The sequence below is a fragment of the Lynx rufus genome, unplaced genomic scaffold (assembly GCF_022079265.1).
Source record: "Lynx rufus isolate CCGP_SWC_20201006 ecotype Redwood Valley unplaced genomic scaffold, mLynRuf1.p SCAF_10, whole genome shotgun sequence".
Taxonomy (NCBI): Eukaryota; Metazoa; Chordata; class Mammalia; order Carnivora; family Felidae; genus Lynx; species Lynx rufus.
In genome coordinates this window covers 234,702-298,419 of record NW_025814824.1, presented here as the reverse complement: position 1 = coordinate 298,419, position 63,718 = coordinate 234,702, and the positions used below count along the sequence as shown (strand labels likewise).

General features: G+C 39.9%; 1 protein-coding gene across 2 annotated transcripts; it reads left to right on the top strand.

The window, feature by feature from the left end:
* The first annotated feature begins 21,334 nt into the window (after nucleotides 1–21,334).
* On the top strand, nucleotides 21,335–54,129 carry ZNF484 (zinc finger protein 484). Of its 2 annotated transcripts, XM_047100451.1 has the most exons (5): nucleotides 21,335–21,401; nucleotides 26,528–26,572; nucleotides 34,888–35,014; nucleotides 42,058–42,150; nucleotides 49,202–54,129. In XM_047100451.1, the coding sequence occupies exons 2-5, from the start codon at nucleotides 26,558–26,560 to the stop codon at nucleotides 51,514–51,516; spliced, it is 2,550 nt and encodes an 849-aa protein (XP_046956407.1). In that variant the 5' UTR covers nucleotides 21,335–21,401; nucleotides 26,528–26,557; the 3' UTR covers nucleotides 51,517–54,129. The 2 variants fall into 2 exon arrangements, with proteins under 2 accessions (XP_046956407.1, XP_046956403.1); XM_047100447.1 differs by lacking the exon at nucleotides 21,335–21,401 and having other exon boundaries at nucleotides 26,337–26,572.
* Nucleotides 54,130–63,718: the final 9,589 nt, after the last annotated feature.

The window sequence follows — 63,718 nt, the reverse complement described above, 5'->3', positions numbered from 1 at the left end:
GGCTGCAGTCTTGGGGCACTGGCAGCAGCAGGATCCAGCAAGCATTCCTGGGTGCAGCCGACCTTGGGCCATTGCTCATTCGGCCATTGCTTGGTCAGACCCACCCCCACAGAGGGGCGGAACAGGTCAAAGCCGCAGTGCTTCAGGAATAAGGCGCTGGGAAAACAGCTGCATCTGAGACAAAACTCAGGAGAGAGGTACCACCTGGGGTTTGGTCACGGACAGTGAAAAAGTAGGGAGTGGACAAAAGCTGAAGACAGAGGATGGGTGTGGGATTGCTGTTTGGGGAGAGAGTTCCGATACTACAGACTGGGTAGCTGGGTGACGGCCATTTTCACTGCTCCCGCGCATGCGCCTACGCACCTATGAACCCCACAACACTCCACTCCAGTAGGCTAGCAGCGCCATCTAGTGGAGAATGGAGCCATTACACTGAGCTCCACCCAATTGGGCCAACATCCTCTTCAAGAACACAAGTCTTACCGCCTGCTTAGTTTATGGACTATAAACTATAAAGCGCTTCACAGTCTGACTTCTACGGGAAAACGAAGTAATTTCAGTCCTATTTCAATCTATTAGCAGGTCCATCTATTCCATTTTCTTTTTGTTTTTCACTTCTTTTCTTTTTCTTGAATACAGAAAGAAAAAATTAAGTTTTATTTTCAATTTTCATTAAAATTTTTTTCTTTAATTTTTTTACTATATTTTTTACTTTTGTGTAAATTTTCTCAAATTCTGTTTTACTCCCATCATTTTATTCTGGTCTACTTCAGTGTATTCACTTTTTCAAATTTTCAAACGATTTTCTTTTTCTGTTTCTTTTCCTTTTTTATCTTTTTCATTTCTTTTCTTTTTCTTAAATACAGAAAGAGAAAAACTTCATTTTACTTTCAATTTCTATTAAAAATATTTTTCTTTAATTTTTTACTATATTTTTGCTTTTATGTAAATTTTTTCAAATTCTATTTTACTCTCATCATCTCATTTTAGTCTACTTCAGTGTATCCATTTTTTCAAATTCTCCAACTATTTCCTTCCCACCCCTTTTTTCCTCTAATCTGTCAAACCACCTTCAACACCCAGACCAAAACACACCTAGGATCTAGCTTCATTTATTGGATTTTGTGTGTGTGTGTGTGTGTGTGTTTAATTTTTTAATTTTAATATTTTTTAATTTTAATTTTTCTACCTCATTAATTCCTTTTCTCCCTTCAAAATGATAAAATGAGGGAATTCACCACAAAAGAAAGAGCACGAAGAAATGACAGCCAGGGATTTAACCAACACAGATACAAGCAAGATGTCTGAACCATAATTTAGAATCACAATAATAAGAATACTAGCTGGAGTCAAAAATAGACTTCTGCAGAGATAAAAGAAGTAAAAACTAGTCAGAATGAAATTAAAAATGCTATAACTGAGCTGCAATCACAGATGGATGCTGTAGTGGCAAGGATGGATGAGACAGAACAGAGAATCAGCAATATAGAGGAAAAACGTATAGAGAATAACGAAGCAGAAAAAAAGAGGGCAAAAGGGCACGATTTAAAAATTAGAGAAATCAGTGATTCATTAAAAAGAAACAAGATCAGAATCATAGGGGTCCCAGAAGAGGACGAGAGATAAATAGGGGTAGAGGGTTATGTGAGCAAATCATAGCAGAAAACTTCCCTAACCTTGGGAAAGACACAGACATCAAAATCCAGGAAGCACAGAGGACCCCCATTAGATTCAACAAAAACCAACCATCAACGAAGCATATCATAGTCAAATTCACAAAATACTCAGGCAAGGAGAGAATCATGAAAGCAGCAAAGTAAAAAAAAGTCCCTAACCTACAAGGGAAGACAGATCAGGTTTGCAGCAGACCTATCCACAGAAACTTGGCAGGCCAGAAAGGAGTGGCGGGATATATTCAATGTGCTGAATCAGAAAACTATGCAGCCAAGAATTCTTTATCCAGCAAGGCTGTCATTCAAAATAGAAGGAGAAATAAAAAGGTTCCCAGACAAAAAAAAATTAAAGGAGTTTGTGACCACTAAACCAGCCCTGCAAGAAATTTTAAGGGGGACTCTCTGAGGGGAGAAAAGATGAAAATATACATATATATATATTATGTGTATATATATATATGTATATCTTTTATATATGTATATCTTATATATATTATATTTGTGTATTGTATGTATATAAAATATTGTATATTTTATATATACATATATATGTATATATACATGTACATATAATATATATAATTATATATAAATATATGTATATTTGTATATATTTGTGTATATATATGTACATATATATGTATATTTTCATCTTTTCTTGGTGTATATATATATATATATATACCATCTTCATCTTTCTTGGTATATATATATATATATATATATATATATATATACCAAAATCAACAAAGATCAGAAAGGAGCAGAGAACACCACCAGAAACTCCAACTCCACAAGCAGCATAATGGCAATAAATCCGTAACTTTCAGTACTCACTCTAAACATCAATGGGCTTGATACTCCAATCAAAAGACATAGGGTAACAGAATGGATAAGGAAACAAGATCCATCTATACGCTGTTTACAAGAGACCCACTTTAGACCTAAAGACACTTTCAGGTTGAAAATAAGGGGATGGAGAACCATCCATCATGCTAATGGCCAACAAAAGAAAGCTGGAGTAGCCATACTTATATCAGACAATCTAGACTTCAAAGTAAAGACTGTATCAAGAGATGCAAAAGGGCATTATATCATAATCAAGGGGTCTATCCACCAAGAAGACCTAACAATTGTAAACATTTATGCTCCAAATGTGACAGCACCCAAATATATAAATGAATTAATCACAAACATAAAGAAACTCATTGATAGTAATACCATAATAGTAGGAGACTTCAACACCCCACTCACAGCAATGGACAGATCATCTAACCAAAAAATCAACAAAGAAACATTGACTTTGAATGACACACTGGGCCAGATGGACTTAACAGATATATTCAGAACATTTCATCCTAAAGCAGCAGAATATACATTCTTCTCCAGTGCATATGGAACGTTCTCCAGAATAGACCATATACTGGGACACAAATCAGCCCTAAGTAAGTACAAAAAGATCGAGATCATACCATGCATATTTTCAGACCACAACCCTATGAAACTCAAAATCAACCACAAGAAAAAATTTGGAAAGGTAACAAATACTTGGAGCCTGAAGAACATCCTACTAAAGAATGAATGGGCTAACCACGAAGTTAAAGAGGAAATTAAAAGGTGTATGGCGGTCAATGAAAATGATAACACCAGAACCCAAAACCTCTGGGATGCAGCAAGGCTGTCATAAGAGGAAAGTATATAGCAATCCAGCCTTCCTAATGAAGGAAGAAAGATCTAAGATACACAACCTAACCTTACACCTTAAGGTTAAGGAAAAAAAAGCAAATAAAACCCCAAACCAGAATAAAACAGGAAATAATAAAGGTTAGAGCAGAAATTAATGCTATTGAAACCAAAAAAAAAAAAACAAAAACACACACACAAAAAAACAAAAAAAACAGTGGAACAGATCAATGAAACCAGAAGCTGGTTCTTTGAAAGAATTAACAAAATTGATAAACACTAGTCAGCTTGATCAAAAAGAAAAAGGAAAGGACCCAAATAAATAAAATAAAAAATGAAACAAGAGGGATCACAACCAACACAGCAGAAATAAAACCAATAATAAGAGAATATTATGAGCAATTATATGCCAATAAAATGGGCAATCTGGAAGAAATGGACAAATTCCTAGAAACATATACACTACCAAAACTGAAACAGGAAGAAATAGAAAACCTGAACAGACCCATAACCACTCAGACAACACAAAGAAATAACAGGCATCCAAATTGGCCAGGAGGAGGTCGAACTTTCACTCTTCGCAGATGACATGATACTCTATATGGAAGACCCAAAAGATTCCACCAAAAAAACCACTAGAATTGATTCATGAATTCAGCAAAGTGGCAAGATATAAAATCAATGCACAGAAATCGGTTGTGTTCCTATACACCAACAATGAAGCAACAGAAAGAGAAATCAAGGAATTGATCCCATTTACAGTTGCACCAAAACCATAAAATACCTAGGAATAAATCTAACCAAAAAGGTGAAAAATCTATACACTGAAAACTATAGAAAGCTTATGAAAGAAATTGAAGAAGACACAAAAAAATAGAAAAAGATTCCATGCTCCTGGATAGGAACAACAAATATTGTTAAAATGTCGATACTACCCAAAGCAATCTACATATTCAATGCAATCCCTATGAAAATAACACCAGCATTCTTTACAGAGCTAGAACAAATAATCCTAAAATTTGTATGGAACCAGAAAAGACCCCGACTAGCCAAAGCAATCTTGAAAAAGAAAACCAGGGGCGCCTGGGTGGCTCAGTCGGTTAAGCATCCAACTTCGGCTCAGGTCATGATCTCACGGTCCGTGGGTTCGAGCCCCACGTCGGGCTCTGTGCTGACAGCTCAGAGCCTGGAGCCCGTTTCAGATTCTGTGTCTCCCTCTCTCTCTGCCCCTCCCCTGTTCATGCTCTGTCTCTCTCTGTCTCAAAAATAAATAAACGTTAAAAAAAAAAAAAGGAAGAAAGAAAAAGAAAACCAAAGCAAGAGGCATCACAAGCCCAGACTTCAAGCTATACTACAGAGTTGTAATCATCAAGACAGCATGGTACTGGCACAAGAACCGATACTTAGATCAATGGAACAGAATAGAGAACCCAGAAATGGACCCAGAGACGTATGACCAACTAATCTTTGACAAAGCAGGAAAGAATATCCAATGGAATAAAGACAGTCTCTTCAGCAAGTGGTGCTAGGAAAACTGGACAGTGACATGCAGAAGAATGAACCTGGACCACTTTCTTACACCATACACAAAAATAAACTCAAAATGGATGGAAGACCTCAGTGTAAGACAGGAAGCCATCAAAATCCTCGAGGAGAAAGCAGGCAAAAACCTCTTTGATTTTGGCTGCAACAACTTCTTACTCAACACGTCTCCAGAGGCAAGGGATACAAAAGCAAAAATGAACTACTGGGACCTCATCAAAATAAAAAGCTTCTGCACAGTGAAGGAAACAGTCAGCAAAACTAAAAGGCAACCGACAGATTTGGAGAAGATATTTGAAAATGACATATCACATAAAGGGTTAGTGTCCAAAATCTATAAAGAACTTATCAGACTCAACACCTAAAAAACAAGGAATCCAGTGAAGAAATGGGCAAAAGAAGGAATAGACACTTCTCCAAAGAAGACATCCAGATGGCCAACTGACACATGAAAAAATGCTCATCACTCATCATCAGGGAAATACAAATTAAAACCACAATGAGATACCACCTTACACCTGTCAGAATGGCTAACATGAACAACTCAGGCAACAACAGATGTTGGCGAGGATGCAGAGAAAGAGGATCTCTTTTGCATTGTTGGTGGCAATGCAAGCTGGTGCAGCCACTCTGGAAAACAGTATGGAGGTTCCTCAAAAAACTAAAAATAGAACTAGCCTATGACCCAGCAATTGCATTGCTAGGCATTTATCCACGGGATACAAGTGTGCTGTTTCGAAGGGACACATGTACCCCCATGTTTATAGCAGCACTATCAACAACAGCCAAAGTATGGAAAGAGCCCAAATGTCCATTGATGGATGAATGGATTAGGAAGATGTGGTATACACACACACACACACACACACACACACACACACACACACACACAATGGAGTATTACTCAGCAATCAAAAAGAATGAAATCTTGCCATTTGCAAATACGTGGATGGAACTGGAGGGTATTATGCTAAGTGAAATTAGTCAGAGAAAGACAAAAACCATATGACTTCACTCATGAGGATTTTAAGAGAGAAAACAGATGAACATAAGGGAAGGGAAACAAAAGTAATATAAAAACAGGGAGGAGGACAAAACAGAAGAGACTCATAAATATGGAGAACAAACTGAGGGTTACTGGAGGGGTTGTGGGAGGGGGGATGGGCTAAATGGGTAAGGGGCACTAAGGAATCTACTCCTGAAATCATTGTTGCACTATATGCTAACTAATTTGGATGTAATTTAAAAAAAAAATTAAAAGTGAAAAAGAAATATACATTTGGTTTTCATTCTTTTTTCTTTTTTAATTTTGTTTTCAAAATTTTGAATATTTTTTGTTTTTCTTTGAAACACATTATAGAGCAACGTATGTGTGTAATCCATTATCTCTATCTATCAGTTATCTTGATAGTAATTCAACAATCATAACACAATACTGCATTAGCAAGACAAGAGAATCAGTAGTGTATTCACATTAGGTAATCTGATGAGGTAGCCTTTGGCTAAAATATCTAGATAAGACAGAGAAGACCCTAGTTTTAATTTTTTAAATATCTACATAATTGTCTTCTTGTACAGATTCATTTTTACGGGTCTAAAACTATTATAAAAATGAATATTTATATTACTCCCAACTCTATCCATTCTTTGACATTTTCAGAACTATGAAAGATTACCTCTATTTCTGAACTAGACAGTAACACATTTTTTAACATTCTATTGCCAACCATGTGTATTCTTTTTTTTTTCTATCAAAGTATGATAGAAAATTGACCTACAATATCCTATTACTTTCAAGTGTACATTATAGTGCTTCAATATTTTTATCCATTATGAAATGATCCCTATGAGAAGTCCAGTTGCCATATATCACCAAAGTTACAATGCAATTGACTACATTCCCTGTATACATTCCCTCTGCTGTGCTTTCCATGCCCATGACTTGTTTTATAAACTGGAGGCTTGTGCCTCTAGACCCCCTTCACCTATTTCACCCACCCCCTGCTCTCTTCCTGCTCTGTTAACCAAAGTTTGTTTACTGTATCTATGAGTCTGTTTCTGTTTTGTTTTGATTGTTCATTTGTTTTATTTTTTAGATTCCACATATGAGTGAAATCATTTGGTATTTGTCTTTCTCTGTGTGACTTATCCCACTTAGCATCATACCTCGTAGGTCCATCCAGGCTGTTGCAAATGGCAAGATTTCATTCTTGTTATGGCTGCATAATAGTCTGTTATTCATATATGTTGAGTTCTAACCCCAGTACCTCAGATGTGACCTTTTTCGGAAATAGGATTATTGTAGATGTGATTAGTTACAATGCGGTCATGTTGGAGTAGGGTGGGCCCCTGATCCATTAAGACTGGTGTCCTTCTGAAAAGGGGAAATTTGGACACAGAGACATACATAGGGAACATGCTATGTGAAGAGGAAGGCAGAGATTTACAAACAAGGAACGAACCCCGAGGATGGGCAGCAAACCACCAGAAGCCAGGAGGGAAGTGAGGAACAGACCCTGCAGGAGAAACCAACCCCACCAACAGCTTGACGTTGGGCTTCGGGCCTCAGAGACAGTAAGTCTCTGTTGTTTTAGATGCTCAGTTTGTGGTATTTTTTTTTCTTTTGAAAAATTATTAGTTTGTGGTAACATTTAATCGTTTTTTTAAATTAATACTTCCTTACAGCAGTTTTAGGATTATAGAAAAATTGAGGGGAACGTGCAGAGATTTCCCACATCCCCTCATCCCCCCACTCAGAGCTTCTTCCCATTATCATCACTCTCCATGGTGGACATTCTGTGGGTTTGGAGAAATGTACAAGGACATGTATGCATCATTATGGTATCACAGAAGGTATATTCACTCCCTAAAAATCCTCTGTGCTCCTCCCCTTCATTCCTCCCTGTCCCCCATCCCCTGGCAACCACTGACCTTTCCACTGGCTGCGAGGTTCTATCTTTCCCAGAATATCATACAGTTGGAATCATACAGTATTAGCCTTTTCAGACTGGCTTTTTTTTTCACTTAGTGATGTGCTTTTAAGTTTCCTCCATGTCTTTCCATTATTTGATAGCTCGTTCTTGTTATTGATAAATAATATTCCATTGTGTGGATACATAGTTTAATTGTCCATCACCCCATGAAGGGAGTCTTGGTAGCTTCAAAGTTTGGGCAATTATGAATAAAGCTTCTGTAAACGTCCAAGTGCAGGTTTTTGTGTGAGCCTAAGTTTTCAACTTTCCTGGGTAAATGAGAAGCATGATTGCTGGATCACATGGTAACAGGATGTTTAGTTTTGTAAGAAACTAACTGTCAAAGCACTTTCAGAGTGGCTGCACCGGTCTGCATTCCCACCCGCCTTGAATAAGGTTCCCACATCCTCGCCAGCATTGGGTGTTGTCAGTGTTACTGATTCTGGCCATTTAATTTGTGTGTAGTGGAATCTTACTGGTGTTTTAAGTTTGTGTTTATTTTTTATGGTATTTCTAGGCAATGAATAAAATATACGATGTGTATTTTCATTATTGGGCACCATAGGATCTGTTTTTGTTTTTGATTTGGATGCTATTGGCCCTCATATGGGTCTTTTGGTCTGAAGAAAATGGGCGCTTCCTTCCCTATTGAAGTGTTTCTCTGACATCGCCCGAGTCATTTGGGGTATTTCAGACTCCAAAATTATTTTATGTCATTCGGTGTTAGGGGTAGTTTCAATTAGTGCTTGGTGGCAAGCTATTAAGTACTCCAAATGCCTTTTTTGTATCACTGCTTCCGGAGATTTTCTGCTCCCAAATCCCAGCAATCACCACTGGGTGGTGCTCATGGGCTCTCACCCTACACTGTGGTCAGCCTGCTGGCTCCCTGCTTTCCCTGCTTTTCCATGCTTTTCCCGCTTTTCCATGGGTCACACAGCACTATTTGAATTTGTTGGTACCAGCACTCGGGCTTCTCAATTGTCATTAATTAAAGCGGTACATTCTTTTGCCCACCAGGTGTTTTATGTTGTTGAAATTAACAAACTGTGTGGGCATGGAAAATTCTGTCATTACCTATTTTGCATGTCCACTTAATACTGGCCAGAGGGTAAACATACCTGCCTTCTGTTTTACAATTCTAAGTAGGGAAGTGTTCCTTAGTCAGACATAATATCCATCCCAAAATTACACTCAAGCAAATGGGACTCAACCACTTTGCATGACGTCTGTTCAACATTCCAATTCTTATCCCAGCTTTTATCTTAATCCCAGCAAGATACCCCCGTATCCACTCCCAATCACCTGTAGCCCCGTTGGTTATCACACCAGGGTTGGGAATCCCACTGCATTGGAACACCATGCCAAGGAACCCTAGAAAAGTCTCCATACCGCCTGGACAATTTACCCACATGTGTCTATGATCTAGGGTCTCCAGCTGGTGGCTAAGCCAGGGGGCTTTGCCCTTTCATCCTTGTCCTGATTAGTTTGCTGGATCATTGCCCCAGATGACTTGTCATGTTACTCAATGTCATCTTTAATTTCCAGTGTTAAAGGTTTTCCCAAATTTGTACTCAAATTTGAGTAAACAGAGTCAATTGGGGAACCATCAGGGGTCACATTGATCCACCCACCTGTGATCATGCTGCATTAAAACCTCTGTGTTGTCCCTGTCAATACGTTCTTTGCTCATCCCATTTCTTAGTAATTGTCTAAACAATTTCACCTTTTGAGAATGAATCCCTGGACTTTCTCCTTTGTTTTTCCCACCTTCTTTTTTCTTTTTTAATGTTTATTTATTTATTTTGGGAGGGGGGAGGGGCAGAGGAAGAGAGAGAGAATCTCAAGAGGCTGTTAGTGCGAAGCGCGACGTGACACTTAAACTCACAAACCATGAATTCATGACCTGAGCCAAAACCAAGAGTCAGAAACTTAATCGACTGAGCCACCCAGGCACCCCTGTTTTTTCCATTTACTTATGAATAACTCTGATTTTCTGTTGTTCAAGATCATTCTTCCCTTTGGTCATGGCCCTGAGACCGGTGGCTATAGCTCCAAATGGCCAGAGTCCCAGCCCAGCACTGCTTGGTAGTCTGTCCCTGTGCTCACCTTTATTTAATATCAGCTACAATAGACAACAGTGACCATGAGATTGGATATTTAGCTTGCTTGATGTTATTTTATATCTCATTATGTATCTACTGAGTCAACTCTTTGGGAGTTGGGGCTATCATTTCTAAATTCCACTAATAACTTTTACCTCTATCAGCTAATTACAAAATGGCCACTGCTTCACACCATGGATGACCCAGTAGCCACCCCAGAGTCATAAAGATTCATCAACCCCACCCTCTCATCCTTCTTTATTTCAGATTCGGTAATTCACAAGGACTCACAGAACTCAGAAACGCTGTGAGATTCATAGTGACTATTACAGCAAAAGTGTACAGTTTAAAATCAGCAGAGGTAAAAGGTACAAAATGTGGAGCCCAGTTGCCCACTCGCAGTGGAGCTGTATGCACGGCAAGTGTGCAACAACTTGCACACAGCATTGCCAACAGAGAAGCTCACCATGGCTTGTGTCCGGGATTTTTACTAGGGGTCTGTGACCATGCACCTCCCCTTAGTTATTCCATCCTCAGGTCATCCAGAGGTCACGTTGATGCAGTAAATCACAGTAAATCACATTTTATCGTAAACTATCTGATATGGCCCAAGGCCAAAGGTACCCGAAGGCTGTCTCGTCAGGCAGGGTAACCCGAGGGTCTCCAGGTCATGCCTCAGGAGCCAGGTGAAGCCCTGCTGTTTGTTTAGGATGCGCAGAGTCCACACCTCGACTCGTTAAGTGTGTCTCTTACCGCACGGCGCCCAGTTGTCCAGCGCCATTCGACGAGAAGGCTGCTCTTTCTCCCTCGAGCTGCTTTTTTCAAAAATCAGGTTGACATCATTGTGTCAGTCCATTTCTAGATCATCCCTTCTATTTTGTTGGTCTGTGTGTCTATTCGTCTTCCAGAACCACGAAGTTGTGATTCCTGCAACCATACAGTAACCCATAGTGTCAGGTAGAGTGATTCTTCTTTTACTCTTCTTTCCAAAATGTTTTACCTTGACCTTTCCATATAAATTGTAGAAAATCTTGTCTGTATCTTCAAAAATTCTTGCTGAGATTTTGATAGAAAGCACATTAAACCTATGTATCATTTTGTGGAGAATTTACTTCTTTATTGACTCTTCCAGTTTAGGAACACAAGATGTCTGTTTATTTAGATCTTTTTTGAATTGTTTTCACCAGCATTATGTTGTTTTCAGTATACACATCTAGTGCATGTTTATTACATTTACACCTAGATATTTCATTTTCTGAGTAACTGTAAATGGTATTGTACTTAAATTCAGCGTCCACGTGTCCATTGCTAATAGTAGAAATACAATTAATCTTTATGTTGATTTTGCATCCTCCTACCCTATAGGTTCTTTAGAATTTTCTACATAAATCATCTTTTCACCTGTAAATAACAGCAGCTTTATCTCTTCTGTTCTAATATGCATGCCTTTTATTTCCATCTCTTACTCTGCTGCACTGGCCAGAACTTCCAGTACTGTGTTGAACAACAATGTTGACGGTGGACATCCCTGTCTTGTTCCCAGTCTTGGGCAAAACGTCCAGTCCTTCATCATTAACTACAGAGTCAGCTATAGGTTTTTGTAGCTACTCTATCAAGTCGAGGAAGTTCCCCTCTACTCCTATTTTTCTGAGTTTTTTAATCATAAATGAGTGTTGATATTGATGCTTTTTCTGCATCATTTGATATGATTATGTCATTTTTCTTCCTTAGCCTCTTTCCTCTCCCTCCAGGATTCTGGTCACATAATTGTTAGAACCTAGTTATTAGTCCTGTAAATTACTGAGGTTCTGCTTGGTGGTTTTGTTTGTTTGTTTGTTTGCTTGTTTCAGTTTATTTTCTCTCTGTGGTTCAGATTATGTAATTTCTATTGTTTTATCTTTCATTTTATTGACTTTCTTTTGTGTCCTCCATTTTACTCATGATCCCAGCCACTGGACTGTTTATTTCAGTTATTGTATTTTTAAGTTCTAAAAGTTCCATCTGTTTCTTCCTTATTTCTTCTATTTCTTTGCTGAGGCTATTTTTCATTTGTTTTGCTTGTGTTCATAATTGGGCACTGAAACATTTTAATCAAGGCTGCTTTTTTTTAATTATTTTTTTTGTTTCTTTTTTTTAAAGTAATTTCTACCCCCAACATGTGGTTTGAACTCATAACCCCAAGATTAAGAGTCACACACTCTACCGACTGAACCAGCCAGGCACCCCTAATCAAAGCTGCTTTCTATTCTTTGCTAGGTAATGTTAACATCTCTGTGTCATCTTGGAGTTGACATTTATCTGTTGTCTTTTTTTCATTCAGTTTGATATCTTCCTGGCTTTTGGTATGAGTGATTTTTTTTTTTATTGGAACCCAGATATTTTGTATTCTGTTGTAAGACTCTGGATCTTATCTGAAACTGCTGTTTCAGCTGGCTTTATCCGACACTGCTCCAGGATGTGAGGCCACATCGTTACTGCCAGGTCCCCACACGTTTCTCCTGACACCACAGCAAGAGGCTGGTGGGATTAAAGTCTTAGCTTCCTACTTGGCTCTCTCTGCGCCACTCTGGAGGTGGTGGGAGGGGACATCCGGGTGCCGAGGTTAGAAGCTTTGTGTCCCCACTTGGCCTGTCCTTGGGGCAGTTTCTTCTGTCGTGTTTGGCTGGAATAGAGCATGTTGGACAACCAGTACTCTGATTCTGTGGGAAGAGACTGTATTTCTCAGGTACTAGTGAAATAGTGTAAATAACTGGGTCTGTCGGCCTATGGGTGTTACAGATGGGCTTTGAGCACAGAAATAACGTATGCAATCTGAACAGTGTGGCGGCATGATCTAGCAGGGTTATTGGTTGATTTGTCTTGTTTGTTTTAAGCAAATAAAAATAAGATGAGAACATACTAACTTTGTAATAGTCACAGAACATAGAAGTCATTTAATATTAGAATTAAAGAGAAATATGTTTTCAGAGGCAAGACAAGAAGTGTCTTGAGATGAGGACAGTAGGGAAGGAAATAAGAAATAAATAATGGTCAATACAGGTTCAGTGAACAGTAGCCCTACTAGGATAAGATAGTGATTTCTTTCACAATTATTTGTTAAGCACCAACTATGTGCCAAGCACTGAACCAATGATACAAGAGCAGCACCTGTAACTGTGTGCTCCATTGCTTGGTTTCTGATTTTGTACTTCTTGTTGAGCCAATTTTCCCTTTTCCTTTCAGATGAAGAATTTAGACCTGAAGTCACAAAAGTGGGAATTTCTGAAGAGTATTTATTCCCTTTTGAGATTATGGATCAGTTCTCAAGGGATGATTGACATGTTGTGACAAACCACGGAAGCTTTTAAGTCAACTTAGAGGTGGTGGACCAGAACTCGGTATCCATCAGAGAAATCATACCCTCATAAAACCTTATGAATGTTCTAAATATTGGAAGACTTCTCTCAGCACATCTTGCAGGGCACCAGGTTAACTCATACTGATGAGATACCTCATGGTGCGAAATGTGTAAAACACTTTATTTTTTTTTTTAATTTTTTTTTCAACGTTTATTTATTTTTGGGACAGAGAGAGACAGAGCATGAACGGGGGAGGGGCAGAGAGAGAGGGAGACACAGAATCGGAAACAGGCTCCAGGCTCTGAGCCATCAGCCCAGAGCCCGACGCGGGGCTCGAACTCACGGACCGCGAGATCGTGACCTGGCTGAAGTCGGACGCTTAACCGACTGCGCCACCCAGGCGCCCCTAAAACACTTTAAAAGTAAGTCAGACTTGTCAGACTTCGGAGGAGTCATAGTGAGCACAAACCTTGTGAATGTGCAGAATGTAGAAGAAGCTTTTCTTGTAAGGTCATCTCAAGGCACATCAGAAAATTCATACTGGGAAGAAATCCTATAAATGTGCTGAGTGTGGAAAAAACTTCTCATGTAAGTCAGATCTCTGAAAGCATCAGACAGTTCATACTAGAAAGAAACTATATGAATGTAATGTGGTAAAAACCTCCCTGAAAGCACCCCACATTCACCATCAGGTCACTCATACTAGGGAGAAAACCCATGAATGTAATGAGTGTGGGAAATTATGTATGTTTATTGCTTGTTTGTTTTAGAGGGGCTCCTGGGTGGCACAGTCAATTAAGCATCAGACTTTTTATTTTGGCTCAGGTCATTATCTCTGGGTTCATGTCAGGCTCTGTCCTGACAGCATGGAGCCTGCCTGGTATTCTCTCTCCCCTCTCTCTCTGTGCCCCTACCCCGGGCTCTCTTTCTTTCTCAAAATAAATAAATAAACCTTAAAAAATAATTTAGAGCAGGCACATGCATAAGAAGGGCAGAGGGGCAGAGGGAGAGGGAGAGGGAGAGAGAGAGAGAGAGAGAGAGAGAGAGAGAGAGAGAGAGAATCCCAAGCAGTCTCCATGCTCAGTATGGAGACCATCATGGGGCTCCATCTCATGACCCTGGGATCATGACTTGAGCTGAAATCAAAAGTTGGATGCTCAACTGACTGAGACACCGAGGCACCCTGAGTATGGAAAAGCTTTTAGCTTGAAGCCAGAACCATTCAGACAGCAGAGGAACATTCTGGGGAGAAACCATATGAATGTGTAGAATGTGGAAAAGCCTTTTCTCATAAGGCAGGTCTCAAAACACATCGGAAAATTCATACTATGAATTTTCCTATGAGTGTGCTGAATGCTGGAAATCAAAACTCATCAGACATCAGAGGATTCATTCTGGAGAGAAGCCCTATGAACTGGGTATTGTAAAGTCTTCTCCCAGAAATCACACTTCACTGAGCATCAGTTAATACATACTGGTGAAAAACAACACCATGACTATGACTATGGGAGACCCTTCGTCATGAAGCCAGACCCCATTAGACAGCAAAATATTCTCAATGGAGATATTCCCTCTTAACATAGTGGATGCTAGAAAGTTCGTCCTATAATGTCCATTTCATTAAGGTTCATTTAATTCATACCAGCGAAAAACCCCATCAAAACAACAAATATGGAGAAGACTGAGTCCGAAACCAGAACTCACACATAAGAGGATTCAGCGTAAGGGGAGGCCTGTGGATGTGCTTATTCTAGATGGCTTTTATTTGGAAGAACTCTCACCGGTGAGAAAATCTTACAAAGGTACTGAATGTGGAACGGTGAACAATGTAGCTCAAATCTTCTTAAACTAAAAAATTCACGCCATGGAGGAGCTATCATATTGATGTATTTCAAAGAGCATTAAGGAAAATGTTTATTTAAGAGAAACAGCACACGAGTGGATGGAGGAACAGAAAGAGGCAGAGAATCCCAGGCAGTCTCCAGGCTCAGCACGAAACTGACAGGGGGCTCGAAACCACAACTCCGGGTTTTTTGACCTGAGCCAAAATCGGGAGACAGACGCTCAACCGACTGAGCCCCGGCAGGCGCCCCAAGGAAAGTAATTTTTAATTATAATGGTGTTCACTGTGGACTATGGAGCTTGTCAAAGTGAAAACAAATGGAGCCACACAGTGCTCGATTCCATATGCAGACACTTCCCACATAATGTGTCTGCTGTTCAATACATTACATAAAACTGTAACACAGGCCGGAATTTCTTATGTAAGTTTCACGTAACGATGACAATTCACTCCTGTGGCGCACACACAACTGCTTCTATCAACTGCTTATAAACACCACGATTTAAAAGTGTAAATAAAATATGTTTATGTATTGTTAAATATATCACTCGGAGAAAGACAAATACCATAGGAGGTCACTCCAGCGCCCTCAAACACGCCCCGCCAGACCCACAGGCGCCCGCGCCCACCGCCGGAAGTGCAGGGGCCCGAGGCCGGGCATGTGCATCCGGTGCTGGAGCTACGGAGACCGGGAGGTGGGGACTCTGGGCCTACGGGAAGCCACCCGCGCCGGAACTACGGAGGCCGGGAGGCGGGGCGCGCGCTCCCTGAGGGGATAGCGACCGGCGCCCAACGTCCAGGACCTGGGCGCCCGCTGCCGCCCGCCTCGTGGGGACCCGAGATCCTCGCTGGCGGGAGCGGACAGAGCGGCCCCGATGTGGGCTGGAGGGAGTGGGTGGACGTAGGGAAGACCCCCCTCGGAAGAGTCTGGCCGCTGCAGGGTGGGGTGGGGGGGGGGTGCTGGTGGTCAGGCCAGGTGGGAGCCACAGGTGGCGGGGCTCGTGCAGGGCACATTCTGTGCGTGACTCATTTCCCAGAGGAGGAAGGCCGGTTCTCAGAGAGGCTCACGAACCCAGCATTCAATCCAACTGGTAAGGACCCTGTGTTGTATTTATCTCCCTGGATTTCCGGGCCCATCAAGATGGCCACAAAGTCTCCCTGACCGAGCCCGAGTGGGGCTCCTCTGCGCCTTCATCTCCACTGGGCTCCACAATTTTAGGGAGAATCCTACTGAGTCAGTTTAAAGAAAATCGGCCACCCTTGGTGTCTGCTCACCTTTGCTATCCGATCAGTTACTCATCCTCACCCTCCGTGTCTTATCCTGGCATGCTTTCAACAAGAGTCCTGGTGAGTCCGTAGGAAGAATCCCCCTGGCCTTGTTTCCTCAGACCCAGGAAATTTTCATCCACTCGCCCTCACTCTGCTCCTTGGCCATAAACTACCCCCCTCCCCCTTATCCTTGTATTCAGAGCTGACCCGAGTCTCTCCTCCAGCAAAAGCCCTTTGTAGTAGTCCTTCACACCTATCATTATAGTCCGGAATAAACATGCCTTCCTGTTTTAACTAGTGTCAATAACTTATTTAATTTTTTCTTTAACGATAAGGAAACTGAAAACAGTAGCTAAGATATGTTTATGTAGCTTCATGTGAAAAATACAGCTTCCAGGAAGTTGAGGCAAAAAGGGAAACTGGATGAGTAGGTACTAAAGGCAAAGGAGGAGCTTGGCATCTTGTGGGAAGTCAGACTTTGTCTGACCTCAGAACTCCCAAGAGGCAGGCGATGGCTTCTGACCTCCTAGGAGTTCCACTGTTTGACCCCTTTTTTGCCAAGCCCCTCTCTTTGACTCCCCTAAATCTTAAATCAGCCATTCCTTTGGTGGAAACAGCCTTTGCAAATAGCAGGTATGTACTCAGTTTGAGGTTACTAAGTATAAAATTCATAGGTTTTGTTCTCTTGATCATGTTTCTAATCTGTATTTCCTTCCAGGCTCATGCATACAAAGGTATGACCTCCCTATCTTGACCCAGTGCCCAGGGACCTCTTCACCAGGAACCCTTTCAACATTTATTTATTTTTGGGACAGAGAGAGACAGAGCATGAATGGGGGAGGGGGCAGAGAGAGAGGGAGACACAGAATCGGAAACAGGCTCCAGGCTCTGAGCCATCAGCCCAGAGCCTGACGTGGGGCTCGAACTCACGGACCGCGAGATCGTGACCTGGCTGAAGTCGGACGCTTAACCGACTGCGCCACCCAGGCGCCCCCAGGAACCCTTTCAAAACTCTTCAGTTAAAGACCACTAGGATCACACCTGTGGTTAAACAGCATTTATGTTGCAGTAAGGAAGAACATCATGGGGAACCATGAGTTATCTCAGAGGAGTTAGAAAGAGCCTACTTGGCTCTTGGACTTCGAATGATTTGCGGTAGAGTCTCAGGGAGGGGGAGATTTGCTGTAGGTTGGATACTGTCAGAAAGTAAGGCAATGTGATGATTATTTTGTGGATGGCACAGCAATCTTGTTTTTGTCTGTGCTTAGACAACATGAAATGTCCTTTTTGTGTTGCAATTTATCATGGTCTCAGAATAATCTTGTCTGAAGTTAGTATTCTGTAAGATTGTTATGTCCTACGGGACAACAAAATGATGTAGCTGTGTCAGACCAGTTAGTAATAACATTGAGGTCTAGCTATGAAGGAAATATTGACAGAATCGAAGGTAGAAATACAGCCCCACAACAATAGTTGAAGACTTCAACACTCCATTTACTATAACCTTAAGACTGAAAAAAAAGGGGGGGGGCTGACAACTCCAGATTGACCAGAAATGGTATATTAAGGGGGCCGTGGACAAAAGTATCTCTTGGGCAGCTGCAAGATGAATAGATCTTTTACAGTTTCACATATAGATCCACATAAATATAGTCAGCTGCTCTTTTACAAAGAAGCAAATACAATACAATGAGGCAAAGGTAGTCTTTTCAACAAATGGTGCTGGAGCAACTGGACATCTGCATGTGCACACACTCCCAAAGAACGTAAACAAAGACCTTATTCTGTTCACAAGAAGTAACTCAAAATTCATCAAAGAACTATATGTAAAATGCAAAATGATAAAACTCTCAAAAGATAACGTAGAATATGGGGTGCCTGGGTGGCTCAGTCAGTTAGGCATCCTACTCTTGGTTTCAGTTCAGGTCATGATCTGATGGTTTCGATGAGTTTGAGCCCTGCATCAGACTCTGTTCTGACAGCATGGAGTCTGCTCGGGATTCTCTCCCTCTCTCTCTCTGCCCCTCCCCTGCTTACACTGTCTATGTCTTTCCCAAAAATAAATAAACTTAAAAAAAAAATAACATGAGATAAAACCTAGATGATCTTGGGTATGACAGTGACTTCTTACAATGCCAAAGGCCTATCCATTAAAGAAATAATTGGTGAGATGGACTTTATTAAAATTAAAACTTGGGGCACCTGGGTGTCTTGGTTAAGTGTCTGACTTCTACTCAGGTCATGATCTCACAGTTTGTGAGTTCAAGCCCTGTATTGGGCTCTGTGCTGACAGCTCAGAGCCTGGAGCCTGATTTGGATTCTGTGTCTCTCTCTCTCTCTGTCCCTCCCCTGTTGTGGGCTCTCTGTCTCTCTTTCTCATAAACAAACAAACAAACAAACAAACATTAAAATAAATTAAAACTGCTCTGCAAAAGACAATGTTAAGAGAATCAAAGGACCAGTCACCAACTGGAAGAAAATATATGCAGAAGACACATCTGACAAAAAATTGTTATACAAAAGACATAAAGAACTCTTCAAACTCAACAATAAGAAAACAACCTGATTTTTAAAAACGGTCCAAAGACCTTATCAGACACTTCACCAAAGAAGATGTATAGATGGCAAATAAGCAAATGAGAAGATGCTTGACATCATATGTCATCAGGGAAATGCAAATTAAAACCACAATGAGACAATATTACACTATATTAGAATGGCTAAAATCCAGAATACTGACAAAAACCAAATGCTGGCAAGGATGTGGAGCAAAGGGACTCTCATTTATTGCTGATGGGAATGCAAATAGCACAACCACTTTGGAATACAGTTTGACAGTTTCTCATAAAACTAAATATACTCAAAATATGATTCAGCATTTGCACTCTTTAGTATTTGCCCAAAGGAGGTGGAAACTTATGCCCACACAAATATTTATTGCAGCTTTATTCATAATTGCAAAACTTGGAAGCAAACAAGATGTCCTTTGGCAGGTGAATGGATAAATAAACTTTAAGTAATCTTTACATACAACATGGGAGTCGAACTTACAACCCTGAGATCAAGAGTCACCTGCTCTACCACCTGAGCCAGCCAGGCACCCCAGCAATGGAGTATTATTTAGTGCTAAAAAGAAATGAGCTTTCAAGCCACGAAAAATTTACTAAGTGAAAGAAGCCAAAGTTTATGTACTATATACTATAGGATAGTATATGACATTCTGGAAAACTATATGATATTCTGGAAAAGTAAAAACTATGAAGGCAGAAAAAAGGTAAATCGTTTCCAAGGGTTGAGGTAGGGGAAGAGAAGTAAGCAGAGAACAGAGGATATTCACAGAGGGTACCATAATGATGGATACTTGTCATTATATATCTGTCCAAACTCATAGACTATATAACACAAAGAGCGAACTATAATGTAAACTATGGACTTTAGGGGATTATGGTACATCAATGTAGATTTATCAGTTGTAACAAATGTACAAGTCTGGAGGAGGATATTAATAGGAGGAGGCTGTGGATGTATGGGAGTTAGAAGGATTTGGGCAATCTCTGTACCTTCTCAATTTTGCTGTGAAGTTAAAACTTATAAAAAATTAAATTCTTAAAAAATTCCTTTTTTGTCCTTTTAATATTGAGTTCAATATTTAATATTTAATATCCATATCATTTTAATAATAATATTTAATACCTTGCTCTTCTCTAATTTCCTAAGATGGAAGTTTAGATTATTGATTTTAGTTCTTTCTTCCCTTCTAAACTATGCAATCAATTCCATAAATTTCCCTTTAAACACTACTTTTACTGCATCTTACAAGTGTTTATAAGTTATATATTCATCATTTAATTCAAAATATATATTTTAATGTTTACTTATTTTGAGAGAGAACATGCGTGTGAATGCGAGGGTGGGGTGGGGCACGGAGAGAGAGAGAGAGAAAGAGAGAGAGAGAGAGAGAGAGAGAGAATCCCAAGCACGCTCTGCACTGTCAGCGCAGAGCCCAGTGCAGGGCTGGATCCCACAAACCGTGAGGTCATGACCTGAACTGAAATTGAGAGTCAGACGCTTAACCGACTGAGCCACCGAGGTGCCCCTATTTCATTGTATTCTTAAAATTTCCTTAAGACTTATTCTTTGGCCCATGGATTATTTAGAACTGTGTTGCTTAATTTACACGTGTTAGGGGCACCTGAGTGGCCCAGTTGGTTGAGTTCTGGACTTCTGCTCAGGTCATGATCCCATGGTTTGTGAGTTGGAGCCCTGCATGGGGCTTGCTGCTGTCAGCACAGAGCCTGCCTCAGATATTCTATCTCCTTCTCTGCTCCTTCCCAGCTTGCGCTCTTTCTTAAACAAACAAACAACAAAAAACCCCCACTTAATTTACAAGTGTTAATTTCCTGTTGTCTTTCTGATGATTTCTAGTTTGATTCTGTGTCCAGAGAACTAGGCTGTATGATTTAAATTTTACGAAATTTGACTTGTTTTATGACCCAGGTTGTGACCTAGTTTGGCAAATGCTGCGTGGGTGCTTGAATAAAATGTGTACCTTCCTCTTTTGGGGTGAAGCGTTCTATAATTGCTGATTGTCTCAAATGGTGGCATTGAGTACACGGGAGCGAGGGGAACGGTCTCGGTTGTTGTTTCCCGGTTGTCTCGCTCTGGTTGTTTCCTGGTTGAGTCCCAGAGGAGCACCTCCGCCCAACCACGTTTCCCGAGACAACTCTGAGCTCCACGGTCTTTACATCACTTCAACATGGCCGCCTGCACGCCTGGGCGCCTAATGGGCGCCGCCATGTTGGCGCGGGCCAGCCATTTGGAGGGAGCCGCTTTTAGCAGCGAGCCATGTTAAGTACTCGCGAGCTGGGGCCAAGAAACCGCTGCTGAGCATGCGCACACCCGGGCGGCCCCGTGAGGAATCCCGCAGAGAGTCGGGCTGAGCGAGAAGGGAAGTCGGCCAGATTTAGTCACCACCTGAGGTAAACGGCCGCTGTTTTGAGAGGGCGTGGGTGAGGGGTAGGTGAGTGCTGCGATGGGAGCATCGGGAGATGAGTGACGAAGCGTCGCTGAGGTCCGTGGTTAGCAATCCGGCCACTGACGGGGGCGGGCAGTGGATGCAGTCATGGGGTCGATGGGGTCTTGACTGTGGATCCGCGGGGAGCGATGGGGTCAGTGGGGTCTGGACGGTGGATCTGCGTGGGGAGCGATGGGGTCGGTGGGGTCCGGAAGGTGGATCCGTGAAGGAGAGAGAGGGTCGGGGTCGGGGGATCTCTGACGGTGGATCATTGAGGGAGAGATGGGGTCGGGGGGATCTCTGAGGGTGGAACCGGGGAGAGATGGGGACGGCGGGGTCCTGAAGGTGGATCCGTGAGGGAGAGATCGAGATGGTGGGATCTCTAACGGTGGATCTGCGGGAGACATGGGGTCGTGGGGTCAGTAGAGGTGGGTAGCTGTTGAGAATGAGGAATGAGGGATATGAGGGGTGAGAGATTGAGATCTTAACTGATTTTGTCTTTTAAGCTTATCAGTTTGTTACTATTTATTTTTTTAAGTTTATTTAATTTTTTGATACGAGTGTGTGAGTGAGCGAGGGGAAGAGAGAGAGGGAGAGTATCCCACTCAGGCTCTGCACTGTCAGCTTGGAGCCAGAAGCAGACCTTGAGCTCACCCGAAGCGGGGCTGGAACTCAGAACTCAGACCCCAAGTTGGATGCTTGACCAGCCGAACCCCCCAGGCGCCATATTTTTCCCTTCTTTCCTTCCTTCCTTCCTTCCTTCCTTCCTTCCTTCCTTCCTTCCTTCGAGAAAGAGAGAAAGCATGAGCAGGGAAGGAGCAGAGAGAGAGGGAGAGTGAATCCCAAGCAGGCTCCTGTCAGCACAGTACCATACCAGTCTTGATCCCGGGAAGCATGACATCCTGACCTGAGCAGAAGTCAAGAGTCAGCGGGGTCGGGGTTGGGGGGGATGGTCTAAATGGGTAAGGGGCATTAAGGAATCTACTCCTGATATCATTGTTGCATCATATGCTAACTAACTTGGATGTAAATTAAACAATAAATAAATAAATAAATAAATAAATAAATAAATAAGTCAGAAGCTCAACCAACTGAGCCACCCAGGTGCCCCATTTTTTTCTGTTTCATACTTTCTACTTTCATTGTAGTGATTAAGTTTCTGTTCATTGTTTCCATTCTACACCCCATATAACTTACGTTTTTTCTTATGTTTTAATTAGAAATGTTTTATCATAGAATATTATCAATTTTACCTTTAATGGCCTCATCCCATCACCACTCTTGTCCTTTTTTATAATCATATCTCTTGCAAAAATTATTGCTGAACAGTATTTTTCTTTGGGAGATCTCATCTGATTCAATTTACATTATTTGAAATACTTTTTAAAGTATTTTCGCCAGATAAGGTTAGAGATACTCTGCAAGTACTTTTATTTCTGAAAATGTCTTTCTCTAGCCTTCACAGAGAAATGGCCTTTTAAAGATTTTTTTTAAGTTTATTTATTTATTTTGAGAGAGAGAGAGCAGGGGAAGGGCAGAGAGAGAAGGAGAGAGAATTCCAAGCAGGCTCTGCACCATTAGCATGGAGCCCAACATGGAGCTTGAACTCACGAACCATGAGATCATGACCTGAGCCAGAACCAAGAGTTGGGCTCTTAACCGACTGAGCCACCCAAGCGCCCCAGAAAAGGCCTTTTAGATACATTTCTGATATTATTTAATTTATTGCAGATGAGGCATCTTGATTTTCTGAAAATTTTCTCTAAATAATCTGTTATTTCACATGTGCTTTGGATTTATGTGTTTTTGATTATCTTTAAAATTCAAGAATATCCCCAGATTTGATCATTGATTGGGTTCCTTCCTCTGTGTGTGTGTGTGCGTGTGCGTGTGCGTGTGTGTGCGTAAGTTTGTGGGGAAGGCTAATGGTACAGGCCTAGTAGTGGTGTGAGTGGTGGGAAGTGTGCTTGGGTACCTGGTGCCAGTGCAGGTGCATCTGGGATTGGGACTCTTGGGATGATTGATGAAGATGCATGGTGGGTGGTGATGAAAGTGTGGAGGCCAGCAATGGGGGCATGTGATATTGTGATATAATAAGAAATAAGTATTTTAGTCTTAGTCCAGGGTTCCCAGCACATAGCTCCTAAAACCTTTGTCATTTCCTAAATAATAAGAGCCACAGGGCACCTTTTGTTCCTGACTCCAGAAATTGCTCCAGAGAGATGAAGGTGAAATGGATGTTGTCATCATTCCTAATAAATTCTTTTGAACCACACCTGAGTTTACGTTAATGAAGTAATTTTTCGAAAGTCTCTCCATAACCACTCGAGGAGGGCTGGTTGCCAGGGGAGCGAACCATGTGATTAGAGCGTTGGAACTTGAAACCCATGCCCCGAATGGAGGTTGAGTCAGTCACCAATGGCCAGTTATTTAATTAATCATCTGTACATAATGAAGCGTCCATAAAACCCCAAAAGGATGGAGTTTGGAGAGCTTCTGGATTGAACACATAGAGATGCTGGGAGAGTGCGGCACCCCTTCCCATATACCTCGCTCTATGCGTCTCATCCATCTGGTTGTTTCTGAGGTATGTCATTTTATAATCAATCGGTAATCCAATAAATCAAATGTTATCCTGAGTTCTGTGAGCTGCTCTGGCAAATTAATGGAACCCGAGCTGGGGGTCCTGGGAACCTCTGATTTACAGCCAGTTAATAAGCACAAGTAACAGCCTGGGCTTATGATTGGCATTTGAAGTTGGGGCAGGGGGCACTCTCATAAGAGTGAGCCCTCAACCTGTGTGATCTGATGCTAACTCCAAGCAGATGATGCCAGAATTGAGTTAAATTGTAGGACATTCGGCTGGTGTTGCAGAATTGCTTAGTGTAGGGATTCCTTCCCCACCCCCGACCTTTTCCAACACACACACACACACACACACACACACACACACACACACACACATATTTGATGACCAGAAGTATCGAGAATAGAGGAAAGACATATAGGAGGAACTTTTCCTTTGTGGGGCATGGAATTTACTGGTGGCAAGCCAGAACGATCAGGTTAGAGTGTTGGAGGCTCTGTGATCAGGGACTGTGGAATGAATGATTTGGGGTCTTTGAGCAGCAGGGTATGGGAACCAGTGATTCTGAGGTGTGAGTAATGGCTCTCGCAGGAGGTCAGTGTGCAGCAACTGACAGTGGAGCCACTTGTGGAGTGCGAGTGAGGAACTGGGGGTCGGGGTTGGTGATGACTTACTTGAGGGGGCTGTGAAGTCAGATGACATCTGGTACAGTGGTTGCATTCTACGTGGATTACTGATTGTAATAATATCAGTAACTAATTTTAGTGAGTATTTATATGCCACACCTGTCTGAGTGCTTTTCAAGTATTGTAAGTTTGTTTATCTAAAAAGTATGAAGATGGGGAAACAGAGATTGAAGTGACTTCTCTAGGTTGTCACGCTAGAAGATGGAAGAACTGAGATTCAAACATACATTGATTTGGCTCCAAATTCTCGTTGTTCCCCTGTACCACCCGTCCCACACCGTATGAGGCTCTTGGGAGGACAGCTGAGTGGCTGTCACCATGTGGCACTGTCTCTGCAGGATCTCTTTGTGTTGCCACAGATCCCTGGTATCAGAGCACATAGTGAGCCTTCAGAATCTCTTTTTCAGACTCCAGTCCACCTTGGCCCAATATTTGCTGGCAGAGTTTAGACATGAAAAGTATATTTAATAGGAATACTTTTAATATAAAAGTTCAAAGCAAAAATTAATTTTAAAAGTCTATCATGAAAAAATATTGGGGAGGATAGGTCTAGGGTCAAAGGGACACAATGACCAAGGTGTGTGTCTTGATTAGAACCTGCTTCCATGGGCGCCTGGGTGGCTCAGTTGACTGTCTGCCTCTTGATTTCAGCTTAGGTCACGATCTCAGAGTTCGTGGGAGCGAGCCCTGCATTGGGCTCTGTGCTGACAGCAGCGAGCCTGCTTGGGATTTTCTCTACCTCTCCTCTCTCTCTCTCTCTCTCTCTCTCTCTCTCTGCCCCTTCCCGCTCATATCTCTCACAAAAATAAACATTTATTTTTATTTATTAAAAACAATTTTTTAATGTTTATTTTTGAGAGAGCGAAAGAGACAAAGCATGAGTGAGGAAGGGGCAGAAAGAGAGGGAGACACAGAATCTGAAGCAGACTCCAGTCTCCAACCTGTCAGCACAGAGCCTGACACGGAGCTTGAACCCACAAATCGTGAGATCGTGACCTGAGCCTAAGTTGGAGGCTCAACCAACTGAGCCACCCAGGTGCCCCAAATAAACAAACATTAAAAAAAAAAAGTTACTTTGTTTTATAAGAATATAAAAATTACCTATAATTTTATCACCACCCAAATAATATATCTGTTAACATGGTAGTATATTTCCTCCCAGACAATTTTCTTCCTTGTGTATGAATGCACTCATATATGTGTCTATGCGTGTATGTGTGCATGTGTATGTACACACATTGTTCAGTGAAAATGAAACCATACTATTTGGTACATCTTTTTATTTTTACTTGGCCGTTTAACATATTTTTCTACTGTAATTTAATTTTATGTGTCTTTATGTTTTCAGGATGGTCCACAAATTATTTAAAGAGTCTATAGTTATTGGGTATCAGTATGTTCTAGCCTTTTAATTTTGTTGTTAGCCATGCTGTGGTGAAATTTCTGCTTTTCAGTTTTTGTGCAGGGGTGCCTGGGTGGCTCAGTCAGCTGAGCATCCGATTTCGGCTCAGGTCATCATTTCACGTTTCATGAGTTCGAGCCCCATGTCGGGTTCTGTGCTGACAGTGCAGAGCCTGCTTGGGATCCTCTGTCTCCCTCTCTCTCTGCCCCTCCCCCACTCTCTCTCTCTCTTTCAAAAAATAAATAAACATTAAAAAAATAAATTAAATTTTTGTGCAATTCAGGATGATTTTTTATGATGTCCTGGAAATGAGTTTTTTGGGTCAGGTGCATGGATGCTAAATGATGTATATGTCCATGTGTGGGACTCTGGCACACTTCCTTCTCTCATTGGTCACTCTGTTCATCTCTTCTCAGATCTCTGCCTCTTTCCCAGAAGAGCCAGAAATGACCAAGTCCCTGGTGAGTTCTTATTTGTTCATTTATTTATTCGTTGTTTTGTTTTCTAGTGGATTTTAGGAAGCATCTAATAACCCATATCGTAAGATGGACAAGTATAAATTAATAAAAACCAAGATCAGAGGGAAAAAAAGAAGCGACTATCAACTCCAAGTCAAGCTTGGAGTATAGATATATGTGAGTTGTGATTTTATACAGCTATGAACTTTGAACTGTGAGATTGTCTCTGGTCTCCGTGAAAGACATAGCAATAATGAAAATGAGATACTGGTTTATATTGTTGATAAGTAATTTATTTCATCTGTAGTAAAGATTGCCTGGTTCTTGATGCTTGAGAAAAATTCTGATGGCTCTTCAGATGAATGGAGACAGAACAGTGTCTTCAACAAGAACACTGTTAGAAATACACTGACAGGGTTTCCATCATTACAGAGCGGTGCTTCTCTCGCTGGCACGTGACTTCAGATTCTTATTTAATAGGGTTGGGATTCCAACAGGGTGTCATTGCTGCTTGTCCAAGGACTACCTTGTGAAACAAAGTTTTGAGGTTTTATCATGAATAGGTGTTGAATTTTGATTTTCTGCATCAGTTGACATGGTTGTGGAATTTTACTTCCTTAGCCTACTGCTATGATGGATTACATTGATTTTCACATACTGAGCCAGCCTTGGCAACCTTTGAATAAACCCCATTTGATCATGGCATATACTTTTTTTTTTTTTTAATGTTTATTTATTTTTGAGAGAGAGACAGCGAGAGACAGGGCGAGCAGGGGAGGGGCAGAGATAAAGGGAGACACAGAATCTGAAGCAGGCCCCAGGCTCTGAGCAAGCTGTCAGCACAGAGTCTGACGTGGGCCTGGAATCCACAAACCGCGAGATAATGACCTGAGCCAAAGTCAGACACTTAACCGACAGAGCTACCCAGGCACCCCGGTATATACTTCTTTTTATGTATTTTATTTGCTCATACTTTGTTGAGGACTTATATTAATGAGAAATATTGGTCTTTTTTTTTTTTTTTTTATTACTACTGTGTATGAATGAAAGTTCCAGTTCCCCCCTGCTTTTTCCCACACCACACCATTGGAATGTGGAGGGGCATCTTTGTTCAGCCAGGCAAGAGTGGGAGTCTAGGCCACTCCCTGGGTCTTTACTGGTGGGCGTGGGGTCAGGCCCAAAGTTTTTTGTTTCTTTGGGTTTTTAATCTGTTGTGTTTGGCTAGAGTATATTTTGCCTAAAATTTTTCTGCCTTCTAGGTTGCCCCTTTGCTGATCTTTTAGCTAGAGAGAGCAGACTTTTCTTTGAGCTCTCTTTGTGTGCTCTTGGTGATTCTGGGTTGTAGAATGTTCTAGCACCTGTCAGGGCTGTATGAGGCAGTCTTCAGGAACTAATGTTGTGTAGTTCCTTGGTTCCTGAGGTCCCTAGCCAGTTTGTCTCTTATTCTTTAGCCTTACAGAGTATTCTCAGATTGTTTATGGATGATGTCTAGGGTTTCTAGATGGGCGTAGTGGAATGAGGAGAGATGAGTGCATTTGTTCCCATCTTTCCAGGAGTGGAAGTCGTTCACTGATTTTTTTTTTTTTTTGAAGGAGGACTTATTTTATAGTAAGCATATTCTTATATATTTTTTCAATAATATTTATCTCTTCTTTGCATTTTAACTTAAAAAAAGATGTTTTTAATGTTTATTTATTTTTGAGAGACAGAGACCCAGTGCATGCAGGGGAGAGGCAGAGAGAGAGGGAGATACAGAATCCCAAGCAGGCTCCAAGCTCTGAGCTGTCAGCATGGAGCTCGACTTGGGCTCAAACCCATGAACCATGAGATCATGACCTGAGCTGAAATCAAGAATCAGGTGCTCAACCAACTGAGCCATCCAGGTGCCCCATATCTCATTTTTTGGAAAAATGTCTATTCAGGTCCTCTATCCATTTTTAACCAGATTATTTGTGGGGTTTTTTTTGTGTTGAGTTGTATAAGTTCTTTGTATATTTCAGATATTAACCCCTTATTCAGTGTACCATTTACACATATCTTTTCCTGTTCAGTAGGTTGCCTTTTCATTTTGCTGATTGTTTCTTTCACTATGTAGAAGTTTTTTTATTTTGACAATAGCCCCAACAGTTTATTACCGTTTTTGTTTCCTTTGGCTGAGGAGACATATCTAAAAACATGTTGCTAAATCTGATGTCAAAGAGGTTACTGCCTGTGTTCTCTTCTAGGATTTTGATGGTTTCCTGTCTCACATTTAGGTTTTTAATCCGTTTTGAATTTATTTTTGGGTATGGTGTAAGAAAGTGGTTCAGTTTCATTCTTTTACATGTAGCTGTCCTGTTTTCCCAACACCCATTTATTGAAGAGACTGGCTTTTCCCATGGTATATTCTTGCCTCCTTTGTTGTAGATTAATTGACCATATAAAGCCTGGGTTTATTTCTGGGCCTCCTATTCCATTCCAATGATATGTGTCTGTTTTTTGTGCTAGTACTATACTGTTTAGATTACTGTAGCTTTGTAGTATCTCTTGAAATATTGGATGTGCTACCCCCAGCTTTGTTCTTCGATTGCATTTGCTACTTGGGTTTTTTTGGTGGTTCCATAAAAATTTTAGTATTTTTCTAGTTCTGTAAAAAATACTATTGGCATTTTATAGGAATTACATTGTATCTATAGATTGCTTTGGGTAATATGGAATTTTAACAATATTAATTCTTCCAATCCATAAGCATGGTATATCTTTCCATTTGTTTGTATTGTCTTTAGTTTCTTTCTTTCGTTAATGCTTTATTGTTTTTCAGGGTACAGGTCTTTCATCTCTTTTCATTAAGTTTATTCCTAGGCTTTTAGTCTTTTTGATACAGTTGTAAATGGAATTGTTTTCTTAATTTCTTTCTGCTACTTTGTATTAGTATATGGAAACATAAGCAATATCTTTTTTTTTTTTAATGCAAGTCTGATCTTTTTTTTAATTTTTTTAATTTTTTTTAACGTTTTATTTGTTTTTGAGACAGAGAGAGACAGAGCATGAACGGGGGAGGGGCAGAGAGAGAGGGAGACACAGAATCAGAAGCAGGCTCCAGGCTCTGAGCCATCAGCCCAGAGCCCGACGCGGGGCTCGAACTCACGGACCGCGAGATCGTGACCTGAGCTGAAGTCGGACGCTTAACCGACTGAGCCACCCAGGCGCCCCAGCAATATCTTTTTTTTGTATATTAATTTTGTATCTGCAACTTTACTGGATTCATTTATTATTTCTAATATTTTTTTGGTGGAGTTTTTAGGATTTTCTGTGTATGGTACCATGTCATCTGCAAATAATGACAGTTTTACTTCTTCCTTATCAACTTGGATGCCTTTTCTTTTTCCTTTCTGACTGCTGTGGCCTAGACTTCCAGTACTGTGTTGAATAGAAGTGATGAGAGTGGACATCCTTGTCTTGCCCCCGATCTTAGAGAGAAAGCTGTCAGTTTTTCACCATTGTATATGTTTGTTGTAGGTTTGTCATTTACGGCCTTTATTATGTTGAGCTATACTCCCTTTATTTTTAATTATTTATTTTATTTTAGAGTGAGAGAGAGTGTGAGCAGGGAAGTGGAGGGGCAGAAGGAGAGATAGAGAATTTTAAGCAAGCTCCATGCTTAGCACAGAGCCCAGTGTGGGGCTCAGTCCCACAACCTGCGGATCATGACCTGAGCTGAAATCAAGATTCAGACTCTCAACTGACTGAGCCGCCCAGGTGCCCAGAAATATATTCCCTTTAAACCCGCTTTGTTGAAAGTCTTACTTTTGTTTTTTTCATGAACAGGTATTAAATTTTGTCAAATGCTTTTTCTGCATTTATTGAGATGACTACATGATTTTTATCTTTATTTTGTCAATATGGTGTATCATGTTGATTGATTTGTGGATATTAAACCATTCTTGTATCCCAGGAATAAACCTGGAAGAAATGGATAAATTCCTAGAAACATATAATCTTCTAAAACTGAATCAGGAAGAGATACAAAATCTAAACAGACCAGTTACTAGTAGTGAAATTGAATTGATAATGAAAAAAAAAAAAACCTAACAGACAAAAGTCCAGGACCAGATGGCTTCACAGGTGAATTTTAGCAAACATTTATTTTATTTTTTATTTTTTAAATGTTTATTTATTTTTGAGAGAGTGCAAGTGGGGGAGGGGCAGAGAGAGGGGGACAGAGGATCTGAAGCCCGCTTTGCACTGACAGCCATGAGACCTATGTGGGGCTCGAACTCACGACTGAGATCATGACCTGAGCTGAATGAAGTCAGATGCTCAATCGACTCATCCACCCAGGTGCTCCATCTAGTAACCATTTAAGGGAGAGTTTAAGGGGTGCCTGGGTGGCTCAGTAGCTTAAGCGCCTGACTCATATTTCTGCTCAGGTCATGATCTCACAGTTTGTGAGATAGAGCCCTGCATTGGGCTCTGTGCTTAGAGCTCAGAGCCTGCTTGGGATTTTCTCTCTCTCCTCTCTCTACCCCTTCCCCGTTTGCTTGCTCTCTCTCAAATAAATAAACTTAAAAAAAAAAAAAAGTAAAGGAGAGTTAAAGCTACTCTTGTCAAACTATTCCAAAACATAGAAGAAGAAGGAAAGCTTCCAAATACATTCTAAAAGGCCAGCATTACCCTGATACTAAAACCGGACAAAGACATTACAAAAAGTATAGACCAAGATCCCTGATGAAACATATACAAAAATTCTCAGCAAAATATTAGCAAACTACATTCAACAATACATTAAAAGGGGGTGCCTGGGTGGCTCAGTGGGTTAAATGTATGACTTTTGATTTTGGCTCAGGTCATGATCTCACAGTTTGTGAGTTTGAGCCCCGCATCTGGCTCTGCACTGATGGCACAGAACCTGCTTGGGATTTTTGTCTCCCTCTCTCTCTGTCCCTCTACTGTTTGCTCTCTTGCTCTCTCAAAATAAATAACAATAAATTTTTTTTTAAAAACAATACATTAAAAGGATCATTCACCATGATCAAGTGGGATTTATTCAATCTTTGCTTTATCTTGAATGTTTAATCCATTTACATTTAAATGTTTATTTATTTTGAGAGAGTGAGAGCACCATTGGGGGAGTGGCAGAGAGAGAGGGAGAGGGAGAGAGAGGACCAACTGTGAGATCATGACCTGAGCCAAAATCAAGAGTCAGATGCTTAATCACCTGAGCCATTGAGGCTCCCAAGTCCATTTACATTTAATGTAATGGCTGATATACTTGCACTTATATATACTATCTTACTATTAATTTTATATTTGAACCATCTATTTAATATTATTTTTACATTCCTTTCTTAATCTTCTTTTAGATTACTCAAAATTTAATTTTTTCCTTTGTTAACTTGCTCATTGTATACATTTTTTTTTTACCCTAGGTATTACAGTATTCATCTTTAAGTCGTTGTTATTTCTACCCCCTTCTCAATAATTCTGGGATACCAAATCATCTTAATTCCATTTACCACCTCTCATCTTTGCATTCTTATTTTCATGCATTTAAATTTGACATGTATTTTATTATTATTTTTTTAAATGTTTATTCCTTTTTGAGAGACAGAGAGAGACAGAGCATGAACGAGGGAGGGACAGAGAGAGAGGGAGACACAGAATTCGAAGCAGGCTTCAGGCTCTGAGCTGTCAACACAGTGCTGGATGCGGGGCTTGAACTCACTGACCATGAGATCATGACCTGAGCTGAAGTCGGATGCTTAACCGACTGAGCTACCCAGGCGCCCTAGATTTGACATGTATTTTAAACATCACTAGATATTACTGTTACCATTTTTTATAGTCTTTGCAGTTTTATAAAGTTGGATTTGAGGAGCTTCTTGAATCTTTGGGCTAATGTTGTTCACTGATACCTCTCAAATATTGCCTCTGCTCCACATTCCCCCTCTGTCTTCTCAGACTACAATATGTTATTCCTTTTCACTGTGAATATTATGAATAATGCTACTATGAATTGTCATGTGCAAGTTTTATGTAGACAAATGTTTTCATTTCTATTGGGTATATACCTGGAAGTGGACCTTTTGGGTCATATTGTAACTCTGTGTTTAACTTTTTGAGAAATTGTGTTTTTCAAAGTGGTTATATCATTTTACATGTCCACTATCACTGTACAAGGGTTCCAATATTTCCACTTTCACACTAACCATTTATTATTATCTTTTTTTTTAATTGAAGCCATTCTCGTGGAAATGTACCACTGATGACTAATAATACTAAATATCTTTTTTATTATAGTCATCTTAGTGAATTTGAAGGGGTATCTCTATGATTTGGATTTCTATATCCTTTATGACTAAAGGTACTGAGGATCTTTACATGTGCTTTTTCCCATTTGTGGATCTTTAGAGAAATGTATGTTCAGGTCCTTTATTCATTTTAATTGGATTGTTTATGCTTTATTGAGTTACAGGAGCTCTTTATATATTCTAGATACAGGTCACTTACCAGACATACAATTTGCAAAAATTTTGTTCCAGTTTTTGGGTTGTCTTTTCACTTTCTTGATGATATCCTTTTAAGCACAAAGTTTTTAATTCTGATGAAGTCCTATTTATTTTTTTCTTTTTAACTTTTTTTAATGTTTACTCATTTTTTTAAAATTTTTTTTTTCAACGTTTTTATTTATTTTTGGGACAGAGAGAGACAGAGCATGAACGGGGGAGGGGCAGAGAGAGAGGGAGACACAGAATCGGAAACAGGCTCCAGGCTCCGAGCCATCAGCCCAGAGCCTGACGCGGGGCTCGAACTCACGGACCGCGAGATCGTGACCTGGCTGAAGTCGGACGCTTAACCAACTGCGCCACCCAGGCGCCCCTGTTTACTCATTTTTGAGAGAGAGAGACAGACAGACAGAGTATAAGTTGGGGTGCTGAGCTGTCAGCACAGAGCCTGATGGGGGGGCTTGAACTCATGAACTGCGAGATTATGACCTGAGCTGAAGTCAGATGCTTAACTGACTGAGCCATCCACTTGCTCCTCTACTTTTTTCTTTAGTTGCTTGTGCTTTTGACTTTATATCCCAGGAATCATTGCCAAATCGAGCATCACAAGGATTTACCCTTTTAGCTAAAGTGTAAACTTGGCTAAATATAAGAACATTTAGGCCTTTGACCCATTTTGAGCTATTTTTTTTTTTTAATTTTTTTTTTCAACGTTTATTTATTTTTGGGACAGAGAGAGACAGAGCATGAACGGGGGAGGGGCAGAGAGAGAGGGAGACACAGAATCGGAAACAGGCTCCAGGCTCTGAGCCATCAGCCCAGAGCCCGACGCGGGGCTCGAACTCACGGACCGAGAGATCGTGACCTGGCTGAAGTCGGACGCTTAACCGACTGCGCCACCCAGGCGCCCCTTGAGCTATTTTTTTTAATATGGTATGAGGTAGGTGTCCAACTTCATTCTTTTATCCTTTTTTTCCCCGATTTTAAGTTGTTTTGACACCTGTGTTGAATATCAGTTGACTATAAATATGAGGGTTTATTTCTTGATTCTCAGTTACATCCCATTGACCTATTTGTCTCTCTTTATGCTAGTACCACAGTTAAAAAAAAAAAGTGCCTATTTTAATTATCTTTTTTAAAGAAAGAATGGACTTATTCAGTGAATTGGTAAGTGCAAAATGAACGGCAGAATATATTTTATCTTTTAAATGAAGTTTTAATGACATATGGCATAGAAAAGAATGCACAAATCATAAAGTTTTATGAATTTCCACAGCATACCAAAAAAACATGACCAAAACAACCCAGAATATTATCAGTACTACAGAAAGAATGGCTTTATTTATTTATTTATTTATTTATTTTTATTACTTTAATATAATTTATTATCAAATTGGCTAACATACAGTGTGTAAAGTGTGCTCTTGGCTTTGGGGGCAGATTCTGTGGTTATATTTTTTTTTAATGCTTATTTTTGAGAGGGAGAGAGAGTGAGAACATGGGGGTGGGGGGGGGGTGGGCAGAGAGCGAGGGAGACACAGAAACCGAAGCAGGCTCCAGGTTCTGAGCTGTCAGCACAGAGCCCGATGTGGGTCTCAAACTCACGAACCATGAGATTATGACCTGAGCCAAAGTCGGAGGCTTAATCTTGACTGAGCCACCCAGGCACCAGCATGATATTTTTAATGAGATTTATTTTCCCTCAAATAATGATATAAAATATAGGTGTTTAGTGAGAACTTTATATGTTGTAGCATGATGAAAGTTATTAAAAGTAAGTTCCTAAATACCTTGTTTCCATTCTTCACATTGAATAGGAATGTGTTTTTGCAGGGGTCAGTGTCATTCAAGGATGTAATGGTAGACTTCAGCAGGGAGGAGTGGCAACGATTGGACCTTGCTCAGAAAAGCCTGTACAGGGATGTGATGCTGGAAAACTATTTCAACTTGATCTCAGTGGGTAAGCACAGCTCCCCTGGGGATAAGGCTGTACCTGTTTGAGTATATTTGCATTCTCAGTGGAATTTTTTAAATCTGTGGAATTTCTGTGATATGTGGGAATTCTAAAGGCTGCAGGTCTGGGAGGGGCCAACATGGCGGAGAAGTAGGGGGAATCCATACTTCCTGCATCTCTCAAACAAAGAAGTGTGGAAGCCAAAGGACTTTGAACACCAGAACCTGGGAGGAAAAGAGACTGAATCTACTAGGATGAAAATGGGAAAGCTGGAAAAAAGATAGGTGGGTAACTGTGAACTAGGGGAGATAAAAAAAAAAAAAAGGCTGCGTGGACATGGAGGGGAGGGACCCCCTTCTGCGGAGAGACAAAACGAAGAGAAGAGTGGCTAGGGAAGTGTAGGACGGTATCTGGACAGGAGAAAGACCTCGGACTGAGACTGGGAGGGATCCAATCTGTAACTGCGGGGCTTTCTTTGAACTGGGGCCGGCTCCCTGTTCACGCACCTAGGGAGGAGGGGAGCCAGGCCTGGGTGCGGGTCAGGGGCTCAGCCCGCAGCTGGAGAAAGTGGTTCCCTCCCTGGAGAGCTGCGCGATAGTACAGAACCTGCCTGCGTCTGCCACCCCTGGGCACAGTGGCTAGGCTGAGGGCGCAGTCTGCAGGAGGAAAAGGCCGCCGTTTGCCTGAAGTGCTGTGGAGCCCTGGGGGCTCATGGTGAGGGCAGTGGCTGTGTGCGCAGTAGGAGAAGGTGGTCCTCCCTGAAGTGGCTGTGGCACAGACAAAGCCAGCGGGGACCACATATCGCGGCACTGAGAGGCACTTCCCCAGTGCCAGAGTGCACAGGGCGGGACTTTGAATCCTAGCCAAGCGCAGGGTCAGGGGAGTTGGCAGAGTGAGAAGGACCTTCTTTCTTGTCTGTGCCCGTGGCACAGTGAGGGTGACTCAAACTGAGTCCACCGGGTCCAGCTCCGTACAGAAGAGACTGGGGGATCACCATTTCCTCCCCCACTCCCCACCACCACCAAGGCGGGGCCTCAGGGATCACTCCTGGGCCCATAGTGGAGGTGGGTCCAGAAAACACCAAACCACGCCCCTTTGCACTGGGTAACTGCTATCCACCAGAGGGGCACAAACCCTGTGGACAGCTACCCTGACAAGCGATGCAGCATTGCCTGGATTAACTAGGTCAATTATGGATATATAGATAATTCTTCCCTCCCCCTCTCCATTTCTCCTCCTTATCTCTTCCCTCCCAATAACTCTGGTTATTGGTCTGTCTAAACAGACATATTTAATCCATTGTCTTGATACATGTTCTACACCTCCTTCTTTACAGTCCTTTCTCTCTCTCTGAAATAATTAAGCCATATAATTTCTCTGGGTAACTTTATCTTCATTTCATTTTCCCCGCCTCCTTTTTTTTTCCTTTCTCTCTCTCTGGATTAAGCCTTTTAGTCTCTCTGCCTAATCAATGTTTATTTTTTCTTCCCCCTCCCCCCCGCTCCACCCCACTCCTGTCATTTCTGTCCTTGTATGTGCTCTTCCATCAACACCACCTCCACCCTCTTCTTTTCTTGTAGTCTGTTTTTTTGTTTTTTGTTTTGTTTTTAGTCTTTAGATTTTTGTTTGTTTGTGTTATTTGTGTATTTGGTGTTTTTGTCTCCTGTTTGTCTGTCTGTTTTCCTTTACAGGGCTACTCCAAGGAATAAATCAAAGCACATCTGGTGGAGGGTCCAAAATATTATTACGAGTAGGGTAATAAAATAACCGAAGTCACAAAAACAGAGAGCAAGTAACAATCCCTTAAAAAACACCTCCTGAAGGGCCCGGCTCTGGACAGTATATGTGAGCCTCCTTTAATATAACGGTGTTCACAGGTGCAGAGCACACAACAAGCTTTTAAAACGCATAAGGGACAGAAAACTAGCCAAAATGATGAAACGGAAGAATTCTCCTCAAGAGAAATTCCAGGAAGTAGCAACAGCTAACGAATTGATCAAAACTGATACAAGCAATAAAACTGAACAAGAATTTAGAATAATAGTCATAAAATTAATCACTGGGCTTGAAAAAAGCATAGAGGACAGCAGAGAATCTATTGCTACAGAGATCAAGGGACTAAAAAATAGTCATGATGAATTTAAAAAAATGCTATAATTGAGGTGCAAAATAAAATGGAGGTGACCACAGCACAGATTGACAAGGCAGAGGGGAGAATAGGTGAATTAGAAAATAAAATTATGGAAAAAGAGGAAGCTGAGAAAAAGATAAAAACCCAGGAGTACAAGAGGAGAATTAGAGAACTAAGTGATGCGATCAAGCAGAACAATATCTGTATCATAGGAATTCCAGAAGAAGAAGAGAGAAAGGGGCTGAAAGTGTACTTGAACAAATCATAGCTGAGAACTTCCCAGATCTGGGGAAGGAAACAGGCATTGAAATCCAAGAGGCACAGAGAACTCCTTTCAGACATAACTTGAATCGATCTTCTGCATGACATATCCTACTGAAACTGGCAAAATACAAGGATAAAGAGAGAATTCTGAAAGCAGCTAGGGATAAACGGGCCTTAACATACAAAGGTAGACACATAAGGGTAGTAGCAGACCTATCTACTGAAACTTGGCAGGCCAGAAAGGAAGGGCAGGAAATCTTCAATGTGATGAACAGGAAAAATAGGCAGCTGAGAATCCTTTACCCAGCAGGTCTGTCCTTCAGAATAGAAGGAGAGATAAAGGTTTTCCCAAACAAACAAAAACTGAAGGAATTCATCACCACTAAACCAGCCCTACAAGAGATCCTAAGGGGGACCCTGTAAGTGAAATGTTACAAGGACCACAAAGTACCAGAGACACCACTACCAGCATGAAACCTACAGACATCACAATGACTCTAAGCCCATATCTTTCAGTAATAACACTGAATGTAAATGGACTAAATGCTCCAAACAAAAGATATAGGGTATCAGAATGGATAAAAAAACAAGACCCATCTATTTGCTGTCTACAAGAGATGCATTTTAGACCTGAGGACACCTTCAGATTGAAAGTGAGATCTCTCATGCTACTGGAAGTCAAAACAAAGCTGGAGTAGCCATACTTATATCAGACAAACTAGACTTTAAAGGCTGTAACAGGAGATGAAGAAGGGCATTATATAATAATTACAGGGTCTATCCATCAAGAAGAGCTAACAATTATAAGTGTCTACCCACTGAATTTGGGAGCACCCAAATAGATAAAACAATCACAAACATAAGCAACCTTATTGATAAGAATGTGGTAATTGCAGGACACTTTAATACTCCACTTACAACAATGGATAGATCATCTAGACAGAGAATCAATAAAGAAGCAAGGGCCCTGAGTGATACATTGGATCAGATGGACGTGACAGATACATTTAGAACTCTATATCCCAAAGTGACGGAATACACTTTCTTCTCAAGTGTGCATGGAACATTCTCCAAGATAGATCACATACTGGGTCACAAAACAGCCCTTAATAGGTATAAAAGAATTGAGATCATACCATGCACACTTCCAGATCACAATGCTATGAAATTTGAAATCAACCACAGGAAAAAGTCTGGAAAACCTCCAAAAGCATGGAGGTTAAAGAACACCCTACTGAAGAGTAAATAGGTCAACCAGGCAATTAGAGAAGAAATTTAAAAATATGTGGAAACATGTAAATGAAAATACAATAATCCAAATGCTTTGGGATGCAGCGAAGGCAGTCCTGAGAGGAAAATACATTGCAATCCAGGCCTATCTCAAGAAACAAGCAAAATCCCAAATACAAAATCTAACAGCACACCTAAAGGAAATAGAAGTAGAACAACAAAGACACCCCAAACCCAGCAGAAGAAGAGAAATAATAAAGATCAGAGCATAAATAAACAATATAGAATCTAAAAAAACTGTAGAGCAGATCAATGAAACCAAGAGTTGTTTTTTTGAAAAGATAAACAAAATTGATAAACCTCTAGCCAGGCTTCTCAAAAAGAAAAGGGAGATGACCCAAACAGATAAAATCATGGATTAAAATGGAATTATTACAACCAATCCCTGAGAAACACAAGCAATTATCAGGGAATACTATGAAAAATTATATGCAAACAAACTGGACAACCTGGAAGAAATGGACAAATTCCTAAGCACCTACACACTTCCAAAACTCAAATGGGAAGAAATAGAAAACCTGAACAGACCCATAACCAGCAAAGAAATTGAATCAGTTATCAAAAATCTCCCAACAAAGAAGAGTCCAGGACCAGATGGCTTCCCAGGGGAATTCTACCAGACATTTAAAGCAGAGATAATACCTATCCTTCTCAAGCTGTTCCAAAAAATAGAAAGGGATGGAAAACTTCCAGAATCATCCTATGAAGCCAGCACTACTTTGATTCCCAAACCAGACAGAGACCCAGCAAAACAATATTCCTGATGATATGGCTACAAAAATCTCAACAAGATACTAGCAAATCGAATCAAACAGCATATAAAAAGGATTATTCACCATGATCAAGTGGGATTCATTCCTGGGCTGCAGGGCTGGTTCAATATTCGCAAATCAATCCATGTGATAGATCACATTAATAAAAGAAAAGATCTGCAAAGATCCTGCCAATCTATGCAGAAAAAGCATTTGACAAAATACAGCATCCTTTCTATCAAAAAGCCCTCAAGAAAGTCAGGATAGAAGGAACATACTTAAACATCATAAAAGCCATTTTTGAAAAGCCCACAGCTAATATCATCCTCAATGGGGAAAAACTGAGAGCTTTCCCCCCTGAGATCAGGAACACGACAGGGATGTCCACTCTCACCGCTGTTGTTTAACATAGTGTTGGAAGTTCTAGCATCATCAGCAATCAGACAACAAAATGAAATCAAAGGCATCAAAATTGGCAAAGATGAAGTCAGCTTTCACTTTTCATAGATGGCATGATATTATACATGGAAAACCCGATAGACTCCACCAAAAGTCTGCTAGAACTGATACATGAATTCAGCAAAGTCGCAGGATACAAAATTAATATACAGAAATCAGTTGCATTTTTATACACCAATAATGAAGCAACAGAAAGAGAAATAAACTGATCCCATTCACAATTGCACCAAGAAGCATAAAATACCTAGGAATAAACCTAACCAAAGATGTAAAAGATCTGTATGCTGAAAATTATAGAAAGCTTATGAAGGAAATTGAAGTAGATACAAAGAAATGGAAAAACATTCCATGCGCACAGACTAGAAGAATAAATGTTATTAAAATGTCAATACTGCCCAAAGCAATCTACACATTCGATGCAATCCCAATAAAAATTGCACCAGCATTCTTCTTGAAGCTAGAACAAGTAATCCTAAAATATGTATGGAACCACAAAAGACCCCAAACAGGCAAAGTAATTTTGAAGAAGAAGACCAAAGCGGGAGGCATCAGAATCCCAGATTTTAGCCTCTACTACAAAGCTGTAATCATGAAGACAGCATGGTATTGGCATAAAAACAGACACATAGACCAATGGAATAGAATAGAGACTTCAGAATTGGACCCACAAATGTATGGCCAACTAATCTTTAACAAAGCAGGAATGAATATCCAATGGAAAAAAGACAGTCTCATTAACAAATGGTGCTGGGAGAACTGGACAGCAACCTACAGAAGAATGAAACTAGACCACTTTCTTACACCATTCACAAAAATAAACTCAAAATGGATGAAGGACCTGAATGAGACAGGAAACCATCAAAACCCTAGAGGAGAAAGCAGGAAAAAATCTCTCTTACATCAGCCGCAGTAATTTCTTACTTGACACATCTCCAAAGGCAAGGGAATTAAAAGCAAAAATGAACTTTGGGTCCTCATAAACATAAAGAAACTTCTGCACTGCAAAGGAAACAATCAACAAAACTAAAAGGCAACTGACGGAATGGGAGAAGATATTTGCAAATGACATATCGGATAAAGGGCTAGTATCCAAAATCTATAAAGAACTCACCAAGCTCCACACCCGAAAAACAATCCAGTGAAGAAATGGGCAGAAGACGTGAATAGACCCTTTTCTAAAGAAGGCATCCAGATGGCCAACAGGTCATGGAAAGATGCTCAACGTCACTCCTCATCAGGGAAATACAAATCAAAACCACATTCAGATACCACCTCACGCCAATCAGAGTGGCTAAGATGAAAAAAAATCAGGAGACTATAGATGAGAGGATGTGGAGAAACGGGAACCCTCTTGCACTGTTGGTGGGAATGCAAACTGGTGCAGCCACTCTGGAAGACAGTGTGGAGGTTCCTCAAAAAATTAAAAATAGACCTACCCTATGACCCAGCAATAGCACTGCTAGGAATTTACCCAAGGGATACAGGAATGCTGATGCATAGGGGCACTTGTACCCCAATGTTTATAGCAGCACTTTCAACAATAGCCAAATTATGGAAAGAGCCTAAATGTCCATCAACTGATGAATGGATAAAGAAGATGTGGTTTATATATACAATGGAATACTACTTGGCAATGAGAAAGAATGAAATCTGGCCATTTGTAGCAACGTGGATGGAACTGGAGAGTGTTATGTTAAGTGAAATAAGTCAGGCAGAGAAAGATCACATATGTTTTCACTCATATGTGGATCCTGAGAAACTTAACAGAAGACCAGAGGGGAGGGAAGGGTGGGGGGAGTTACAGAGAGGGAAGGAGGCAAACCATAACAGACTCTTAAATACTGAGAACAAACTAAGGGTTGATGGGAGTTGAGGGGTGGGGGGAAAGTGGGTGATGGGCATTGAGGAGAGCACCTGTTGGGATGAGTACTGGGTGTTGTATGGAAACCAATTTGACAATAAATTTCATATAAAAAGTGGCTGCAGGTCATCTGAAGTGTGTAATAGCTTATCCTATTTGTTCTATGTTAGTAATTGTTCATTTGGTGTGTTATGAATATACCTCTATTCTGCATGAACTTTTCTGAAAAGTAAATGGAATGCTTCATTGAATGGCCTCTGAAAGCAAGTCTTTTGTCATTTTCTGTTGATAGGGTGTCAAGTTCCCAAATCAGAAGTCATTTTCAACTTGGAACAAGAAGAGCCATGTGTGCTGGATGGTGACATTTCAAGTCACAATTGTCTCAGTGAGTAGGGGACTGCGAGCATGGAGAGTGTGTTGTATGGGCAGCAGCTGGGCTTGTGGGGCACTGTCAGTAGGACATTTCTGTAACATTCTGCACTTTTGGAACTGCATGGTGGCGTGGGTGCAGTCCCTAGATATCTGAAGGCCATTCCTACCTTAAGGCCCCTTCCCGTATCAGTGTCCTTTTCTTTCCTTGACTTTCTAGGAGGGAATGTTCTATAATTGCTCTTAATTTGGATCTAGGATCCTGCTTTATGGTTTTTCTCCCTTTCTCTAGCATTTCTATTCTCTTTACCTCCATCACATCATGGTCTTAAATCCTTCTCTTACACATTTAGATACTCATTGATTTACCTTTTTAAAAAATTACTGTGGGTTACACTATTGCTGGTTTCTTTTCATTTTCTCTCTTTCCCCTTAATGCTTCTGAATTGTCACTTAGAGGTGCCCTCTTGTATCATGTCCCATGTCTCTCCTCCAGCTGTTGACCTAGAGAGTTCCATTACTACATTTGGGGGGCAGCGTTTTACTATTTATGACATTAGTTTATGTTTCCTGACATTTTCTTTTTACTTGGCTAGTGTAACACAACACTGACTTCACCTTTCTAACTAATTTACTTATTTTGACATTTTACAAAAAGTTTCTGTACTTTGTTTACAGGAAATTCAGTTAATTATATTCCTTGGTTTGTAGTTAATGTCATTATCAGTGTACCTAACATCCCCTCCCCCATTTTGTTTCTTTATTTCTCTCTTTTAATTCTCAGTCCCCATATTTGTTTTTATCCTTAGAGGTAACTGTTCTAATGTAATTGATATGTTGGCTCTCAAACCTTGAATTTGTGAGTGTTTGTAAAATTTAAATTGTTGGTATTTTTAATTTGTAGAAATGGTACTCTGGGTACTGTGCTATATGTCCTACTCAGTTTCTTTTTTTTCTCTTAGCACTAAATTGGCTCATGTTGCAATGTGTTTTTCTAGTTCATTGCTTCTTTTTTTTTAAATATTTTTTAATGTGTATTTATTTTTGAGAGAGAGAGAGAGAGACAGAGACAGAGTGCAAGCAGGGAAGGGGCAGAGAGAGAAGGAGACACAGAATCCGAAGCAGGCTCCAGGCTCTGAGCTGTCAGCACAGAGCCCGACACGGGGCTGGAACCCATGGACCATGAGATCATGACCTGAGCTGAAGTCGGATGCTGACCCGACTAAGCCACCCAGGTGCCCCATCTAGTTCATTGCTTCTAACTGATGCATAGCATCCCATAGTGTGGAGAGACATCACATTTTACTTGTCCAGCCTCCCAGCTACTACAATTAGTACGGGAATAAATTTCTTCATGAATTATTCTTTGGTAATGAGAATTTCTTGAGGAAGAGTAATGGGGTTTCTTTATCATTGGGTTATAATATTTTATTTGATGAAGTATGACCACATTATTCTAGATTGAATGTGCTTTTCTACAGTCCCATGAGTGTACAAGGAATCAGTTTCTTTCCATCCCTGCCCCAGTTTCTAAGAATTTCTAATAATTTGGCTAATCCAATAGATTATAATTTCTAGTTATTACTTTAATTTGTGTTTCTCTAATAAAATATTTTGAACATCTCATCATATATCTAATAGATTCTGACTTTATTTTTCCAATTTTATTGAGAAATCCATGACATATATCACTGTATAAACAACATGATGGTTTGATTTGCATATACTGTGAAATGAACCATAGGTTCAGATAAAATCCATCTGCTCATATAGATACAATAAAAAGAAAAGAAGGAAAAAAGGGAGAATTGTTTTTTCTTTGTGATGAGAACTCAGGATCACTCTCAACAACTTTCCTACATGCTGTATAGGAATGTTAGCTCTAGTCTCCATACTGTGCATCATGTCCTTGGTGCTTATAACTGGAGTTTTGTATCTTTTGACCACCTTCCTCCAGTCCCCTTCTCCTACCCTCTGCCTCTGGTAACCACAAGTCTGATTTCCTTTCTATGAATTTAGGTTTTTTTCGATTCCACGTGTAAGTGAGATTATCACTTATGTAGTGTTTATCTTTCTGTCACTTATCTTAGCGTAATGCTTTCAGATCCATCCACGTAGTTGCGAATGGTTGGATTTCCTCATTTTTTTTATGGCTGAATAATATTCTGTTGTATATGTACACTACACCTTTATCCATTCATTCATCAATGGACACTTAGGTTGTTTCCATGTCTTGACTATTGTAAATATTGCTGCAGGGAATGTGGGGTTGCAGATATGTTTTTGTATGAGTGTTTTTGTTTCCTTTGGATATATTCCCAGAAGTGTAATTGCTGGATCAGATGACAGTTCTATTTTTAATTTTTTGATGATCCTCTGTACTGTTTTCCACAGTGGCTGTACCAGTTTATACTCTCGCCAACAGTACACAAGGGTTCCCTCTTCTCCACATCTGTGCCAGCATTTGTAATCTCTTGTCTTTTTGATGATGGAAATTCCAACAGGCATGAAGTGATATTGCAGTGTGTGTGTGTGTGTGTGTGTGTGTGTGTGTGTTTAATGTTTTTATTTATTTTTGAGAGAGACAGAGCATGAGCAGGGGAGGGGCAGAGAGACAGAATCCGAGGCAGGCTGTAGGCTCTCAGCTGTCAGCACAGAGCCTGATGCAGGGCTCGAACTCATGGACTGTGAGATCATGACCTCAGCTGAAGTCGGATGCTCAACCGACTGAGCCACCCAGGTGCCCCTCGCATTGTGGTTTTAATTCACATTCCCCTGATGATGAGTGAGCATCTTTTCATGTACCAGTCAGCCTGTCATATATCTTTTTTTTTTTTTTGAGAGAGAGAGAGAGAGAGAGGGAGAGAGAAAGAGAGAAAACACAAGTGGGGGAGGGGCAGAAGAGGAGAGAGAGAATTTTTTAAATATTACATATAATATATTGTCAAATTGGTTTCCATACAACACCCAGTGCTCATCCCAACAGGTGCCCTCCTCAATGCCCATCACCCACTTTCCCCTTAAACTTAAAAAAAAAAAAGTCCCCTGTGAAGCCATCAGGCCCTGGACTTTTGTTTGTTGTGAGTTTTTTGATTACTGACTCAGTTTCTTTGTTGGCTGTAGGTCTGTGTAAGTTTTCTGTTTCTTCCTGTTTCAGTTATAGTGGTTTATGTTTCTAGGAATTTATCCTTTTCTTCCAGGTTGTCCGATTTGTTGGCATATAGTTTTTCATAATCTCTTGTAATTGTATTTCTTTGGTGTTAGTTGTTATTTCTCTTATTTGTGATTTTATTTATTTTAGTCCTCTCTCTTTTTTTTTTTTAATTTTTTTTTCTTCTTTTTCAACATTTTTATTTATTTTTGGGACAGAGAGAGACAGAGCATGAACGGGGGAGGGGCAGAGAGAGAGGGAGACACAGAATCGGAAACAGGCTCCAGGCTCCGAGCCATCCGCCCAGAGCCCGACGCGGGGCTCGAACTCACGGACCGCGAGATCGTGACCTGGCTGAAGTCGGACGCTTAACCGACTGCGCCACCCAGGCGCCCCTCTCTTTTCTTTTTGATAAGTCTGGCTTGGGGTTTATCAGTTTTATTAATTTTTTTTTACAGAACCAGCTCCTAGTTTTACTGATCCATTGTATCGTCTTTTTTGTTTGTTTGTTTGTTTCTATATAATTTCTGCTCTAATATTTATTATTTCCTTTCTTCTTCTGGCTTTAGACTTTGCTTGTTGTTCTTTTTCTAGCTCCATTAGGTGTAAAGTTAGGTTGTGTATTTGAGATTTTTCTTCTTGAGGTAGGTCTGTATTGGTATATACTTTTCCTTTAGGACCGCCTTTGCTGCATCACAAAGGTTTTGGACCATCGTGTTTCATTTTCATTTGTTTCCACGTATTTTAAAACGTGATTTATTCTGGAGAATGTTCCATATGTACTTGAGAAGAACTGTATGTATTCTGCTGCTTTAGGATGAAATGTTCTGAATATATCTGTTAAGTCCATCTGGTGCAGTGTGTCATTTAAAGCCATTGCTTACTTGTTGATTTTCTGCTTAGATATCTGTCCCTTTCTGTAGGTGGGGTGTTAGGGTCCCCTACTATATTACGGTATCATTATCAGTGAGTTCCTTTACTTTTGTTATTGTGTTATATATTTGGGTGCCTGCATGTTGGGGACATAAATATTTACAATTGTTAGATCTTGTTAGATAGGCCCCTTTATGATGATATAGTGCCCTTGGTTTGAAATCTAGTTTGTCTGATAACAATATTGCTACTGTGGCTTTCTTTTGAGGTCCATTTGCATGGGAAATGTTTCTCTATCCCTCATTTTCAATCTGCAGCTATCTTTACGTCTAAAACAAGTCTCCTGTAGGGTCTTATTTTTTTATCCATTCTGACATCCTGTATCTTCAGTGGAGCGTTTAATCCATTTACATTCAGAGTAATTATTGGTAGATATGCATTTAGTGCCATTTTATTACTTGTTTTGTTGTTTCTACAGATTTTTCTGTTCCTTTCTTGTCTTTATCACTTTTGGTCTTTGCTTTCCACTCACAGAGTACCCCTTAGGATCTCGTGCAAGGCTGGTTTAGTGGTCACGAACTCCTTTAAGTTCGTTGGCCTGGGAAACTCTATCTCTCCGTCTATTCTTTTTTTTTTTTTCTTAATTTTTTTAATGTTTATTTTTTTGAGAGAGAGAGAGAGAGAAAGTGAGAGGGAAATAACAAGAGAGAGAACAAGCAGGGGAGGGGCAAAGAGAGCTGGAGACACAGAATCTGAAGCAGGCTCCAGGCTCTGAGCTGTCAGCACAGAGCCTGATGCAGGGCTTGAACTCATGAGCTGTGAGATCATGACCTGAGCCATCCAGGCATCCCCTCTCCTTCTATTCTGAGTGACAGCCTTGCTAGATAGAATATTCTTGTCCTTTGCCCATTTTTTAATTAGGTTATTTGGTTTTTTGCTAGTGAGTCTTACAGGTTTTTTTTAATCTATTTTGGATTTTAACCTCTTATTGGATACATGGTTGCAAATATCTTCTCCCATTCTGTATGCTTTCCTTTCATTTTGTTGTTGGTTTCTTTTGCTGTGAGCACAGAATCTTTTAAGTTTGATACAATTCCACTTGTTGATTTTGGTTTTGTGGCTTGTGCTTTAGGTGTCACATCTGACTTCATTTTTGATGTCTGACTGCTGACATCTCCTAAGCCTCACCCCTCTCTCCTTGCCTTCTGCCCCACATCTGGGCAAATCTACAAGAAAGCACAGGTGCTCCCTCCCTCGGTGCTGGTGGGAAGCTGCACAGGAGTGGTCAGCCTGACTGCTTGTGCTAAGTAATGAACCTGTTCATACCTTGTTGGTGTGTGTATTACATCCTCAGTCTTGACATCTGAACCAAATTTGGGGTGGGGGTCCATCCTTTCTTTGCAGGCAGCTTAACAGTTGGTGCAGTGAGCAGGATGTCAAGATGATCACCAGTGCCACAGGGGTCTTTTTTTTTTTTTTTTTCTCTTTTGCTATCAGTTTCACCTGCCTGCTGGTGACTACATACTTAGAACTTTGCTGCTTTATGCTACATTTGCTGAGTCCTATGAGCCTCTGTCATATGTATAACCAACCCAAGTTGAAAGTTATAATTGCCATTTAGAGACAGTTGTGTGTCTCAGATTGAAATGAAGGGTCTCAATTCCAGCATAAATTGTGATCATCACTAGGCTCGGCTCAGGGAAACGAATCTTAATGCTGTCACTGTTGATTGTGTGTCTCAAGCAAGCATTGGCCCTTGTATAGAATACTCAGGGGAATGACTGATGGCTTTTGCATTTAAGGGTCCATCTGGTGGCCGCTTATATGAAGGAAGAGCAGGTCCAGTGCAGCATGCTAAGAGTAGATAGCTCACCTTTCAAAATTTCATCATGTTCTATTGTGGTTCTTTACTTTCCCTGTGATACATCTTCTCAAATAATTCTTTCTGCTCTTTTTACTAACCTTTCTCTTTTAGAAAATATCACTTAGATGCCCTCCTCCTCTTACTCAAAACCATGTCTATATTTCTTCAAGCCTTTAGTTTATTCTAACCTTACTTGGATGTGCTACCTCCATATTTTTTTACTAGTTCATCTTAGGTGCTACTAATAGATTTCATTGTTCAAAACACCACGTTTATCCTGTCATAGGTATATGGATCCCAACTGACGTTACTGCCTATTATCTAACACATGACAAATTCTTCTCTCAGTGGGTTTGTAAACCAAAGAAAGGAAGAGGACACGTTTTGATTGACAGCTTTCAGGCCCTGCTTCACAAAGCCACCCCTGTCTGCTGTTATATGCCTCCTGTTGAGTGCATGTATCTCTGCACCCCAAACCAGAACAAAGAATCGAATCATGGATATTTTTTGCCATTTGGCTAAGTCAGAATGACTGAAGCTGCAGTAGTTTCACTGTGCATAAATAAATTGCTGTTTAGGGCACAGTGATTAATAGGGAAAGAGAAAGTGGGAGATTAGTGGATGAAGGATAACTAGAATGATAGGATAAGAATAATGAGGATGATAAGAAGCTAGACCCATACGCTTCTTTTAAGCCACATAGTTTGTCACTTTGCCCCTCTGACACCTTACTGTGTATTTCTGCTAATGTACATGGAGCTGACATGGCTTCAGTTTGAGGCTCATCTTCTCCAATTCCTAAACATTTGATCTAGGCAAATTACCTGACTCTTCTGTGGCTCAGTTTCCTCGTCTGTAAAATAAAGACAAGGGTGACACCAAGCGCGAAAGGGTGTGATGATTACGTGAGGTAGTATAGAACTTAGGACGGTGCCTGGCACATCTAGCTGCCACTGCTTGTTTAGTAAATGTACTGTAAGGGTTCATTTTACTGCTGTCCCACATATAAATCTATTACAAATCCTGTATTCTTTATGTTTTATATATTTGCATACATATTTGTTAAATTTATATAAACTTCTCACAGTTCTCTGTATTCACCCTAAATCACCTGTATATATTATCCCTTCTATGTTCTTAACTCTTCTTTGTGTCTTTTATTTTTTCCTTCTTTTTTAGATGGGGATATTGGTTTTGAAACTTTACAGCAGGGAACGTCTGAAGAAGTTTCAATACGGTTTGAGAGAATTAATCTGTTTACAAGAGATGACCCATATTATTCCATTTTAGAAGAATTGTGGCAAGATGACAAACAGACGGAGAGATGTGAGGAATACCAGAACAAAAGTGTAAGTCATGTCGCCTTTGTTGACAAGGAAACAGTAGCTAATGAGAGAGACTGTGAATATAAGGACACTGGGAAAACTGATCATGTGAACACATACCTTGTTCCTGCAAGAAAAAGACTCCAGAACTATGACTCATTTGGAAGGAGTTTGAAGCCTATTGTAAGCTTATGTAATTATAGAAACAATGCAATAGAAAATCTTGATAAGATTATTGGATATGGTAATATTTTCACTCCTATGAATTCTCATACAGAAATGAATGGTTGTGAATATAATCAGTGTAAGAAACTTCTGAGTCATAAGCAAGCTCTCATTCAACATCACAAAATTCATACTGGGAAGAATCTCAATTTATTTTCTGATTCTGTAAAAATTTTCACCCAGGGGTCACACCTCTTTGCACATCAAAGTATCTATACTGAGGAGAAACAGCATGAATGCAGCAAATATGAGACAGTCTTCACTCAGAAGCCCCAGCTTGCTGTACCTCAGAAGGCTTCTACAGGAGAGAAACCCTATAGATGCACTGAATATGAGGAGGACTTTTGCCTCAAGTCAAGTCATGAGGAAACTCACACTGAGGAGAATCACTGTAAATGCAGTGAATATGGAAAAGCCTTTATCCAGAAGTCAGATCTGTTCAGATGCCAGGGAATTCATATTGGAGAAAAACCCTATGAATACAGTGAATGTGGGAAAAATGTTTCTCAGAATTCAAACCTCAATATACATAAAAAAAATTATACTGGAGAGAAACACTTTGAATGTACTGAATGTGGAAAAGCCTTCACAAGGAAATCAACACTAAGTATGCATCAGAAAATCCATACGGGAGAAAAGCCCTATGTATGTACTGAATGTGGGAAAGCCTTTATACGGAAGTCACATTTTATTACACATGAGAGAATTCATACTGGAGAGAAACCTTACGAATGCAGTGACTGTGGAAGATCCTTTATAAAGAAGTCACAACTCCATGTGCATCAGAGAATTCACACGGGAGAGAATCCCTTTATATGTACAGAATGTGGGAAAGTCTTCACTCACAAGACAAATCTCATTATACACCAGAAAATTCATACTGGAGAGAGACCTTATATATGTACTGAATGTGCGAAGGCCTTTACTGACAGGTCAAATCTCATCAAACACCAAAAAATTCATACTGGAGAGAAACCCTATAAATGCAGTGATTGTGGAAAATCATTCACTTGGAAGTCACGGCTCAGGATACATCAGAAATGCCACACTGGAGAGAGACATTATGAATGCACTGAGTGTGGGAAAGCCTTCATCCAGAAGTCAACACTAAGTATGCATCAGAGAATTCACAGAGGAGAAAAACCTTATGTTTGCACTGAATGTGGAAAGGCCTTCTTCCACAAGTCACATTTTATTACACATGAGAGAATTCACACTGGAGAAAAGCCTTATGAATGCAGTGACTGTGGGAAATCCTTTACTAAGAAGTCACAACTCCATGTGCATCAGCAAATTCACACAGGAGAGAAACCCTACAGATGTGCTGAGTGTGGAAAGGCCTTCACTGACAGATCGAATCTGTTTACGCACCAGAAAATTCATACTGGGGAGAAACCCTATAAATGTAGTGACTGTGGAAAAGCCTTCACTCGGAAGTCAGGCCTCCATATACATCAGCAATCTCATACTGGAGAGAGACACTATGAGTGCAGCGAATGTGGGAAAGCTTTTGCAAGAAAATCAACACTAATTATGCATCAGAGGATTCATACAGGAGAGAAACCCTATATTTGTACTGAATGTGGGAAGTCCTTCATCCAGAAATCACACTTAAATCGGCATCGGAGAATTCATACTGGAGAGAAACCCTATGGATGCAGTGACTGTGGGAAGGCCTTCATTAAGAAGTCACAACTCCATGAGCATCATCGAATTCACACAGGAGAGAAACCATTTACATGTGCTGAGTGTGGAAAAGCCTTCACTATCAGATCAAATCTTATTAAACACCAGAAAATTCATACTAAACAAAAGACCTATAAAGGCAGTGACTTTAAGAAAGCCTTAAACTGGAGGCCACAGCTCAGGATACATCAGAAATCTGACACTGGGGAAGTAGCATGTCCAGTGCCACAATCATGGTGTGGGGATACCAAGGAATGAGAGGCTACCATGTGACTAAGAAGCAGGAGGTAACCAAAGCCACCTTACCTCTGGTCAGAAGTAGGAATGTCTGGATTACAGAGCTGATGTCCAGCTACACGTTTGCGGGAGATACTTGGGAGGAAGAGCTTAAGCGATGTGTGATGGCCACACGTAGTTACTGGACAGGTACTGGAATTGTCAAGCCCCTGGAAATAATAGCAAATCTGCAAGGAGAGGACTTAGTCTTTCTTGTTTCATGTTGTGGAGAAGCAGCTTCATAAGTTCAGGGCTGTTGAGCTTCTCACGCCCTGGGTAGCCAAAATACTCGATATTGACTAAAGGAAGTTCTTAATGAGCAGAGAGCTAAAAAAATTTTTTCATCGTCCAAGGACGCCGAAATCAAGGCAAAAGTGTAGACAGTTCAGGTCTATAATGAAGAGAAGCCAGAGGTTTTTTGTGAAAATTGACATTAAAGACACAAAGAAAGGACTTTCCCCCCCCCCCCCTTTTGGAAGAAGCCACTCTTATTTATTATTTATAGTATCTACTAGTGTGTGGAAATTTGGATAAACACTTTTTTTATTTGACTTTGAGATTGGTAATCAGAACCACAGGCCTACTTGAATATTCATAGGCCTCTTTAGTTATTAACCAGTATGTTCCTGTATTTATTAATTCCCTGCCATGGCCTAGGTAACTCACACCCAAGAGGCATAAAGTTATCCCAGCTGTGTCCCCAGAGTGACCAATGAGGTAGACAGCAGCCCCACAGACTCCTTACTTGTCACCTCAGGGCTGGCCCTGAGGCCATGGGACTCAGGTCACAGATCCAGAGGTCAGCACTTTGGACTGTCAGCCTCATCCACAGAAGTCTATATTTTTTAAAATTTCTGTTTGGAAAAGAGACAAATTAAGAAAATGGGTTTCAAAACCTAGAATTCTTTCCTTCCATGGAAGTTTTGTTGGTACATTCTCTGCATGTCCATTACGTGCCAGGTGACTATGGGACACTACTGTTCACATTTGAGTTTGTTTTCTAAGAAGACAGGGTTGCACTTTCGGAAGAGTAATTCTCTGTCCCCTCCCAGTGTCTACAAACTAATCCGATTGTGTTTGCAGACCCTCTGTATTCTTACAGACTTTTTTAAATCTTTTTTTTTCTAACAGATTCTAAAAGCAGTGTTTCATCTTCCAGAATATTTGTGAATTTGTCTCTCCTGTAGATTAACCCATTTTTTTCTTATATTTTGAGTCTTTGTTTTTACATACATTCAGATTTAGAGTTGTTATACTCTTTCTGGTCAATTGAAACTTAATTATTATGAAATGTCTGTTTTTATTGCTACTGATGTTCTTTTTTGCCTTAAAATTTACTGCATCAGATGTTAATACTGTATGCATACTTCACTCATTGAAGGCTAAAATAAATGAGTCCCCTCTCCACTTTCCAGATGAGGTGAGGAGCTAGAACATTAGCTCCTTTATTTCCCTCTTGGTTTACATGGTATTAATGTCATGCATTTGGATTTTGTGTGTAGTTGATGTGGTCAGTCATTTGAGTCCATGTTCATTTATATTAATCCATATATGTTTTCCTTTTTTTTTTTTTTTTTTTTTGAAAATAAGCTTTCAATGTAAGTACCTTTGAAGATAATGTGCTTTTTTTCCCTTTTCTCTCCCTCCTTCAAAATTTGTCTTATCTTCGGCTGCCAGCAGTTCACAGTGGCATGCCTAGGTGTGATTTTCTGTGTGCTTGTTTGGGGTTTGCTGTGTTTTTTTTTTTTTTTACAAATCTGTAGCTTGGTAGTTTTTTTCTTTACCTTTTGGGAAATTTCTTGCTATTATATATACCAAGTATGCTTCTGCTTCATGCCTTCCTCTGCTTTGTCTAGAGATTGCCCCATTATTTAGACCCTCTGTAAACCTTTTTCCATTCGTTGTTTCAGATTTTGGTAATGCTTGTTTTCCCCTATACCTGGTAATTTTAAATCAGCTACCAGGCACTATATATTAGGCACTGCAGAGACACTGAGGTGGTCTGGATGGTATCATCTTCCAGAGAAAATTTGCCTTTGACTCTAACAGGTAGGACTAGGCAAGAGCATAAGCACCCCTGCCTGTCTTCGTCCAGTCTTGTACTGAGAGTGTGAGACTGGCCTCCAGTCCCAGGGAAGGCTTGTCTGGTGTTTTTCACCCTAGAGATGTAGGACTTGGAGAGATTTTCTAGGTGCCTCATTCTGTGAAGGAACTTAATTTTAGTATTTGTCCCATTAGGTCCATAAATTTGTTAAAAACTGTCTTAACCTCTCTTCTTTGGTATTTGCTTTAAAAATTAGCAAACACCTCTTTTTAATAGTCCCAGACTCCAGAGGTTATGTCTTATCTCTAATCCTATTCCTGTATTTTCTCACTTCCTGGTAGCTCTCCAGTGCCATCACAAAATTAAGTATATTTAATATTTTCTTCCACCATTTTTAGTTCTCAAAGGAAGTACTTGTCTGTACTACCTGCTCTGTCTAATCATTAGCAGAAGTTTTCAATGCCCTGAGATAGCTGTTCCTTTCTTTTAAAGTTTTTTTTTCTTATTCTTTTTTTTTTTTTAATTTTTTTTAACGTTTTATTTATTTTTGAGACAGGGAGGGTCAGAGAGAGGGAGACACAGAATCTGAAACAGGCTCCAGGCTCCGAGCTGTCAGCACAGAGCCCGACGTGGGGCTCGAACTCACGGACCGCGAGATCATGACCTGAGCCGAAGTCGGCCACCCAACCGACTGAGCCACCCAGGCCCCCCTAAAGTTTTTTTTTTTTTTAATGTTTATTTATTTTTGAGAGAGACAGAGTGGAGGCGGGGCAGGGATAGAGAGAGGGAGACAGAATCTGAAGCAGGCTCCAGGCTCCCAGCTGTCAGCACAGAGCCTGAGTGGGGTCAGACTCACAAATGGTGAGATCATGACCTGAGCCGAAGTTGGATGCTTAACAGACTGAGCCACCCAGGCACCCCAATAACTGTTCCTTTCTAAGGAGTGTGGAGTCCAGAAATATATTTTTTAAATTACCAGAATTTTCCAAGCTAATTTAAAAGTGAAAATGCACTGATTTGTGACACCATTCCCTATTTTTGTGGCTAAAAGTTAAGGCATTTACTGTTTTGTTGAAGATTTTGTAAACTTTGAAACCTAAGAGAAAACTGACTGTGGTGGTATCAGACTTTATTATGGTAGCTGCCAATCTTTGGCAAAAGGAGATTGAGACTGTCATATTTCTTTTTTAATAGTGTGGCTTTTTTCCTTTGGGTAATGAATAGGAAATTAAGTTAATGAAGGCTGGTGTATGAGCCCAGGGGTTTGAAAATAAGGATTTTAAAGACTAATTTAGAAGGATCACTGAGATAGTGATTCTCAACCTGTTTATTCCCAGGCACATTTTTTAAAAATGTGGGCACCTGGGTGGCTCAGTCAGTTAGTGTCCAACTCTTGGTTTTGGCTCAGGTCATGATCTCATGGTTTGTGAACTTGAGCCCCATATCAGGCTCTGCATAGCTGGTACAGAGCCTATGGAATTCTCTCTTCTCTCCCTCTCCCTCTCTGTCCCTCCTCCTCTCTCTCTCTCTCTCTCTCTCTCTCTGTCTCTCTGTCTCTCTCAAAATAAACTTTATAAATACATACATACATGCAACAATTCTACATTACTAAGCCAAAAAAAGAAGATATGTTACCTTCTGTCAACATGGTAACATCTAGGAGAAAGGAAGACTTCCTTTTGTGGACCTCCACATATTTGAAGGGGCACTGGAAATTGGGGAATGGATGATGGAACAGTTCTGGGTGGAATGGGGGGAGCTAATTTACTTAGATGGAACTCCAAGGATAGTATAGATTGGATGCATGTGCAAGAAGGAGAGTAGTGTGAATTAGACATATCTTTTTATGCCAGAACTATAATATAGTTCATTTGTATTTACAGCAGAACTTTTTAAAAAGTTTTACAATGTAAATTTAATTAGCAATGTACTTTAATTTTTAAAAGGAATCTTATTCTGTGAATTCAGTAGATGTAAGAAAACTTTAACTCAAACCAACATTTATATATCAGATGATTCATAGGAGAGAGTAGTTTTCTGTCTTAGTAAATGTGAGTAGGGCTTCATTCACAAATCATTACTTCATTATATAACAGAATTCATGCTGGAGAGAAACCTTATGTATACAATAACCAGAAAAATCATCTGCTGAAAAGTCAGCTTTCTGAACGTCAGCAAATTCACACATGAGAGAAACAACAGGCCAAAAGCTTATTGTTTCCCGGAAACTCATTTTGGAGAGAGAAACCTATAAAAGCAATTCCTTGAAGAACCACGTAGAAATCATCATAAAATGTCTGCTGGAAGTAGACAAAATTAATGCACTTTGTGTGAAAATATCTTCATTCAGAAATCAGTTTTCAGTATTCAGTATTTGTGCATGAGTGAAATTATGTATTTTCTGAAAATGAGAAAGGCTTCTCATGTAAGTTTGAACCAATTGTAAATTATCCTACAGAGTTGCTGTATGTCAAAAAGTCTTTGTCCATGAGTTGTATCTTACTGGACATCATAGACAATGGAGAAGAATTAAATCATTTCTTAATACATCAAATTTTCTTTTCAAATACATCATTTTCTTTAAAAAAAATTTTTTTTAACATTTATTCATTTTTTGAGAGACAGAGAGAGACAGAGTGTGAGTGGGGGAGGAGCAGAAAGAGAGGGAGACACAGAATCTGAAGCAGGCTCCAGGCTATGAACTGAGAGCACAGAGCCCGATGCGGGGCTCAAACTCAAAAACCGTGAGATCATGACCTGAGGTGAAGTTGGGTGCTCAAGCTACTGAGCCACCCAGATGCACCCAAATACATCATTTTCTTAAAATGCCATAAACTTCATACTGGGAGGATACTAAATTTGTTACAGGAAGAAGTATTCCCATAGAAGCAAATTTCACAAGAAATATAATTCATTTTGTTTATTGGTTAAATTTCATGCCTGTGTCTCAAACCAGTGGGGACAAATAGGCCAGCCCAATAATTGCCTTTTTTAAAACTTTTTAAACTTTTTATGTGGAAATCATTTAAAGCATAGAACAGATAGAAGTGTTTCAAGAATAGGAAGAGTACAAAAAATACATAGTAACCCTTTACCCAAATTCATCTATTGTTAACATTTTGCCCCATTTGTTTTATCATTGAAATTTTAATTCTTAGAGTTTTATTAGTAATGTTGGCAAGAAACAACCAGATTGTGTCAGTAGGGTAATTTTCTATTACTAATCATCATAGAAAAAGAAACAGTACAAGTCAAGGGAAATGAGATTTGAAGGCTGCTACCTTTTCTGCCGCCACTTTCAAAGCCTTTCTGATGCCCTTATTCTTTCAAGGGCAGATGATGGGGTTTAGCACGGGAATGACAACACCATACAGGACGGAGACCAGCTGGTCTTCCCCCAGTGAGTGAGGGGCCATACGAATGTGAACATGGTGCTGCCATAGTAGGAAGGACTTTTGCCTCCCCTCTAAGGAGCGGATCCTCAAGGCAGTAGAGGTAATATAGAGGTAGGAGAAGACAATACTCAGGAGAGGAGCCCACCAAATGAAGACCCCAATGGGGAACAATGCCAACTCATTGACAGAAGTGTCCCCACCAGACATCAGCCTTTCTTTTAATTAAAAGTGCGTGTAGACACACATAAAACTATGTAAATGTGACATGTTTTATTTATTGAATTTTGGATTTTGTCCACTCTTTTTTTTTTTTTTTCAACGTTTATTTATTTTTGGGACAGAGAGAGACAGAGCATGAACGGGGGAGGGGCAGAGAGAGAGGGAGACACAGAATCGGAAACCGGCTCCAGGCTCTGAGCCATCAGCCCAGAGCCTGACGCGGGGCTCGAACTCCCGGACCGCGAGATCGTGACCTGGCTGAAGTCGGACGCTTAACCGACTGCGCCACCCAGGCGCCCCCTTTGTCCACTCTTCTAGCAACTCCAGCCACTGCAACAGTCTGTCACCATATGAGCAATGGTTGTCAACTTCATAGTTTTCTTTTTACTTGGTCATATAGACCATTAATATACGTGCACACGTATGAGTGTGGTTTTTTTTTTTTAATTTTTAAAAATGTTTATTATTTTTGAAAGAGAGACAGTGTGAGCCGGGGAGGAGAAGAGAGACAGGGAGACACAGAATCCAAAGCAGGCCCCAGGCTTTAAGCTGTTAGCACAGAGCCTGAAGCGGGGCTCAAACTCATGAACTGCAGCAAGATCATGACCTGAGCCAAAGTCGGATGCTCAACCGACTGAGCCACCCAGGCGCCCCATCTGTGTTTTCTTATTTAAAGAAATTGCCAGATCTCTGTGGAGTAAGACTTGCATTTCATATTTCCAACATTAGTGTATAAAACGGTTTCCCCTATACTAAAAATAGTGGTTACTTTTTAACTTGGAGAAGTTTTCTGATTTCAAAGTGATAACTACTTTTGATTTACATATTAATGGACCTCTTTAAGTGTTTCTTGGCCATATACCTTGCTCTTTTGTGAGTTGCCTTTTTATACACCATTTATTTATTTATTTATTTATTTTTTTGGATTGTCAATTTGTAACAGCTTTTTGTATGTCAATGGTAATAACTCTTAAGAAAACTATTGCTTGACTCTTGACTTTGTATATATTTTCTCATTCACACAATTTTATTTTTTACATGTTTAAATATGTCTGTCTATTATAGTTTCTGAGTTTCTAGTCTTAGTTAAGCTTCACATATTAGAAGATTTTTAAGTGTCTTTTTTGGTATATGTTGTGTATCTTTAGGAAAAGTGATTATTTGTTTCTTGGGCATGGATAGCCACTTTCACAGTTTTAGACAGTGTTGCGTTTGCTAAGCAATTCCAATCCTCTTCCCTTATTGCTTACTTTGTTAGCATCTTTTGAAGCTGTTAGTTTGCCCGGTGACTGACTCAGGCCAGGAAAAGCAAAACACTGATAGGTGTGTTCCGGAAAAACCTTTGCTTTCCTAAAAAGGGACAGATTTAGCTGCTGCCATTAATTTACCCACCTTCTGTCCTTGCACATGATGCCTGGGGCAGTGGCATGGCAACCTTCTCTCATTCCTAGGGGAAAGAATCAGAGACACTGGTCGTGACAATATTTAGTCAACACTAATAGCAAGTTAGCTCCAGACTTTGCCAGGTGATAGAAATAAGCAGATTTTACATAAGCCATTCTATTCTAGGTTTCTCTTGTATCTGAAAGCGTGCCTAAATTTATTCAGGCATCAAGATGTATAAAGTAATCCGTCCTTTTTCTTTTAAAGTAGAAAAATATTTTAAAACCCCAGTAGATCCCCCACATAAGGTTAAATAAGGTAAAGAGATAGCAAATTTACATTAAGATTTGAAATGAGTAAGAAGAAGCACAATTGATATTGTATCCATTAATAGGATCAAGAGAGAGAATACTACCTAGAGTAAATGAATGATTTCCTGGCAAGAGGGAATTGATCCAAATCAAGAAGGAAATGAAAAAAGTTGATAACCTTACAATAGATGCTAAATATCATTATACAGAGCAACCATTTAAAATATACCAGGACAGGGGCGCCTAGGTGGCTCAGTTGGTTGGGCGTCTGACTTCGGCTCAGGTCATGATCTCGCAGTCTGTGAGTTCGAGCCCTGCATCGGGCTCTGTGCTGACAGCTCAGAGCCTGGAGCCTGTTTCAGATTCTGCGTCTCCTCTCCCTCTGCCCCTCCACAGCTCATGCTCTGTCTCTGTCCCTCAAAAATACAGAAACATTAAAAAAAAATTTTTAAATATACCAGGACATTAGGAAAATATTTCTTAAATAGGACACATAAATAATGAAGTATAAAAGAAAAAAAAAGATACATTTGACTTTTCAAAATTAATAACTCATCCTTTGAAAAGCACTACTAACAAAATGAAAAGGCAAGATACAGAATGGGAGAGAATATGTGCAATAGATATCTGACAAAAGATTTGTATCCTGAAAATTTAAGGACATTTACAACCCAATTATAAGAAAGCAAATAATCTAATTAAAAAATTGCAACAAATTCAAAGGTTGTTCATGAAAGGAGATGTGGTGTGGCCAAGAAGGACAAGAAAGCATTTTCAACATTAGCCATTAAGGAAATACAAATTAAAATCACAATGATACCTCTATACACTCATTACAATGACTAAAATCAAAATGTTTGGCAGCATCACATGTTGGAAGTTGTGCAGCAACTGGAACTCATTTGTGGCAAGTGGAAATTTGAAATGGCAGAAACACTTTGAAAAATAGTTTTCAAGCTCTTAAGCAGTTAAAACATACAGCTACCATTACAACCTAGTCATTCCACTCCCCATATTTAACCCAAAAGCACCAACAACTTATGTCCCATACAGACTTATACTTGATTGTGGATAGTTTTATTCATAATAGCCTCAAACTGAAAATAACTCACATGTCCATCATCAAGTGAATAAATATCCAAAATGTTGCATATCCATAAATGACTACTACAGTGCTATTCAGCAGTAAGGAGCAATGACTACTGACATGTGCAACAGCACAGATAAATTGAAGTCATTTTGAGTAAAAGAAGCCATACATAAAGGTATAACATACTGAATAATTGCATTTATATGAAATTCTGGAAATGCAAACTAACAGTGACAAAAATCAGATTGGTGGTTGCCTGGGGCTGGGGGTGAAGGGAGGGATGGTCATCAAAGGGGAGCAAGGAATGTTTTTAGGATAATGAAAATGTTTTGTATTTTTATTGTGTTGGTGGTTTTGCAGATGTACACAACTGTCAAATGCATTGAACACTAAATTGATGCCGTTTATTGTATGTAAATTATATCAATAAAGCTGATTTTTAAAAAACAACATGAAAAGTTGGATTCATATCTGATTTTGGTATGTTTAGAGACCAGATAATTTTATTAATTCAAATTATTCCAAATCCTAGAGGTAGCATTTCCCAATATATTTTTATTTCTTTTCATTGCTTCATTGAAATTTAAAAATACGCCATCACTATAAAGCCATCATACTAAAAATAATGCAAAAATAAGGAATTATTTATTAACTTGTAGCTTATGACCATAGATGCAACACTCGTAACATTTTAGCACATAGAATGAATCTTGCAGTATATAAAATAAAAACTAGTAATGATTTTAATCCTGAAATTCAAAAGTGATGGGATATCAGTGAGAATAACCTAAGTTAAAAGAGAAAGGCAGGGCGCCTGGGTGGCTCAGTCAGTTAAACCTCTGACTTCCGCTCAGGTCATGGTCTCACAGTTCCTGAGCCCCACACGGAGCCTGCTTCCAATCCTGTCTCCCTCTCTTTCTGCCCTTCTCTGCTCTTGCTCTTTCTCAAAAATAAACATATAAAAAAAGAGAAAGGAGCGGCGCCTGGGTGGCTCAGTGGGTTAAGCCTCCAACTCTTGGTTTCAGCTCAGGTCATGATATCGAGGTTTCATGAGTTCAAGCCCCACATCGAGCTCTGTGTTGACAGTGCAGAGCCTGCTTGAAATTTTCTCTCTCCCTCGCTACCTGTCCCTCCCCCATTCATGCTGTCTCTGTCTCTCTCATAAATAAACTTACAAATTAAAAAATAAATACATAAGACAATAGGTTTAAGACAATAGGTTTAATATCAATATTTACTGAAAAGCATTTGATCAATTCATCATTCTTTACTAATAAAATAGGCATGGTTAGAAACTACTCAAATGTAGTTATTTTGCTAATAGCAACAACAAATTATTTTAAGTAGAAATAAATAGTTGAATTAAAATCAGTAGTTAGGGGGCTCCTGGGTGGCTCAGTCAGTTAAGTGTGTCTGACTCTTGATTTTGGTTCATGTCAATGATTTCACAGTTTGGGATTTTGGGCCCTGTGTCGGGCTTCTCTGACAGAGCAGAGCCTGCTTGGGATTCTCTTTCTCCTTTCTCTGCCCCTCCCACTCACACTCTCTCTCTCAAAATAAATAAACTTTTAAAAATCAGCAATTAGGTTTTTCAACTGGTGCCATTATTGTTTAACATAGTATTAGAAAATATGGCATATGAAATAAGATGAGAAAATGCAAATATTGATATCAACATTGGAAAGAAAGAATTAATAGATTTCAGTTGCAGAATGAATAGATTCTGTTAAAACAACAGCTATATCATTTAGTTCTATGAGAAAATATAGTTCATCTATTACTGATAATATATGCACTTGCTTAAAATTTAAAACATTACAAGAGAATATGCAGTAAATGCAATCCCCACATTCCTCTGCCAATTTTAATCTTTGGAATTTAAGCAGAAAATCAGCATGGCTGGCTAATTACTCTGGATATTAGTACACATATCTGTATCACATTTTTAAATGTTACTTGTATATATTCTATATATGCATTGATAATGGATGTACCATTATTATTTACTCCATCACATTTTTTTCATATTAAAAAAAATGATCACCACACCAAATATGGGTCTCAAACTCAGGACCCTGAGATCAAGAGTCACGTGCTCTCCTGACTGAGCCAGCCAGGCGCCCCACCCTATCACATTTTGATGGGCATTTGTTTGTAGCTAATGTTTTTACATGTCAGAAAGTATACAGTATACTTTTTACATAGATTTTTGGGTTGGGGATATTTTAACTTTATAGAAGTTAAAGGATTGTCAAATTTTTTCTGAGTCTGAAATGAGAAAAAGGTAACTATGCACATATTTTAACCATATTTTAAGTTTATTTATTTTGAGAGAGAGAGAGAGAGAGAATAGGCTGGGGAGGGGCAAAGAGAAAGAGAGACAGAATCCCAAGCAGGCACTGTGCTGGTAGCACAGAGCCCAGTGCAGAGCTCGAACTCACAAACTGTGAGATCATGACCTGAGCCAAGATCAAGAGTCTGACAATTAACCAACTGCGCCATCCATGCATCCCTTAACCATATTTTAATATGAACGTGGTGGGGTTCTTGCGTGTGTGTGTGTGCGTGCGTGTGTGTTTAGAAGCCATTTTTATTTATTTTACTGTGAACTGCCTGCATATTTTCTTTGCCTATTATCTTCTTTTTTTTTGTTGATTTTATATATTTCGGACAGGATTCCTTTGTTGTATGCCTTGCATGTTTCTTACTAATCTGTCATTTCTCTGTTGATTTTGCTAGTGATAATTCAGCTATACTTTTTTTTCTTTAAAATTTTTATTTTGACATAATTTCAGACTGAAAGAAAATTTGAAAAACATCTTAAAATTCCCATGTATTCTTCACCTAGATTTCCCAAATGTTAAAATTTAACTACATGTACTTCAACCCTCTCCCCACATAAACATATCACTTTTTTAAAAGTTATTTATTTATTTATTTATTTATTTATTTATTTATTTACTTACTTATTATTTTTTTTAATGTTTATTTATTTTTGAGAGAGAGAGACAGAGTGTGAGCAGAGGAGGAGCAGATAGAAAGGAAGCAGGCTCCAGGTTCTGAGCTGTCAGCACAGAGCCCAATGTGGGGCTCAAACTCACAAACTGTGAGATCATGACCTGAGCCCAAGTCAGATGCTTAACCAACTGAGCTACCCAGGTGCCCCTTTAAAAAAATTTTTTTTAGTGTTAAAAAAAATTTTGACAGTAAATTGTAGACATGACTCCTCTTTATCCCAAATTCTTCAGTTTGTGTTTCCTTAAAAAAGGACATTCTATATAACCACAACATAACTACCAAAGCAGGAATTAATATTGATCCAATATTATCCAATCCACAGACCTTATTCAAGTTTTGCCATTTGTTCAAATAACATACTTTATTGCTAAAGAAAATCTTAGATCATGTATTACATTCAGTTATCATGTCTCCTTTTATCTACTACAACTCTTGGCTTTTTATGTGATGTAGTTTTTATGTACTTTATGACATTTTTTAAAGAGGTTATTTATTTTGAGAGAGAGATAGAGAGAAGCAGGGAAGGGGCAGAGAGAGAGAGGGAGAGAGAATCCCAAGCAGGCTCCATGCTGTCAGCACAGAGCCCAATGTGGGACTTGATCCCACGAACCATGAGATCATGACCTGAGCTGAAACCAAGAGTCAGACCATCAACCTACTGAGCCAACCAGATGCCCCCTGCATGACATTTTTAATGAAGAGTACAGACCAGTTATTTTGTAGA

Coding starts and splice junctions, on each gene's coding strand:
- ZNF484 (XM_047100447.1), top strand. CDS start 26,453: ATGATGTATATGTCCATGTGTGGGACTCTGGCACACTTCCTTCTCTCA. Junction 26,573..34,887: donor CAGAAATGACCAAGTCCCTG/GTGAGTTCTTAT, acceptor GTGTTTTTGCAG/GGGTCAGTGTCATTCAAGGA. Junction 35,015..42,057: donor TTTCAACTTGATCTCAGTGG/GTAAGCACAGCT, acceptor TTCTGTTGATAG/GGTGTCAAGTTCCCAAATCA.